The sequence below is a fragment of the Coenobita brevimanus genome, chromosome 45 (assembly GCF_032717465.1).
Source record: "Coenobita brevimanus isolate Jiangsu-jjx chromosome 45, ASM3271746v2, whole genome shotgun sequence".
Taxonomy (NCBI): Eukaryota; Metazoa; Arthropoda; class Malacostraca; order Decapoda; family Coenobitidae; genus Coenobita; species Coenobita brevimanus.
In genome coordinates, this window is record NC_136998.1 from 40,603,573 (window position 1) to 40,672,336 (window position 68,764).

General features: G+C 44.0%; 2 protein-coding genes across 2 annotated transcripts; both read left to right on the forward strand.

Moving 5' to 3' along the window:
- Window positions 1–9,496: 9,496 nt before the first annotated feature.
- On the forward strand, window positions 9,497–17,888 carry LOC145398515 (ionotropic receptor 21a-like). Its single transcript, XM_080271389.1, has 11 exons — window positions 9,497–9,583; window positions 9,829–9,906; window positions 11,743–11,894; window positions 12,132–12,230; window positions 12,563–12,743; window positions 13,367–13,603; window positions 14,069–14,337; window positions 14,691–14,828; window positions 15,364–15,550; window positions 17,088–17,191; window positions 17,699–17,888. Exons 1-11 carry the CDS (start codon window positions 9,497–9,499, stop codon window positions 17,886–17,888), a joined length of 1,722 nt encoding a protein of 573 aa, XP_080127515.1.
- A 22,717-nt stretch (window positions 17,889–40,605) lies between these two features.
- On the forward strand, window positions 40,606–56,207 carry fbl (pantothenate kinase 3 fbl). The gene is made up of 8 exons (XM_080271249.1): window positions 40,606–40,768; window positions 46,473–46,651; window positions 47,181–47,354; window positions 47,880–48,050; window positions 48,469–48,722; window positions 51,503–51,638; window positions 55,629–55,742; window positions 56,092–56,207. The coding sequence occupies exons 1-8, from the start codon at window positions 40,660–40,662 to the stop codon at window positions 56,161–56,163; spliced, it is 1,209 nt and encodes a 402-aa protein (XP_080127375.1). The 5' UTR covers window positions 40,606–40,659; the 3' UTR covers window positions 56,164–56,207.
- The last annotated feature ends 12,557 nt before the right edge of the window (window positions 56,208–68,764 follow it).

Genomic DNA, 68,764 nt, shown 5'->3' on the forward strand with positions numbered 1-68,764 from the left:
AGGAGATGCCTGACAACCCAATCCATCCCGGGGGGATGCCCAACAACCTGATCCTTCCTGGGGGGATGCCCAATAACCCAATCCAACCTGGGGGGACACCCAATGGCCCGATCCATCCTGGGGGGATGCCCAATGACCTGATCCATCTTGGGAGGATGCCCAACGACCCAATTCATCCTGAGGGGACGCCCAATGACCCGATCCATCCTGGGGGGACGCCCAATGACCCGATCCGTCCTAGGGGGATGGCCGACGACCTGATCCATTCTGGGAGAATGCCCGATGACTCAATCCTTCTTGATGAGGACTAGAATCTGGACTTACGGTCAGTTGTGGAGAATCTGGACCTGGAATTGACTGTGGAGAACCCAGGCATATTGTCATTTGTGGAAAATCTGGACATACAGTTGACTGTGGAGGACATGGGTCTAAGGTAGACTGTGGAGAACCTGGGGATAATATAATTGAAGGGCCTAGGTGTGTGGTCAGTGGGGATGAGCCTGGGTGTGTGGTTGATTGTGATGGGCTTGGATGTGTGGTCAACAGTGATGAGCCTGGGTGTGTGTGGTCAGTGGTGATGAGCCTGGGTGTGTGTGCTCAGTGGTGATGAGCCTGGGTGTGTGGTTGATTGTGATGGGCCTGGGTGTGTGGTTGATTGTGATGGGCCTGGGTGTGTGGTTGATTGTGATGGGCCTGGGTGTGTGGTTGATTGTGATGGGCCTGGGTGTGTGGTTGATTGTGATGGGCCTGGGTGTGTGGTTGATTGTGATGGACCTGGGTGTGTGGTTGATTGTGATGGGCCTGGGTGTGTGGTTGATTGTGATGGGCCTGGGTGTGTGGTTGATTGTGATGGACCTGGGTGTGTGGTTGATGGTGATGGGCCGGGGTGCATGGTTGATGTTGGAAGCCCCGGGTGTGCAGTCAGTTGTGGAGAAACTTGGTATGGAATTTCAGATGGAGACATTTGATATGTAAGTATAACACTTTCTGTAGAACCAGGGTATGCAACTCCTTGTTGAGAACCAGGGAGTGGAACTAGAACATTCTGTGAAGAAACGTTGTATGGAACTGGAACAAAACCCTGGTTGAGAACTGCAATTCCTTGCTGAGAAATGCCACTGCCCTCTGGAGGAGAAATGCCACCGCCCCACTGAGCAACTGGGATGGCCTGTGGAACAACAGCAATGACTTGTGAAGCATCATGAACGAGTTGTGGAGTGCCATGAACGAGTTGTGGAGCACCTTGAACGAGTTGTGGAGCACCTTGAACGAGTTGTGGAGCACCTTGAACGAGTTGTGGAGCACCTTGAACGAGTTGTGGAGCACCTTGAACGAGTTGTGGAGCACCTTGAACGAGTTGTGGAGCACCTTGAACGAGTTGTGGAGCACCTTGAACGAGTTGTGGAGCGCCATGAACAACTTGCGGAGTGTCAAGAATGACTTGCAAAGCTCCTTGAGAGGTTTGTTGAGTGCCTTGAATGACTTGCGGAGCTCCTTGAACGACCTCTGGAATGACTTGTGGAGCACCTCGAACGACTTGCTGAGCACCTTGAACAACCTGAGGAGCGCCTTGAACGACCTGAGGAGCGCCTTGAATGACATGAGGAGCGCCTTGAATGACATGAGGAGCGCCTTGAACAACCTGCGGAGTGCCTTGAATGACTTCTGGAGTGCCTTGAACGACTTGTGGAGGGCCTTGAACGACTTGCGGAGCGCCTTGAACGACTTGTGGAGCGCCTTGAACGACTTGTGGAGCGCCTTGAACGAATTGTGGAGCGCCTTGAACGAATTGTGGAGCGCCTTGAACGAATTGTGGAGCGCCTTGAACGAATTGTGGAACGCCTTGAACGAACTGTGGAACGCCTTGAACGAATTGTGGAGCACCTTGAACGAATTGTGGAGCACCTTGAACAACTTGCAAAGTGCCTAGACCGACTTGCGAAGTGCCTTGAAAGAATTGTGGAGCGCCATGAATGAGCGGAGTGCCATGAACGACTTCCGGAGTGCCTTGAGTGACTTGCAGAGTGCCTTGAGTGACTTGCGGAGTGCCTTGAGGAGCAATTGGAAATGCTATGGATTGAGGAGAATCTGGGTTTGTAATGACCTGATAAAGTTGGACCGGGACAGGTTGTGGATAGTGTGAGATTGCCAGGGTTTGAGGAAAATGTGGGAAAGGGGCTGCCTCTGCAAATTCTTGTGGGTAAACTTGGAAAGGGACTTGGTCTGGGTTTGCATACTGAGGCTGAGGAGGAACTTTGTTTGGATCTGTGCACTGTAAATAGGAAGTCTGGTGTGGGTTTGCATACTGAGGGAGAGGAGGAACTATATGGTCTTTGTCTGTGTGTTGAGAGTGAGGAGAGCTGGGATCCTTGCAAGAATCTGTAGCAGATCCCTGTGGAGATATCTGTTTTGGTGGTGGTTGTGGCATTACATTTCCATGGTTGACAGGAGTTACAGGTGGCTGCATAGAGGCTTGATCTTGTCGAGATTGCAGCACAGGGTTTTCATCAGTTCTAAACAGAATTGCAGGGCATCCACCATAACTTGCTGGTGATGGCATAAGTGCTCCACTGAGCTCTGGTCGTTGCATAGGTGATGCGCTGATCTCCGGTCGTGGCATGGATGATGCACCAAGCTCCAGTTGTGGCGTGGGTGATGTGCCAAGCTGTGGTCGTGGTGTGGGTGATGTGCCAAACTCTGGTTGTGGCGTGGATGATGCACCAAGCTCTGGTCGTGGCGTGGGTGATTCGCCGAGCTCCAGTCGTGGCGTGGGTGATCCACTGGCACCCAGTGGCGGTGTAGGTGATCTGTTGGTTCCCACTGGGAGCAGAGGTGATCCACTGGCTCCAAGTGGCAATGGAGGTGATCTGTTGACTCCCGTGGATGATGTGCCAAGCTCCAGTCGTGGCATGGGCGATCCATTGGTTCCCATTGGCAGTGAAGGCAATCTGTTGGCTCCCAGTGAGAACAGAAGTGATCTGTTGACTCTCAGTGGCAGTGGCGGTGATCCGTTGGCCCCCGTGGGTGATGCACCAAGCTCCGGTTGTGGGATAGGTGACCCATTGGTTCCCAGTGGTGTAAGCAATCTGTTGGTTCCCAGTGGTGGCAGAGGTGATTCGTTGGCTTCCAGTGGCGGCAGAGGGGATCCGTTGGTTCCCAGTGGTGGCGGAGGTGATCCGTTTACTACCATTGGTGATGGAGGCGATCCATCGGCTACCAGTGGTGATGGAGGCGACCCATTGGTTAGCAGTGGTGGTGGAAGTGATCTGTTAATATCTGGTGACGGTGAAGGTGGTCTGTTGACATCTGGTGATGGAATGAGGGTTCCATTAGCTTCTGGTGACGGTGAAGGTGTAACGTCAGGACTTAAAGGTGACAGAGGTCTTGCAATGAGATATGGTGGAAAACCAGGTGATCTGATGGGGTTGACAATAAAGCCTGGTGGTGGCGTACGGCTTCCATCAGAGCCCAGTGTTAGTACAATGCTTTTGTCAGAGCCTGGTGTTGTCATAGGGCTTCCATGAGAGCTTGGTATTAACTTAAGGGTTCCACTGGGTCCTAGTGTTAGCATAGGGGTTCCACTAGGTCCTGGTGTTGGCACAGGGGTTCCATAGAGTCCTGGTGTTGGCGCAGGGGTTCCACTGGGTCCTGGTGTTGTCGCAGGGGTTCCACTGGGACCTGGTGTTGTCGCAGGGGTTCCACTGGGTCCTGGTGTTGTCGCAGGGGTTCCACTGGGTCCTGGTGTTGTCGCAGGGGTTCCACTGGGTCCTGGTGTTGTCGCAGGGGTTCCACTGGGTCCTGGTGTTGTCGCAGGGGTTCCACTGGGTCCTGGTGTTGTCGCAGGGGTTCCACTGGGTCCTGGTGTTGTCGCAGGGGTTCCACTGGGTCCTGGTGTTGTCGCAGGGGTTCCACCGGGTCCTGGTGTTGTCGCAGGGGTTCCACCGGGTCCTGGTGTTGTCGCAGGGGTTCCACCGGGTCCTGGTGTTGTCGCAGGGGTTCCACCGGGTCCTGGTGTTGGCGCAGGGGTTCCACCGGGTCCTGGTGTTGGCGCAGGGGTTCCACCGGGTCCTGGTGTTGGCGCAGGGGTTCCACCGGGTCCTGGTGTTGTCACAGGGGTTCCACCGGGTCCTGGTGTTGTCGCAGGGGTTCCACCGGGTCCTGGTGTTGTCGCAGGGGTTCCACCGGGTCCTGGTGTTGTCGCAGGGGTTCCACCGGGTCCTGGTGTTGGCACAAGGGTTCCACCGGGTCCTGGTGTTGGCACAAGGGTTCCACCGGGTCCTGGTGTTGGCACAAGGGTTCCACCGGGTCCTGGTGTTGGCACAAGGGTTCCACCGGGTCCTGGTGTTGGCACAAGGGTTCCACCGGGTCCTGGTGTTGGCACAAGGGTTCCACCGGGTCCTGGTGTTGGCACAAGGGTTCCACCGGGTCCTGGTGTTGGCACAAGGGTTCCACTGGGTCCTGGTGTTGGCACAAGGGTTCCACTGGGTCCTGGTGTTGGCACAAGGGTTCCACTGGGTCCTGGTGTTGGCACAAGGGTTCCACTGGGTCCTGGTGTTGGCACAAGGGTTCCACTGGGTCCTGGTGTTGGCACAAGGGTTCCACTGGGTCCTGGTGTTGGCACAAGGGTTCCACTGGGTCCTGGTGTTGGCACAAGGGTTCCACTGGGTCCTGGTGTTGGCACAAGGGTTCCACTGGGTCCTGGTGTTGGCACAAGGGTTCCACTGGGTCCTGGTGTTGGCACAAGGGTTCCACTGGGTCCTGGTGTTGGCACAAGGGTTCCACTGGGTCCTGGTGTTGGCACACGAGTTCCACTGGGTCCTGGTGTTGGCACACGAGTTCCACTGGGTCCTGGTGTTGCTGCATAGGTTCCACTGGGTCCTAGTGTTGGCACAAGGGTTCCACTGGGTCCTGGTGTTGTTGTAGGGGTTCCACTAGGTCTTGGTGTTGGCACAGGGGTTCCACTGGGTCCTGGTGCTGGCACAGGGGTTCCACTAAGTCTTGGTGTTGGCAGAGGGGTTTCACTGGGTCTTGATGTTGTCACGGGTGTTCCTTTAGGTCCCAGTGTTGGCTCAGGGGTTCCGCTGCATCGTGATGGTTGTGGTATGGGGGAATGATTGATGGCTGGTGTTGAAAGAGCTTGTCCACTGGTTTCAGGATCTACAGAGAGTTGTGTGGTGTTGCTCAAGTGTGCCGAGTGTTGTGTAGTGTGTTGTGTGTTGCTGACAGCGGTGACAGATGACTGGATAAGTTTCGGATGATGGGAAAAGGGCTGTTTGGGGCTGGACTGAAGGGAGGAGGGCTGGCTGGAGATAGGTTGGTGGGGAATGGCCTGGGTAGAGCTGCACTGACGTTGAGAGGGCTGGGTAGAGCTGGGTTGGCGTTGAGAGGGTTGGGTAGAGCTGGATTGGCGTTGAGAGGGCTGGGTTGAGCTGGATTGGCGTTGAGAGGGCTGGGTAGGGCTAGGGTCACGGTCTGGGGGTTGCTTGGGGTATGGAGTAGGATGCATAATGAAAAGGGAAAGACCTGACGGTACTGAGTAATATCCTCAAGACATTTAATGGTGGGAATAATCGGCTTGGACAGGTGTAGGTGGAGAGGTGGCCTGATGGAGTAGCAGGCTCGTGCTTGTGGACTGAGGGAGCGGTACTGGGGTGGAAGGGTGGAGAAATCAGCTCATCCCTGTGTCTATTCTGCCAGCAATGATTTCGAACAAAACACAGCCCATTACCTCACCTCGCTAACTTCCACATTCCTCCTTGTTTGTCGCAAGTAACGAGCGTTGCTGTATGGTCTGAATCAGGGCTTTGAACGTATTCTGGTAAGCCCAGGAAGCTCTTGTACCGCTTCTTTACCACCTTATTTCTGCTTATGACGCGTTGATAATATGCAGCCAAAGCCAGTAAAAACACACAAGAAAATAGTAAGGTGTAGTGTGCCTAATACATCGCTAAGGAAAGAGTTAAAAAAAAAAAAAAGGCCAGCGAGAATACGACTTTCATTATAACTGTCTAGTGATTCACTTTTCCTTGACAAATTGGAGAGAGAAACATCGATGTGAGACTAGCGTGTATTGGCGAAACGTCAGTACACACTAAGTCCCACATCTGTGTTTCTTTTTCCAACTGTCTAGTGGATGGAGCAACTTAGGAACAGGGCACCTCTTGGAAAATAAAAGTGACAAAAACGGTATGGCTTTTACTATTGATTTGCCTTATGAATCGGCATTATTCGGGACTTTGACACTATTTTTAATTGTTTGTGCTAATCGTTACATTTACGCATCATACTATTACCCATAGAGTCACATATCATTACCCAGTTTAGAGCAGGATACTGACTCCTGCGCATCACTTAAGGAAGTAACCATAGTATTTTATCTTGTAATAATTCTTTTAAAAAGTCTTATATTAGGGGGTGTTGGAGTTGTCGCAACATCTTTTTTTAGCGATTCATTCTGCAGTTACACATCATTATCCTCTTGTATGTAACTGCTGCAAAATGTGTCAATATTTGAGCGGCATATAAAGAAATGTAAGAGAATGCTAAATGAAAAATAATTTGCTAAGTTGGAGGTGCTACGAAGCTTTGCTATCTTGTCTTCTGATTCATTCAGATCTGAAGCGATGGACTGCAATACACACACACACACACACACACACGCATGGACCGCCCTGCATATGCCTTTCATTGCCTCCTTCACTACGGAAAGTCTTGTAGTTGCATGCAACTGTGCGCAAGTTGCAAGAAAGAACATTTTTAAAGATTTCCTACCAGTGACGAGGTTAAGGATAGTCGTAGCTACCTAATGTTTCATAAAAGTTTCATTATAACCAATCCCCCTCCTCCTCTCTCCGTCTGTGTGTGTGTGTGTGTGTGTGTGTGTGTGTGTGTGTGTGTGTGTGTGTGTGTGGTGTGTCTGTCTGTCTGTCTGTCTGTCTCTCTCTCTCTCTCTCTCTCTCTCTCTCTCTCCCACTTTCAAACACTGTATCACGCTTCGATTACCTCAACCTTTCTTCTTAACTGTGATTGACGGCTGACGATCTGACAGTAAGAGACTGACGGTGAATGATGGCATGCAGCTTGAAGAAGAAGAAGAAGAGTGATTGATTGGTAATATTTATTGCTAAGAAAGTTAGAAATAATAAGAAGATAAGAGTTCATGGCCATCGACTTCATTAAGATAGGTAATAAATTTTGCTAAGGTCAAATACTGTGTATCAGTGGAGAATATGTGTAAAATACATGCACAACAAAAGGAAAATAAGATCTGAAACGAAGAAGGAAGAGTGTGGTAGGTGTGATGGTGGTGGTGTTGTGGCCATCACTCACCGACCCATTGGGGGCGCAGTGGCTCAGAGGTAGAGCGCCGAGCTCGTTGACGGGGAGGTCGTGAGTTCAAGCCTCGCCCGGGACTGCCGTGCCGGGAGTGGTAGCGCACTCCTGTAACCTAGCTGGGCTATATGGCCATAGTTGCCTAGCTCTGGGATTAAATCAACGACCTGCTGACAAGGCGATGCTGTCATCACCTTCGGCCAGGGCTGGTTCTGGTTTGTTCACTGTATTTCTTTACTACTCTAGTAATACCCTTTACTCCTGTAAGTAATACATCGTACAAATGCCTCTGTATATCGTAACATAGAGTGTAACTTTTTTTTTATCAAAGGGTATATGGCTACACCTCCCCAAAAATATAGGTGTGGCCACACCCACGAATGTATTTGCTGAAGAAGGTGTGTGGCAAGACCCACCACCTTCTTTTGTTGTATTAGCACTCTGTACCTTTTACAACAATAAATTATTCAATTGTCACATCCGGTTGAAAAGCCTTAACCAGCTAGACCACCAGGCGTCCATTTGTTGATTGTAGAATCACCATCCAGCATAATAAACATTTTCTGTCTCATCAGATCATTTGGTTTAGTCTTCAATGTAGTCACCCGATGTTACCTGCATAATGAGTGGATGGTGGGCGCCCCATAAAGACAAGCAGGCTATATACCTTCCTTGTCTCACCCGTCCTTCTTTGTCTAAACTTTGCTGGCGTGATCTAACATCTTATCAGTATTCTTCAGTAAATGTCAGCTCTCTTCAGAATGCTATATGCCACCCCACCCCCTTCTTATAAACTTTTCCTTTAAAATTTTTGACTGACGTTCGTATGACCTTTCTGCCACATCAATAAAGTAACCTGGCTGACCTCTCCGCCATGCAGCCAATGGCAGAGGGGATGGTGAGAGTCAGCAGCGGTCCACCAATCAGCTACCTGGCCGGCCAACATGCACCGCGGGTTATACAAGTCTTGACGGTCTGACAACACCAGCAGTTCGGTCTTCCTTCATCAAACGTAAAGGTAAAGGCTGGGGAAGACGCCTTGAGGCCCTTAGTAGCAATGCTCATTATCATATGTTTAGATACAAGGCTACTGTATTATCGAAGTTACCACACTTAATTCCCTTAGGTACCACCCTAGGTGCTCATTCTACCTACCAACACACAAAGGGTTGATTGATAATTTAGTCGAGTGATACAACCTCCTCGCACTAGAATTAGAGCCTTGGGAGCGGCGGTGCATGGGAGTTTCTTAATCCCATCATCACATGCGGCCCCACAGCCGTCACACCCCCACCCACACCAACACCCCCCGACATCCCCACACACACCAACACCCCCCGACACCCCCACACACACCAACACCCCCCCCCCACACACATATTGTGACACTGGCAGTTCTTACATAGGAACACTAACCACAAGGCTACCGTGGTGAAAAGTGTTTGGTATTTTGCTCATGTTACTGTGTCTTTTAAAGTCAAGTTGTTCATTATGAAAACTTCTATATTTTGTTATTTCAGCTTTGATCCTGGACGCTGTTTCCTCTGCAGAAGTTCTGTACGTTGTTTTGCTTTTATTGTTTGATTCCAGCCGCATGCTTTTCCTCCTAAACATATTTGCATTTTACCTGCCTGTCAGAATGGTGGTAGATGTATGTGTCCTGGGGATCCTGGCGCTTGTCCTGCCCTGCTCTACCCTCACCACAGCCTTAACACCACGTCAGTACCCATCACTTCACATTAATCCTGTTGCCTTGCTTTATATGCCTGGTATACCTAAAGTGTCTGTATATTATTTTTTTTTTGGGGGGGGTATATTTCCCCCTTCTCCTCTCTCTCTCTCTCTCTCTCTCTCTCTCTCTCTCTCTCTCTCTCTCTCTCTCACACACACAGACACACACTTTCTCCGCAGGTGTGGTGAATGGTGACGATGATGGTGATCTAGTGAGGGATATAGTGAAGCCCTCATTCTCATCCCCTCTCTGTACCGTCATCGTCCTGGCAGATCTCTCCACACATCCCTTCCCTCAGGTTTGCGTTTACTCCCTTTCACCTCCCTGCACATCTTTACGTCACATTACTCCTAATAATGATGTAATATGGTGCTGTGTTTGTGTGTTAGTGTGATGTGTGGATGTTATGTAATAAGGTGCTGTATTTGTGTGATGCAGGTGACAGGATGGGAGAGGAATGTGATACTTCTAACAACCACCAACACCACACTGCCTACCATCGTAGCCACAGTTGCCAAGGTGGGTCACACTACATCACGTACATGTGTGTGTGTGTGTGTGTGTGTGTGTGTGTGTGTGTGTGTAAAACTTCCTTTATTTTGTCGTACATCCAAAAAATGCATCCACTTTTACTGAGGAACTGTAATCTCGCCATCATTCTTGGTAATATCGCCAGACAGTAAGGGCAATATACAGAGAGTGGATATACTAACAAAGAGAATTTATACCAGAGTACACCTGTGATGTGGTATGTTGTGATGCAGGTTCGCGCGCTGTGGTGGTGCGTGACTGTGGTGGTGAGTAGCGCTGACTCTGACTTCTTCGCCAAATTCGCAGCACAGGTATTGTATGTTTTCAAACTTACCCATATTGCTTCAGATATCTACTCTATCAGTTTGTGTGTCTGTGTGTTTGTTTATCCATCTGCCTGTCTGTCTGAACCAAGCGCTGGGTTATATGTATGATGGCGGGACATTGTTTTCAAAAGATTAATGTTGCTTGATTTGATTTGAAATATTTATTGTTGTAAAAGGTATACAAAGCACTTATACAACAAAAGAAGGTGGTGGGTCTTGCCACACACCCTCTTCTACGAGGATAGTTATATACATTTAGTGATTATAAAATCGTGGGTGTAGCCACACGCCCTTTAGTAAATGTTAGCTATAGTATCTGTTATAAAAAGTAGAGGAACTTGTAAGGCATATTTTGTATCAGAGTAGTATAGGAATGTGCAGTAGTATAACAGCATGAACCCCAGCCTGAGATGATGACATAACACCGCGCCTTATCAGCGAGTCGAATGGGGTCGGTGAGCGATGTCCCCAAAGTCCAAAGAAATAACAAGGTTCTTTAGACCTTGGTCCACCACACCCTTCAACACCACACCAATCTCTCTCCGTTTTACATCTTCACTACTTTTAGTTGCTCATTTATTTTTTACATGTCCTTTATTGGTGCGCACTTGCGTTTTCCCTTACACTGGCTTGAGTAGTAGCCCACATTTGTTAGCGACTATGGCTAAGGCAAAACACCCCCCCTCTCACACTACGCCGCTCTCTTTCAGTTTCATATCTTTACTACTTTTAGTTGTTCATTTATTTCATAGATGTCCCATTGGTACGCACTAGCGTTTTTCTCTTACGCTGGCTTGAATAGTACATTTGTCAGCGACTATGGCTAGGCAGCGTATGGCTTGATGAATGTTGCTGGTCTGTGTAAGCTACATTTAAGGATGGCAAGTATCAGTATGTGTAATTATACATATCTGAATGTAGTGCTTTCTAGAACTGTGGTATAAAATCAGGATATTCACGGAGAATGGGAAGTAATACAACTTTTCATTATTAACCATGTGATTTTCTCAGTCAGCGTCAGTAGTAGTGGGTTTCTATACTCACAGTACCTAGCATAGTGGACATTCCATTATGTAGTGATGCAGTGTGTGTGCCGCAGGTGCCCCACAAAATGCACATGGTGATGGATCTTCTCTGGCGAATTCCCAATAATATTTATAACCGAGAATCAGTCTTACGACAACAGCTTCATAAAGCCCATCTCATTGGCCATATGTTACCTGAGTATTCTGGGACACATTTTACGTAGTGAAGAGAGCTAGTACTGCCATTTGCTATGCTAGCATGAAGCTGTCTAGCAATATCATGATTGACAAGAAAGCTGATAGTGCTTTTGACAGATGTATTAGGAGAATCCGAAAGCAGAGCTTTATGAGCTAGGTCGTCTGCCTTTTCGTTGAAGGGTATCCCTAAATGGGAAGGAATCCAAATGAAGTGGACTTTATGACCTGTGCTTCCGATACACTGGATGGCTGATAGACAACTGTTGACAATATCACAGTCTGTGGGAGTAGTATAGACGGAAATTCGTACTGAGCTCCGTGACTGCCCACCAAGAAGTAAACATTCTCAGATAAAGACAACACAACCTACTCCCTCTTTTTATCAAATGAATATAGTTCTGCCCTAGTTGAAGAAATACAATCTGGGAGTCTTTTTGAAATTAGTGTCCACGTAGTGTGTGGGAGATTCATACTCACTGATTAATGTTGGCTTCTCTGAGTATCTAAGTTCTAGGACAGACATAGATATTAACTAAAGCTTGAGTTAACAGGAATAAGATATAGTAAAATTTTTGGTGCAGTGAGTGTGTTTTTGCAGGCAGTGAAGGCGCGGGCGGTGGTGAGGGGGATGAAGGTGGTGGTGGTGACGCGTTTGTCGGCAGGGGGAGTCGGGGAGTTACTTACCAAACACTGGACCTTCGCCATGATGAACACTGTTTTGATCAATCGTAGTAGTCAGCATAAGGATAGGTGAGTTTATTGTCACAGATAGATAGATATACAGATAGAGATGGAGATAGCAGATAAAAAGTAAGGCAGATAGGTAGGGAAGTAGGTTTGTAGGTCAAAAAATGATTAGATGGTGGATGGATGGATCTATTTCATCTCTCTCGTCTTCTGTTCTCTCTTCCTCTCTCTCTCTCTCTCTCTCTCTCTCTCTCTCTCTCTCTCTTTCAGGTACGGTTTGTATGCAAACCTACCGTACAGTGGAAGTGGTGGAGGTGTGGTGCAGCTCGGGGTGTGGAAGGCAGGCAGCGGTATAAAGCTACGTACACACTCCACTCTTTTCCCAAACAAGTATTCCAAGTAAGTCATTAAGCATCGTCATCGTCATTATTATTCCTACTACTACCACCACCATCACTACCACCACCACCACCACCATCACCGCTGTAATCATCGTTGTCGTCGTCGTCGTCCCTACCATCATCGTTATCCTCCTACCACTCCTCCTCCTCCTCCTCCTCCTCCTCCTCCTTCTCCTTCTCCTCCTCCTCCTCCTCCTTCTCCTCCTCCTCCTCCTTCTCCTCCTCCTCCTCATCATCATCATCATCACCTACCGTGCAAAATGTCTCTTGTGCGACACTGCAGCATCCTGAATCATACAAGCCAGTCCATGTCCCTGTGTGGTGTTGCAGCTTCCACGGAGCGAGGGTACCAATAACTGCGCTAATCTTGCCGCCATTTTGGAAGGTGGTTGATACTAGTGCACAGGACAGTTGGACCAGGTATTCGGGGCGGGACTGTCTCTTGATGAAGGCTGTGGCAACCGCCCTTAACTTTACCTTCGTCATGCACAAGTCTTCAAACATCGACGAGGTACGCTACGTCATTCACTTATTCCAACACTTTTGTCTTTTTCGCTGTATTCTTGCCATATCGTGACGATTTTCTTCAGCTTAGGATGGAGTCTTCCATGAGGAGGCGTTAGATGTAGGTTTAATAAACTCTTTCTGTACGAGAAACCTTTCCTAAGATAAATAGTCTGGTGGCCGCAAGAAGAAACTAAAATACGAAGTTCCCCGGACTATTTCATGTTATGTCACTGTAATAGTTTGTGTTCACTGCTTTGGAAAGAAGTTTAGGCTACATAGTACTAATACCAACTGTAATTATAAATGCAAAGTTTTTCTCTTTATGGATGATTTATATCGTATTACGTATACCTGTTATCCGTTTCAGGCTGCACTTTGAAATTGTCAGTAGAATATTGTTCCTATAATTATGCAGCTTGTCGTTACAATTGATTACCTTTTTAAAAAACGTGTGTGTGTGTGTGTGTGTGTGTGTGTGTGTGTGTGTGTGTGTGTGTGTGTGTGTGTTCTTGCCTAGTTGTAGTTTTACAGGATTCAGTCAGTCCAGTAGTGTCCCGTTTGCTGATACTATTTTATCAGTTTAATGATACGAGCACAGTAACGTCATTTATGTGTTTCTACATTCAGATCATGAGCAGTCTGGAGCGTCATGTTGTGCTGCTGTCAGGGTTTCGTATAATGCTGATACCACAAATCCTCGCCAGGGTGGATCATACGTACTTCATCGACAGGGCCACCTTTACCTTCAGCATGGCCAAACCCTCTACAAAGCCACAGTGGCAGAGTCTGTACTACCCATTACATTCCAACGTATGGCTGGCACTACTGGGACTCACAGCCATCATGCCAGTGGTTATGCATGTGGTGAGTATGTACTTAACAGTTTATTAAGCTCTGTGAAATTAGAGGTACAATAGGTGTCAAGTCTCTCTACATGTTACAGTGCGCCTCATAAGTGTGACGAAGGGAACGATCTACACCTTCATCACCCACCTCATAATGATCATATTATAAAATTGTGATGATGATACTAATATTTAACAGGGGGGATTGGGGTGGCACTATGGCCACCACACACCCCTGAAATATGCATGTCCACCCCACAGGTCATACTAAATTCCCTGAAAATAGCCCCGGATTCCCATAAAGAGTTCATCTTAGGCCACCTCTTAATTAAATTTGACCAACCCTTGGCCTCCGCATTTTTAAAGTCCTAGCTACGCGCTTGGATGATCATGATGATACTGATGATGGTGGTGACAATACTGTGATGATTGAAATGAATGACATCATGCTGATGATGACAATGATGCTGTTGATGATACACAGTTTGTAAATCACGAGGGTGACCAACGTAGCCAAACCATCCTGAAGAAGAACCGGTTCACCACCTTGGAAACCCTGGGCATACTGGTGGGTCAGGACATTTGGCACACGCTGCCCACAAGTGACGGGCCCAGGTTCCTGGTGGTTCTGTGGCTGGTGTTTGCCTTCGTGATGGGCACAGTCTACCGCGGCACACTCACGGCCTTCCTCTCGGTGCCCAAATACCCAGCCAGACCAGAAAATATGGAGGAATTAGCTCAGGCTGGCGTGAGGTGAGGTTTATGCTATAAACAAAATTTTAAAATCTGGAAAGGTTGTTATTTTATATTACAGAGAAATGAGACAACTTCACACCACTCTACTTCTCACAACACCTGTCTTGTACTTCTCTTCCTCCACTTTTCTGTCCCTCCATTTTCCTCTCTCTCTGCTAATTGTTTGCATTAAGCTACACATGTCCACACTATATGACTTGTGTCATTTCTAACAGATCAGCTTGCTCGTAGAATCCTGAGGGTAAGTATAACCAAATAAAAAAATAATAATATATCTTGATGGTGATATAATATCAAGTAGTAAAATGGATCTTGGTGGTGAAATCTTAATCTGGTGTTTGTGTTGTCAGATCTAAATTCACCCAGAACGCCACTCGCTTCCTGATGTACTTCAAACACTCAAACCTGGCGTCGTACTGTAGTGTGGCCAGCAGGGTGGATATTGTTACCACGGTCGAGGATGGTCTGACTCACATCTCCCAGGAGAAGTAAGTCACCACCGCTTGTTTTAATCTGCGGGAACTGGACCACTCAGAACGTGAATACTAAACAATACTAAACTTCGATGAGCCTTATTTATGAGTTTGAATGAGCCTCCTTGGTTACTAGACAAATCACCCCTTCAATCTGACTACATTTGGTCATCAACCGAGCTGAAATGAGTCGGGATCTTTATCAGGTTAGAGCAAACGCACTTTAGTAGGCTTATGAGAGGAATTAGTGGAAAACAAGCGAGCACCGATTTTGCTGATTATGCGATACTAGCGGAGATAAGCCTGATGAGAGGCAGACAATTAAAGGGAACTGTAATACTTTAATAAGCTGACATTATTGCCGAGAGAGAGGCGATATCATTGTAACAGATGGAGCATTTTGTAATTAACTTAGAATTATGATTTGATGACTTTTTTTCTTTTTTTAGCAAGAGGGAAGGCTTATTATTGTAACCGATTTAGTATTCTGTAGGACAGGTAACTAAATGTTCAGCCGAATTTATCGCAATTATATCCGTGTCCTCCATAGCGTAGCGTTCTTCCACGAGCGATACAACACGGAACTGATGATAGCGGAGCACTTCAGCGGACAGGACGGCGTGTCGGAGCTGTACGTAGCCAAGGAGAACGTCATCCCCAACTATGCCGCCTGGATGATGCCACACGATGCTCCCTATAAGGATGACGTCGACCGATGGCTTCTTACCGTCATTGAGGTGAGTTGAATGTACCGTTAGCGTCATTATTAGTTTTATTTTATGCCACTGCTGGCATCATCATCTGTACCATAAGCATCAGCATCACCTGCATCATCATCCTCGTCACATCATCATCATCATCATCATCACAGCAACAGCATTATCAGCATACTGTACCAATCCATCACAGTACCCATGCCTTCAGGGTCATTAATAATCTGTCTATCAATATCTGTTACTTGTTTATCAGTCTATCTATCTATCTATCTACAGTCAGACACCGTAATCCCGAAAGGGGTTGGCCACAGACAAATCGCCCCCGTCACTCTGTCCTCTTGCATTTGACTGCCCTCCCTCCAACTAAGTTTCTCACTGCTTCAGGCATGGGGCGATTACAGGGGTATTGTAATCGATTACGATTACGAATACTTTGCAAACTTCAGATTACGATTACGATTACGATTATGATTACAGTTAAAGTAAGAGTAATCGATTACGATTACATAAGAAGTAATCATGATTACAATCATGATTTCATGTACTGTTATGCACTATATAATTATGAGCACGTTTCTTTTATACTTGACACTGATTAAGTAAATAGCTGAAGTTAGTTTTTAAAAGCAAAAACATCATCCAATAAGATAAAACTGATATTTTCTAGGGATATATATCTTATATGTAAATAATTTTAATAAGAATTGCCTGCTTAAGGAAGAACATAGGGTTAAGCTCTGCAGAACCTATGGCGACTGTTTCTCTGGATAAAAATATACTGTACACTGCTATGTCCAGTAAGTTGTTCCTTTATTTATTTATTATTTTTTTATTTTATTTTTTTTGCCAAATTGCAATACAGATGTGTTTTAATAATTCAAGCATCGAGACTTTTCTTCACTTTGTCCTTGACCCTTTCATTCTATTAACTTTTCTACCAACTGAGATCCTCTCAGGTGATATTATATTCTAGCTTAGACAGGATATTATATGGAAGCTTCTAAGTGATAACCTACAATTCACTTTTGTTTTCATATTACTTATGGACTTTTATGGTGTATATTTGGCTGTTTGACACTGAACTACTGTGTTTTATTCTTGACGAATATTTGTGGAATAACTTATCTGGGGCCTTGTAATCGTAAATGTAACCATGATTACGATTACAGTATGAGAGTAATCGATTAAGATTGCGATTACTTGAAAAAAATGCCTAAGTAATCGATTACGATTACGATTACACAAAAGTCTGTAATCGATTACAATCGATTACGATTACAGATTACGATTACCCCATGTCTGCACTGCTGATAGACATATTCAACACTATCATACCCGAAGGGGAGAAAAAAAATACGTATCCCACTCTCATTCATTAGTCTAACTCAGGGCATTGCAAGAGACATTTTACGGCATTACGATGGCAGAGAAATAGTAGGGGACAGGGCGACATGGAGACGTTTTTTGTAGCCACCCCTTACGGGATTAAGGCGTCTGGCTATAGATGGATAGGTAGTTGGACGATGACAACACTTCTTGGCCCTTGCGTCACCCACAGAGCGGCCTGAAGAAGAAATTCACAGATGACATGATGCGGGAGGCCTGGCAGGAGATCCGTCTGAGCAAGAAGAACCAGGAGCAGGGAGACGTTCAGGCAGCAAGGTTAGTAAAGCCAAGAGTGACAGTGTTTCTTAAGCTTCTATTCATTTACACAACTGTTAAGCCAACTACAACCAGACTGGAGGCAATATTCAGGACGTAGTAGTAGTAGTGCTAGTAGTAGTAGTAGTAGTAGTAGTAGTAGTAGCAGCAGCAGCAGCAGCAGCAGCAGCAGCAGCAGTAGTAGTAGTAGTAGTAGTAGTAGTAGTAGTAACAGTAGGAGCAGCAGCAGCAGCAGCAATAGTAGTGGTAGTCCATCTAAAAATGAACCCAGTAGACAGTAGGCTGAATTTACTCTGCTTCTGCAGTCCACCATCCCCCATTCAGAGGACTGGTGAAAAATATTATCAGTAATATATTTTCTAATGAGTAAATGCATGTGTGGTCTCTCGCTCCTGTCTTACCTTTCCTCATGATGATGACGATGATGATGATGATGATGGCGACTTCCTATAACATGTCACTGCCACTGCAACCTATGTATCTTAAAAATCTGACTTACTTCCCCAGCGAGGCGACGAAGAAAGCTGGAGGAGGCGAGACGAGAAATTCAAACCAGGGATTGAAGCCACTGAGTCTAAGCCATCTTCAGGGAGCGCTTTTCCTGGGCATCTTTGGGCTGGTGGTGGCCGCTGCTGTGTTCTTGTTTGAGATTATTTCCCTCACTAGATTATGCAGGCGCTCACTTTTTTCTGAGTAGTGGGGATATTGCAATGATGATGGTGGTGGTGGTGATGATGATGATGATGATGATGATGATGATGATGATGATGATCATGGTGGTGGTGGTGGTGGTAGTGATGGTGGTGGTGGTGATGGTGGTGGTGGTGATGGTGGTGGTGTGATGATGATGAGGATGATGGTGATGAGGATGATGAATGGCGAATCCAGAGGGGGCTAAAACACCCCTAAAATATATAAAAATACGTATGCATATCAATAAGTACTCCCAGTTTCAATTTTACACATGCATAATAAAGACGAGTAAAATAAGTTAGTTTAGTTTGGCTTTAATGAGATGCAATAAATAATGATAACTGCAATGAAAAACTATCCCCACCTTCAGAGATTAATAATTCGACCCCCAAAACCGTGCATATAAATTCTTCTAACCTTGAACTTTGTATAATATTGTTCGTAAACACACTCCTCTTCGCTCATACAACTATCATGCAGTTTATTGTCAGATCTGATTGAAGCCAGGCGTCTTTCTCAATGACCTATGGAGTGGAATGGATGATGATGATGATTCTCTCCTCTACCCACCCAGTTAACCTTTTCTATACGTTTCTCCTCTCAACTCCCTCCCTATCCCGCGGGAGGAAGATGGTAGACTGCAGGAGGGTAATTTCAGGCTGCAGTCTACCGGGGTCACACACACACACACACACACACACACACACACACACACACACACACACATACACACACACACACACACACACACACACACACAGAGTCACGGACATTATTAATTCCTGATATGGACCTGCTACATGACCAGAAAATAATAAAAATGGCAGGACCGCCGAACTTCACATAAGAACGTGATTTGAAATGTATATCTCATTCGCTCCCCGAGTCCACGATATGGGACGGAGGTGGGCATTTTCAACACTTAATAAAGAAGGGAACCCCGGGATAGGGACCTATGAGCTTCGCGACTATGAGCCGATAGGCGGAGGGCGGTGCGCCTGGCACCCGTCTAGCAGAGTCCCTCGCACAGGAGCTCTAGGAGCCAATGGGATATACACTGTTAGGGGCATATAATGTCTAAGATCAGTATTTATTTTCCTGTGGGGGACCCCTTTTTGTATGAGGCCCCAGTAACCCAGCAGCCTCATTAGTTCCATTAGCCCCAGTAGTTCCAGCAGCCCTAGTAGTCCTAGTAGCCCCAATGGCCCTAGTAAACCAAATAGTCCTAGTAGCTCTTGTAGCCCCAGTTCTAGTAGTCCCAGTAGTCCTTGTAGTCCCAGTAACCATTGCAACCCCAGTGATCCCCCTTTTAATCCGGCCCTGTGATCTAGAGATACACTTTGTACCCTTTTTACACTAACTTCGCCTCAAACTGCAATCTCTCCGTCTTGAATGCTGAGGTGTGGGAATAGATTAACAGTGAATTGCTGTGCTGGTCATAAAGAAGTGCTATTGCAAGGATGTAGAGCCGTGGTAATATCTTGTTTTCTAGCACTGAGCTACGTGAAATAAGCTGCAAAAGGATGAAAATCTGGGTCAAGCTAAGGTGAATGAATTATTATCAAGAGATTAAACACAAAGCCGTATTGGATTTGTTTTTCTAACTGTTATGTTGTGTGTTTTTAGGTCGACTTCTCGTCCTAAGAACACCAGCTACTGAGCGGGGTCCTCTTTCCGGACCGGAAGTAAAGCACCCACAAAGGTACAGGACATAAAAACCAGGCAGTATACCTTAACACATCTATTGCCTTAAATTCTACACCGTTACAATATAACACAGAGTGGTATTGGATATACAGTAGACAGGGACACAGAGTTAGCCTTTAACACCAAGATTCACAGTTACACTTGAGACAGTATTATACATGTACACTTATGTTATTGGTTATAATATTGCGATACCCTTGTTTCGTCTTTAGGCAGAATATATATTTAATTAGATGCACTGGGAATGAACAAGGCTAAGAGTCCGTGGGGCGAATACTACTATAACTAGACAGGGTGCGGATCGCGACACTTGATGTAGTCACTTAGTCGCGACGGCACTTATGCACAGACTTTTGATTCTCCCGCGCACCCTAGTCTCCGTTCACAGTTACTGTAAGTTCTCTTATTTGGGACTCAGGCTATTTTCTATTCTGCCAGGTATCGGGCTCTTATAGATTAATGGTAACTTTCACTGGTATTACACTGACCCTCACTTTGTCATTGTTCACTGTTATTTTCCCCCTGGGTTGTTCTCGGTACAAGGGGCGTCACTACAGTATTTACTCGTGTGTCCTGGGTATGAATCACTCTGGAGTACGGGCGTGCGGGGAAGGCCCTAGGGGGAGCCTTCCTGTAGAGGGCAATACACTGCCCACAGGGAAGTCACTGTCCGGGTCCTGGTCATCGGTGGCTTACAGGGAGGCCCTCCTGTCTGGGGGCCTCGACCTCAGAGGAGGCCCTCATACTGGAGCCTCGTTGGTGGGGTGCAGGGAGGCCCTCCGGTCTGGGGGCCTCGACCTGAGAGCTGGCCCTCGGGACTGGGGCCAAACAGCTGTAGGAGGCGGGCCTGTCGCCTCTGGCTCCGTGGGGAGAGTGAGCCTGGGTTGCCCTCACCTGGAGGCTGCTGGTCGGCCCTGGGGGTCCTAGGACTGCGGTCGCCTGTAGGGGAAGGCGCCGACAGGGGTGAACTGCGGCACCGTCTCTGTCGGGTGTCCGGCAGGAACAGGGATCTCCCAGGGGTAGGAGGTAGGGCCTGGATCGGGCCTTGCCACCACTCTGGCAACACCTCTGGGGCAACACTCCCGGATGGTGACAAAGGGCGTCCCACGCAGCCGAGAGGGAAGGGGTCGGCCGCGTAAGGGACTTCCTGCGTTGGGAGTGCTCTCAGAGCCACGAATGAAGGGCGTACAGTGCCCGCTCGTTCCCCGTCACGCACAGTGGCCGTGAACGCGGTTCTGTGACTCCTAGGGCACACAGCTGAAGGGCGTACAGTGCCCGCTCCTTCCCACGCACATACAGTGGCCGTGCTGGCGGTGCTGCTCCCACAGGAAGAAAAGGCAGGAGAAAGGTACACGGAGTCTGTGTCGTCTCCGGTACATACTGAGGCCGTAGCTTTAGGTCTGCTTACCCTGGTACGTACTGCGGCCGTAGCCGTAAGCTTACCCACCTTATGAGGAGCAACTGAAGGGCGTACAGTGGCAGCTCCTTCCCCGTCACGTACAGTGGCCGTCGACGCGGTGTTGCTCCCGTAGGAGGGAAAAGCAGGAGAGGGGTGCACAGTAGCCGGTAGTTTATCTACTCTTAGAGAAGCAACTGAAGGGTGTACAGTGGCCATTCCTTCCCCGTCACGTACAGTGGTCGTTGACGCGGTGTTGCTCTCGTAGGAGAGAAAAGCAGGAGAGGGGTGCACAGAGGCCGCGCCCTCTCCAGTACACACTGAGGCCGTAGCCGAGGGTCTGCTTACCCTGGTGTGCACTTCGGCCTAGCCGTGAACATGCCTGCCCTTTGGAAAGCAACTGAAGGGCGTACAGTGGCCGCTCCTTCCCCGTCACGTACAGCGGCCGTCGACGCGGTGTTACCTGGGACTGAAACTTGTTCAGTCCCACCCCGATTCTGGTGACGGCTGTCCCGCTGGCAAGGTCGTTGCCTCTTTCCGCTCACCTGATGTTGGAGTAGTTGCGGGGAAAAAGGACTCAGGACAGTAGTGTCCCGGTGACCCTCTTGTACTGGGTCAGGGGGGCGCGGTAGCACAGTGGTAGCGCGCTGGACTCGTAATCGGAGGATTGCGAGTTCGAGCCTCGCCCGGGCTGCCGTGCTGGGAGTGGTAGCTCGCTCCTGTAACCCTAGAGGGGCTATATAGTCCAATACAGGGCTTAGCTCGGGGGAACTCCAATTCTCCCATTTTTTTGTACTGGGTCAATAGCCCCACCGTTGTGTCCTCCTGGGGTGGTGGTGTGGTAGCGGCTCGGTGTTGGGGTGGGGGGTGGCGAGGTGGCTGGTCCGGCGGCGGGTATTTTACTAACGTTTTTATTATAACATTTTATTACAAGCCTTTTTTCCTCCTCCTCCTTCTTGTCATTTTATATTTTGTTATGCTTAGGTAAGAGACTCGCATCAGCTTGCCAGAGATACTCCTCAAGTTAATGTTTTTTTCTATGAGATTTCTATAATAGGTCGTTATTATGATAAGAGGTTCACATTCTACTATAACTGGGTTTGTGAAATAACAAAATATGACGTATAGCAATGATCTGTGTTCGAGGAGAGGTACTGTCAAGGGTACAGAGAGAAATGCAGATTTGAGACGATATTTTGGTTTAAACTTTGAAGACCATTATTTTTTCGTGAAATTATAAACTGCAATGAAACGCAAGGAACAGGGTAAGATGTGGTAAACCCTCTCAGATAGGAGATGAAATCGAAGAGGCTTCAGGTCCATCCAGAACCATCACGTAACCGTCTCAACCAATCACAAGTGAGAGTTCACCTAAACAAACAATGACGTCATAAATCAGGATTCCCGTGCAAATTTTTCGGACTGTGCCATGATCTCGAATTTTGCCACCCAAGTGTTTTATTTGAAAGAAAGTTTTGCTTGGAAATACTTGTATGCTACAAAAATGACGAAGGAAGTAGAAAACACTAGTGATGGTGTAGTCAGGGTTGCCAAGTTAGCGTTTCATGTGTAAGTTTTGCTATCTCCTAAGGTTGAGATCGAGGTAGATCAGCTGGGTTCAAGCCAGCAGGTGGTCGACATTTAACAGGGTGCAATTGTATATCCTCTGACTTGATTTCACATATTCATATCCAATCGAGGAACCCCAAGATGGGATATAGACTTTCATAACTCTTATGCTAGGTGTTTTTAGGTCAACTTCTCGTCCTAAGAACACTAGCTACTGAGCGGGGTTCTTTTTCGAGACCGGAACTAGAATACTGTAATGCTAGGTGTAAATAGGCTCGACTTCTCGTTCCTAAAACACCTAACGTGGAGCGGGGTCCTCTTTCGAGACCGGAGCTTAGTGCAATAAAGAGAGGCAGGACACAAAAACTCCAGGCAATAACCTTTACACGTATATTACCACAATCCGACACAGGACAAATCAGCAGATATTACAACATAATATATAGCAAAATAAAACCTTATCTAGGACATATGTATCTCGCAGGATACTTGCTTATCTGATATTAATGCCAACACAATCAATCCTAGTGTATTGAGGGTACAGTGAATATAGGCGCGCATGGGAGGCGCGGGGAATGAGTCTCACAAGGAGGGGAGAAAGGGGGGGGTGCGGGGAGTGACTTGTGACGGCTAGGATGGAGTTATGGTAATACTAGAGAGAGGCAAGTATTAACAATAAGGATTACACGTTTTCCACTAGCAAAGGGACTTTGGTAATTGATTTTATTCTTGATTTACACTTACACTAGATACTGGGGTGAGAGAGTGTCGTACAAGATTTACGGGCAGCGTGAGTGGGGGAATATCACTAATACTTTCTCGTATTACTTCTTTAGAGCTCACAGCAGTAGGGGTGTGTCACTACGGAGGAATTTCCAGGCGGCACAGTCTTACTAATTGTATATAAGGGACGTCACTCATAAATATAGTTCATCAGATCTTGGAGGGTGGAAGAGGGAGGGGGAGACCGAGGATGAGATGGAGGGATGGGGTGGAGAGGTATATGAGAGAGGGGGGTGTGAGTTGGGAGAAGGGCAGTGAAATGGCGGGGGACAGGGCGACTTGGAGGCGATTTGTTTGTGGCCACCCCAAACGGGATTGAGGCGTCTGGCAATAGATAGATAGATAGATCTTGGTTCACACACTCGTCCTTTATTCTCTCACTGTGGTCTCATTTGCCCCGATATTCACTACATTCAGTCACTGCACGATACTATACTAGGCGAAGTCACACTTAACCTAAATCACTTGCACTGTTTCTGGGTAGCATCACGCGTATTCATCGGGGGGATAGGCGGGAACAAGCCATCGGCAATCCTGCCGGGCTAGGGGCACCGTCAAGGGGAGGCGTACCAAGAGGGCACGGGACAACTCGCAAGGGCGTCCTCTCGCGTCCTGGGCTTCCCGTGGCTTCCGGACTGGGCTCAGGAGTATGGCCCTCGGGACTGGGGCCGAATAGCTCCAGGAACCTCTGGTGTAAAGGCCCTCTCCCACTTCGGCGTAAATAGGCACGATGAAGCCACGATGAAAATCGTGGCCGAAGTCGGTGATGTGTCGACGACGCTGACCAAGAATCGTGGTGTCGGCGTAATACCGGCGACACCAGTACGACAAAACGCTTACACCTCGGCGGAGTATACGATATAACCGGCGACTAGTAGCCGACATATCGCCAATATGTCGGCGTAATGCGCAAGCATTATTCTAAATTCAAATATTAACGTTTTTTTTTTTACGGCGATTCAACGGCGATAAAGGTACAACGGCGGCGTGCTGTCGATGATGTATCGTCGATGTGTCGGCGAATGCATCGGCGCAAGAGGCACGACGTTATTCCTCTGAGTTCACCTACATGTCGGGGATATATCACCGACATTCATAAGATGAAATATTACTGTCGCACAACCCGGTACGTATCGTACGGTTTACGTAGGCTATGTCATATTAACCTCACCGATGCATCGCCGATACATTGCCGACGCTTCGCCGTATGACCGTACGACATCTCAACAGTATTTTTCACCGCCGACGCCTCGCCGATGTCGGCGATCATACGCGGTTTATATGCCGGGTAATCGCCGACGTCGCCAAGGCGTCGCCTTGTTGTCAACGACTAATCTGCGAAATTTTACAAAATCATGGAGGGCCACGACGTTTTCATGCAGCATGAAAATGTCGTGGCCCCCCACGACAAATTTCCACCTCGTGCGACGTATCGGCAACATGCCACGAATGGACAAGATTTTGATCACGAATACCCACGATTAGGGATTTTTGACACATCGTGACTTTATCTTCCCCACTTTCGCCGAAGTGGGAGAGGGCCTTAAGTCTCGGCCGGAGGTGGGAGCCTTACATCGTCGTAGGGGCGTATGGAGTCACGCCCGGGTGTCCTGGGGAGAATCAGGAGAGACTGCGGACTGTGGTCTCTAGCGTCTAGGGGCGCCGACAGGGGAGGGCTGCGGCATCGACTTGGGCCCGTCAGGTGCTTCTGCTCTAGAGCCAGACGTAGGGAGCGGAGGCCAGGGGAGGCTGTGAGGCCTGTCTGGGCCACTCTGGTATGGGAGGCCTGGGCTCTTGTCTCCTGCCGGGGTGATGTCTCGCTCCTTGTCTCCTTCTGTGCACCTTTGGAGTGACAGTGGGCCGTCTCACGAGGGCAGGAGCGACAATAGGCCGTCTCTATCAGGGCACCTTCGGAGCAATAATAGGCTGTCTCACGAGGGGGGGAGCGACAATAGGCCGTCTCTACCAGGACACTTTCGGAGCGACAATAGGCCGTCTCACGAGGAGGGGAGCGACAATAGGCCGTCTCTACCGGAACACTTTCGGAGCGACAATAGGCTGTCTCACGAGGAGGGGAGCGACAATAGGCCGTCTCACGAGAGCGGGAACGACAATAGGTCGTCTCTACCGGGACACTTTCGGAGCGACAATAGGCCGTCTCACAAGGAGGGGAGCGACAACAGGCCGTCTCTACCGGAACACTTTCAGAGCGACAATAGGCCGTCTCTACCGGAACACTTTCAGAACGACAATAGGCCATCTCTACCGGAACACTTTCAGAGCGACAATAGGCCGTCTCACGAGGGCGGGAGCGACAATAGGCTGTCTCTACCGGAACACTTTCGGAGCGACAATAGGCCGTCTCACGAGGAGGGGCGCCGTCTGGAGTGTCTAGAACAACTCCACCCCTACCTGGTTCAACAATCCCACTCCGTGAAGGTAGTGTCCTTCTCCTACGACGGCGACAGCGTGGTGGCTGCATGACATAGGGTCGCACGGCCCGGGCTGACATATGTCGTTGTTGCCGGGGGTTGTTCCGACTGGTGGCGGCTACCCCGTGGGGTCCGTGTGGGGGTGTCGGCATGTTCTCGGGCATACTGGGCTGTATCTTGCTTGCTCCGTTGTCGGGGGCACTATGGTATATTTCGGGGGCACTGTTCTGTAAGTCACGCATTTTAAATACACTACAAGAGGAACGGGGCATAATAACTCGGTAGACCAACCTTACACATATATTGCCTTAATTACAATCCTTTATGTTATGCTGGATGTTTTTAGGCTGACATCTCGCCCTAAAGACATCAGCGACTGAGCGGGGTCCTCTTTCAAGATCGGAACTAGAACTAATGCACCTGGAAGATGCACTTCCCGTGGGTCTGGCTGGATGGGAGAGGGACATAAGGTAGCTGGGGACATGGGCCGGTGTGGCTCGGGGCCCCTGTAAGCCTCCCCATGACCTCCTCTTCGGATGGTGTCGCCTCCCCGAGTCCTCCTCTTGGGGGTTGGTGTGCCGGGTTCGCTCCGTCTGGTGGGTATTTCACTGTCCTTTTCTGCTCTTCAGTCCCATCTCTCTTCTTGATATTTCTTCTGTTTTTCCCTCTGCTCTTGCAGTCCCGTAGAGCCATAATATAGCTTGGTGCTAATTCTTCATTATTCCTTCCTTCCCTAGTGAGACTACCTACCTGACCACCAAAGGATGTACTGTATATAGGTAATAGGAATATAGGAGAGGAGGGGAATTTAATGTGATAAGAGGATTAAGGTTAGCGGCATATTGGCTGGCGTTTGCTACGTCGAGTGTGGGAAGGGTTGGCAGTCATGGCGGTGTACGAGGAGCTGGCTGGGATCAGCTGCCTGGCTGGCACTCGGTATTACCTCGGCACGGGGGTTGTATGTCGCACCTCCATTGCATCCCCTCTACTCCCAGTATCTCAGCTATTCCTATATATTGCGTGAGTATGTAATCTGAGACCTTGTATTATTAAAGTGTTGTCCATGGAGATATGGGGGCTGCACTGAGGATACTTCTAATCTCCAAAAAATACACTATTCATTGAAAATGGTAGCAGATCGTGGGTCAGGCGCAACTTACCTTCACGCTTTGCAAATGATTAATATTATATGCAAGTGTAATTTTACCGCATAGCTGTTGCGCTGGTAAAAATGTGCATATTCTTTACCGAGAATACTTTTACCCCATTAAAATGATCAACGTTCTGTAATGTTCACTGTTCATTACATTTCGACGTTAAAAAAAATATATAGATATAGGTTGGCTGTTTCTTGCGTCATATTTTGTCGTAATATGACAAATAAACTAGTGCATGCCCAGTGTATCGAAGCTGAGTATTACAGGCTTAAGAATTTTATTAATTTGGTTTTGGTAATCTGACTTGGTATCTTTATTTGAAAACTAGATTTATTGTTAATATGAGTACTGGTAATGGGTTACTTATACAGTACAATTTACTGCAGTAGACCAAGCAGGGTTGTGAAGACAGATGCACATGAATGGTTTAAGAACCAATTTACATTAATGTTTAAAAATGTGTGCAGAATAAATTACAAAATTATTCATAAGTATACCCCAGAGATTGAGAATACAGCGTACTCTTCTTACTCTAACTTGGACTAAAATTGCCATCACTGTATCATGAATGCTGAGCTGTTACAGTAGATTAACACTAGAATTTGGTGCTATCCAAGAACATGTGCTATGAAAAGGATGTAGAGCAGTTATATTGTTACTTTCTGCCACTGAGCTAATGGGATATGCAACAAAAGGACAAAAATCTGGGCCAAGTTAGAGTAAAATAAGAATAGATGTTTGTGTGCAGTTCAGTTGACCTCTTTAGTATGATTTTTTTTTTTTTCCCCCCCTGACCTTCACATAGTTTTATAAGACCTCTTGTAGTGAAGGAGTCAGTTCCTCTAGTTCAAGAGTGCTATCTGAAGTTGAATAACTTGTTAGTAGATTGCAGGAGGAAGGTAGAATCCAGGATTGGAAGGCAGGTATAATTATTCCCCTATACAAAGAAAAAGGGAAGAAAGAAGTGTGTGGTAATCATAGGGACATTTGCCATCTAATTGTACAAGGAAAAGTAAATAGTAGGATACTTACTGACTGAGTTAGGGAAATAACATAGGAATTACTTGGAGAAGAAAGGGAGGCTTCTAGGAAGGGAAAAGGCTGTAGCACCAACCGATCAGAGTGGTAGCCTGCTCCCAAGGGGAATGGGAATGCTGGTGATAGGGAGAGCTGGAGCTCCTGTTTCACAATCTGCCTAACCATCCCCCTTTGCCCTTTGCTGACCTTTTCAGTGTGACACTAACATCAAGAGTAAATCAGCATATTCTCCCAAACACTTCCTCTATCTCATACACATAGGAGGGAGTAGACCGTAGCACCAGCCGAGCAGGGCAGTAGCTGCTCCCAAGGTGGATGGAAAGATGATGACAAGGAGTGCTGGAGCTCCCGTTTCATCAGCCTTTGAGACTAGTTCCTGACCATCTCCCTTTGCTGAACTTTTTCAGTGTTTCAGTAACACAGAGAGTAGGCCAGCATGCTCTCCAATACATGTTTTTCTGTCAACACCAAACTGCATGCACATTACACACTACACTTCCTTTTCAAAAAAAAAAAAAAAAAAAAAAAAAAAAAAGGCATTTAATAACCAAGCCTCTGAGTCCCTGGGGGGCGACCATAAATGCCCCCACCATCTGCCCCTCTCCCAGTGACGACTCAGCAAGTTGCCTTGAACCAGTGTCAGGCTCACTTCCTCATTTCTGCAACATTCGTGGCCTCTCCTCTAACTTTCTCTCTGTTGAGCACCACCTCTCCTCCTCTAAACCTCACCTTTTCCTAACTGAGACTCAGCTGTCTGAGGCAACTGACAGCAAACCCTTTTCTGTATCCTCCCATTTTCTCTATACTCATTTCAAAGCCAAAGGTGGCTGTTGTGTATATGTACATAACAACTTATCTTGCGCTCGTGTTCCTGAGCTTGATTCTTCTGAATTCTCTACACGAGAATTTCATTAACTTTCTCAGCAGTACACAGTGGAAGCTAATCATTCATGAATGCTGAATTGTTGATACTGTTGGCCTCTGAGAATGTGTCCTTACCCCTGTCAATCGATAATTAAAACTTATAAAGAGAGTCTTGCTGGTGCGAATGCCTGGCTGGTGCAAATAGATTTATGAATATACAGTACCGGTATATGAAAAAATTGGCTTGACTACCAGTCGTGATTAATATAAGAAGCTTGTGCAGACTGAGAGTAGGAAACAAAAGTAAGCACATTATGGAGAAATGAATCATGATTCTTACATTTAATCAATCCAAAGAAAACTGTAAATTTGTTAATTACCAACAATATGAATTCTTACATTACAAGATAACTTAAACTAGTAATCAGTCACACATCAGACAACTAGCTAGTACTCCTAAACCAAGAAAACACAGAAAGAAAATACTGGTCATTGGAGAAAATGGAATTATGGCTGTGAAGAGACTGTGTGGCTCTGCTACTCTGGCCAAGCTGCGATGCGCACTGCTGACGTCTACTGTTGCCGATCACCAATTCAGTGGAGAGATGTGGGGGTTGTAGAACTGCTAGAAACTGAGTGATATGCTGCAAGACTGGGTCTTCACTCGGCTCAGCATTGTTCTTGAGATCGTCCTCCTGTGGCAGCAGTACACCAGCTGACCAATGTTATCATGCCAGCCACAAAGCAATACATGATCACTGGAAGTAGGCGTGGCCAAGCTTAATGGCTAGAGAAGCAAGGCAGAGGAACGATAATTACACAAAAAATATCGCTTAGTGAAACTTTAATGTCTATACATAAAGACAGTCACTTATGATACAGTGGCGAATGTTTTGAAAAAACTGTTTCAAATCTGAACGCAAATGCAAGCGGTTAACTGACTGAGCAAAGTTCTGTGGGGTTTCTCTACTGTTCATGAGTTCATATAATAATAACATAGTGTCATGAATTGCCTTAATAACACTATCTTGCGAATTCCTGACAACTTAAGACATGTAGTACGGTATGTGGTACGGGGGATGACGAGTTTGTAAATGGTCATGTAGGTGAAGCAGCTCAAGGATATGAAGGAGTACATGGGGGATGTGCATATGGTACAAGAAATGAGGAAGGGTAAAGGATACATGAGTTTGAGGAGGCAATGAACATGATTGTGTGCAACACACATTTCAGGAAAAGAGAGAGTATAGTATGTTGATTACATATGAGTCTGTGGGAAATAGCAGCCAGACAGACTATTTTCTGGACCAGAGGGCTGATAGGAAGTTAGTGAGGGATGTTAAAGTTATAGGGAGCGAAGAGTGTGTGCAGCAACACAAGTTATTGATATGTGATGTGGTGCTTAAGGAGCAGGTGATGAAAAAGAGGACCTGTGCACTTACGAGGAAAATATGAAAGTGCTCTTGTGTGTCTGCCCTTTCCTTTCCTCCATCCTTCTTTCCTTTCATCCTCTGCTGTCTTTCTTTCCTTGATTCTTTCCTTGTCCTTCTGCCTACAGGTGACATTACACTCCCTCTTCTCTATCCTTCATTCTTTCCTCTTTCTTCTGCCTGTGGGTGACTCTACACTGAGTGACAAGCCAAATGGTGTCCTGTACACCAGGAAACCATTTACTATGCTGGGTGGTAACCATATAACCAAATTTTGGTGCCTGGTGGTTTAGTGGGTAATTACGACGCTCCAGTGAGATTGAACCGGTGAAAGTTTAAATCCAAGGAGTGGTTAGGGTTTATTGCTCACGTAATGGCACTCAGGGATGAGTGAGGCTGGTCACTCTCATCTTCATTACCAACTTGTCTAGCCCCGAGCTCATATGCACCTCATGGGGCAACATAGGATTGGATGATGAATGAAGAAAGTGAATGAAAAACCATTCAGTAAGGGATGCCATCTCTAGTGAGATGAGGAGAGTGGTGGCTGAACAGGGAGACATGGATGGAAGTGTTAATGAATAGTACAGCGCCCTCAAGACCAACCTCTTGAGAGTTACTGATTCAGTATGTGGATGGACAAGAGGCCCACCAAGACATAAAGTGACTTGATGATGGGATGAGGTTATAGAAGCTGCAGTTGAGGAGAAAAGAAGGCTTTTCCCAGAATGGAAGAAGGGTAGTAACAAAGAGGAATACTTGGCTGCCAAGGATAGGGTTACAAAAGAGGTTTGAGGGCAGATCCAGAGTCAGAGACTTTTACTTGGTAGCTTAAATCATGTGGAAGGGAAGAATATGATATTTAAGGTGGCAAATTAGATGAAGAGGGAGAATAGGATATCATACGGTAGGTGAGCAGCATGTGAAGAATGATGAAGGAAGGGTTGTGGTGAACAGTGGGGATATTAAAGATGCCTGGAGACAGCACTACAGCCGGTTGTCGAGTGATGAGTTTGACTGGGACAGGGAAGGTTTGGAGCCAGCAGATCCAGTATTTGGCCCTAGGCCTTTGATTGACGCTACAGCTGTAAGTGGGGCAATAGGTAGGATGCAGATGGGGAAGACAACAGCTGTGTCTGGGTTGACTGCTGAAATATCAAAGTCTCAGGAGATATAGGAGTGAGGCTAGTCACTGACCTGGTAAATACGATTAAATGTGAGCATGTTGTCCCTGATGATTAGTTGAAGAGTGTAATTGTAAATGTGTACAGAGGGAAGGGTGATGCCAGGGAAAGAGGAAATTATAGAGGCAGAATGCTTTTACTCCAGATAAGGAAGGTAATGGAGAGAGTTCTAAAAGGTATGATTAGAGAAAGAGTGCATATTGATGAGGTGCAGTTTGGGCTTATGCCAGGCAAAGGGACCACTGATGCCATATTCATTGTTCGACAGCTTCAGGAAAAATATGTAAGAAAGAAAAAGGAACTGTACTTTGTTTCTGTTGATTTGGAGAAGTCCTTTGACAGAGTCCGTAGAGAGATGGTGAAGTGGGCAATGAGAAAGCTTGGGACTGAGGAGTGGCTGGTTAGGGTTGTTATGGCCATGTATGTTGATGCTCACACCCAGGTAAGAGTGAATGGAGATTTGAGTGATGAATTTTCCGTGAATGTTGGTGTGTGTCAGGGGTCAGTCTTGAGCCCCTTGTTGTTTATTTATATGGTACTTGGAGCCCTCTCACATGACTTCAGAAATGGATTCCCAATGGTGTTGTATGCTGATGATTTGGTGTTGGTTGCAGAGAATGAAAGGGAGATGGAGGAAAGATTTAGGAAGTGGATAGATGCTGTGGGGCACAAGAGCTGAAGAGTAAATGCAGATAAAACAAAAGTGATGGTATCTAGGGCTGGGGGCAGTACTGTCAAAGAAGAGGGAGAGTGGCCATGTGCAATTTGTCATAAGGGCATGAGAAGAACTTCATCTTGTGCAGTGTCTGTGATAAGTGGGTGCATAAGAGATATGGTAGTATTAGAGATAGACTGCGAGATAATGCTGATTTCGTGTGCGTGGTGTGTCGTGAAGTGCTTGTGGATATTGCCAGTCGTGAAAGGATTGAATTTTGCTGGTGAGTCTCTTGAGTGTGTGGTAGAGTTTTGTTATTTGGAAGACATGTTATGTGCTGGAGGTGTGGCAGGAGCTAGCTCGATGGCTAGAGTGAGGAGTGGTTGGAAGAATTTCAGGGAGCTGTTGTCTTTCCTGACATTGAGAGGGCTCTCCCTCTGTGCTAAGGAATCTTTGTATGTGGCATGTGTTAGGAATGTGATGCTGTATGGTAGCAAAACCTGGGCAGTAAAGGAAGAGGAAATTTGCAGGCTCAAACTTACAGAAATGGCATTGATTAGGTGGATGTGCTGTGCATCCTTGTATATGACGCCTGGAAGGGCTAGGTTTATGATGGAAGAATTGAGAGGTAGGATGGGACTGGAGTGTATTGGTGTTGTGATGAAGAGAGGTAGATTGAGATGGTTTGGGCATGTGGAGAGGATGGGGGATGATAACTGGGTGCAGAAAGTGAGAAGTGTTAGTGTTGGGGATAGGGTAGTGGGAAGTAGACCAAAAAAGACCTTGGAAGAGGTCATTGAGTGTGACCTTAAGGTTAGGGGACTAAATAGAGAAGCTGCCAGAGATTGAACAGCATGGAGAGTCGTCATTAGGTGACCAAGGCTGACGCATGCAATCATGTTGGAGCCTTCAAAAATGAAAACAAACACAAGAGGGTGTGTAGATCGGACATTTATTCTTAAGTCTTTAGTGGAAAAGTTTCTAGAGAAGGGCAAGAAGTAATATCTGGCCTTCATGGATTTGGAGAAAGCATGTGACAGTGTGGATAGACAAGGAATGTGGAAAGTATTAAGAATATATGATGTAAATGCATCACAGGAAAATAGAAATAGACAAAAATGAGTAGAAATGCAATGAGGAAGCAGCATCAGGAGGACACCACAAAAAACTGTACGAAAAGAAAGGTGATAAAGATGTAAGGAAATTCAGTTTCCCAAATACAGGAATTGATTTGTGGAATTCACTACCAAATGAAAAAGCTTGTGCCAAAACTATATATAAATTTAAAGACACGTATGATAAGAATGGTTCAAAACATGGGACAGTACACGTTTGATTCATTCCCATAAAGATACAAATAGGTTAGAACAATTAGGTGAACACACACACACACACACACACAAGAAAAAAAAAAATTGTTCTTTGGCATACGTTGACTTTGAATTGTTGTATGCTAAGATGGTAATTAGTGCAGCTTCCTTTGTTCCTCCTCCAGCAACACCATTGTCAACAAACAATAGCAACAGTCCCAGTGGCAGTGGTGTGAATTGCAGATGGTGTGATAGCCATTGTTTCATCTCTTAGTTAGCATTTTATTTTGTGTATTTCCCCTTTCTTTATTCATGATATTTATATTACTTTGAGATTTGTATAGTTTGTATCAGCAGCACACAAGATATTTAGGTGTAATGTGCAGAATAAATATCCAAGGGAGAGGTGTTACCAACTCACCAAAGCCACATAGAATATAACTGTGCTTCATAGTTGTTTTGCCTCCCCTTTTTTTTTTATCATTCTGTCATCTCCCAGAAGGCTGACAGTACATATTTTTTGTGTGTACATGTGTGTAGATCTGCCCTATATATGTATTTAGGCCATGAACTGATTGATAATTGGTTTTGGCACAACTGACTTGAAGTCAAGCCCTGCATCTGTGCCTCCCTTGTTCAGTGTTATGCTGTTCATTGGGAGAGAGAACCACGTCTGGTCCCTGTTCTGGTCTCTCCATTCCGTAGTATCTGGTGGATTGGCAGCCAGGGGCAGGAATCATGTCCATGCAATAAGTTCCCTGTTATGAGTGTGATTTTTTTTTTTTTGCAAGAATGAGTATTAGAGGGCATTGAGTTCCTGTTCTTGTCTTGTTCTTCCTATCCCTGTCCATCTATCCCCTCCTCCTCCCCCTTCCCCATCCTATCCCCTCCCCTCCTCCTTCCCCATCCTCTCTCCTCCCCTCCTCTCCCCACCCCATCTCTTCTTCCCCCCTTCCCACTCTCCATTTCCTGTCCTTTCACCACTCCTTCCTTTTTATCCATCCCTCTCCTCCTCACTCTCCTTCCTTCCCCTGGACTTGTCCTTTCTCATTCCCTCCTCTCCCCTCTCCTCTTCCCCTTTCTCATTTTTCTGTCCTTCTCCCACTCCTCTTGCCTTCCTATCATTCCCCCCTCCATTACTCTCCCTTACCTCCCCCTCTATCCCTCCCCCCTTCCTTCCACTTTCCCCAACCCTTCCTCTACATTGTGATGAAAGTGTCAAGGTTCTCTAGAGTCATGCTGTGGACTGTAGTGCAAGGGGCTATTTATATCATGGCATGAATACCTGCTGTGTAACCTTCCTTATTTGTGTCTTAGCATAAATACCTGCTATGTATGTCTGCAGCTCTTATTTACATGAATGTATAAATACTTGCTATCAGAGTACACCAGTCTTATTTATGTAATAGCATAAATACCTGTTGTCTGTATTTATGTTGTAGTGGTGGCGACCATCATCCACTCACTTGATGTAGTGCTGCCTACTTCTTCCTTAGCCTTTATTATTCTTTTTCTGTGCCTGCCCTCCTCTCTTCCCATTTCTCACATCTTTCCTGTCACTACTTATTGCTTTTCTTTCCGTTACAGGTGGCTTTACATTGAGTGACAAGCCAAATGGTTTCCTGTAAGCCAAGAAACCATTTACAACACTGGGTGGTAACCATATAACCAAACTATACGTGCTCCCTACATGTCAAGTGGGTTGGTGGAGGGTTAATGCCCCTTCCTGTAAAACAAATAACTCAGAGTCAAATGGCCACCCCGTACGGGATTATGGCGTCTGGCAATAGATAGATAGATAGATAAATACCTGCTATATGTGAATGCCATTCACATATGGTGACATAATACTGGTTGTTTATGTACTGCACATGGCATAAATACCTGCTATATATCCTTGTCAATTAGTATTATTTTGGTCATGTCATATAAACCTTCTGTGTACACTCAATAAAAAGCTACCTTTTCCTGGGTGGTTCAGTGATTTCACATTAAGTGCTGTTGCTTTTCATGTTTTTTCTTTAGGTGAGCATTTCTGTGAACTGCATATGGTACTCTACATCTTGCATAAAGTTCTTTCTCCTTGTCATACTAATAAAATTACTCCTCTTATACAACTATTAGTAGTTATTGAGGAATATTTTCGTACATTTCATCCACTATTTCAAAATATAAAAATGAAGGTTGTAAAGATGGTTTTTTGTTCAAGTATACTTAATTATTATTTATGTCATGGCACAAATACCAGCTGTCATTGTGCACTGTTCTTAGTTACATCATGGAAGAAGTAGGACAGTACCTGCTTTCTGTGTACAGTATGCCATTCATATGGAGAATGAGAGACTGACCAGAAGAGTATATGTGAGTGAGGTGGAGGGGGAGACCAAGGATGTGATGAAGAGATGGAGTGGAGAGAGACATGAGAGGGGATATGAGTTAGAGGGAGAGCAGCCAAATGACAGAGGACAGGGTGACATGGAGGCAGCTTTTCTGTGGCCGGCCTTACAGGATTGAGGTGTCTGTTAATAGATAAATAGAAAGAGAGAGCTTGTCATTGTATCAGAGAGTATTTACCTACCTTATTTCTCTTTTCACTGTTCTTATTAAACTGCCTGCTCTTTTCTTTCTTAGGTAACTCAAGATCTTCCTTCCACTGCTGTTCACTGGTTGACTCTCACTCTTCCCCTCTACCCTCTTCCATGTCAACTGTTTTCTGTGGACAGTTTGCTCCTCCTCTCCTTTACCTTCTTAGCAGGTAAATTCAGCCTTTGTTACAAGAAGGTCAAATTCAACCTTTGTTACAAGCAGGTACTGTACGTCATAAATAGTTGTCTGGGTACCATATTTTAAGTGGCATTGGAGGCTTCATAGCACATCTTTTCTAGCGACCTATTTTGCAGATTGCATCTTAGCATTCTCAGGAGTTATTTACATTGCCATAATATCAGCATTTTGTATTGGTAACACACGGATATTGAGTTGTAGAATAAAATGCTTCATAACACCTCTTACATAGTAGTTTATTTGCAGATTACACCATAACATTGTCTTGTTTTATTTATAGCATCTTGTATTGACATAGTTAACGTCAGTAACATACAAAAGGATATTAAGGTGTAATGTGCAGAATAAGTTGCTGTGGAAAAAGTGTCTTGAAATATCTAAAACCACATAGAATGCACAAATGTAGAACTTTATTTAGGTGGTATAGATTTACGTTGCATATTACACCTTAGCATCTCATATACTGTATATGTTATTTGTGTTTGTATTATTTTTGTATTGTATTTAATTGAATTTTCATATTTTGCATCAGTAACCTACTGCAGGATATTGAGATATACAGAATGAGTTGCTTAGGAAGAGATGTTAAGAGATTTTCCAACCCATGTAGATTAGGACCCTTTTAAGGCTGTTTTGTTGTTTCCATTTTACGATAAATTACCTCTTATTTTTATTTAAAGTTATAACCCACTGAGAGATAAGGCAAAGGTATGTTTCTTATACATTTATCTATATCTATGCTCTCCTTCCTGCAGTGTCTTGTAATTTCTTATATTTCTCCATTTTCTTGCTTACCAGTATATGTCCTTTCACCTTTCACCTCTCTTCATCGTCTCCCTGAAATCCAAGACATCAATCAACATTCTCTCTCTCTCTCTCTCCTGAATCTGTGAATCTGTTTCCAGCAACTCTACTTTTTTTTTTTTTTTTTTTTTTTTTTTTTTTAGGAGAAACTTTGAATCATTCTAAATATAAGTACCATAGCCTTCATCAGTCTTTGTATTGATATGGATCTTTTTGAAGTTATATAATCCTCTGTTGGTAGTAGGAAGTACAGTAACTTTAAATAGGCATCATCAGAGTGAATTTTTATCAAGTCTGTCTGTATTGCCAGATGCCTTAAGCCTGGAAGGGCTAGCCACAAGTAAATCCATGAGAGGTTTTCCCCACCTAATAAAATAGTGAGGTAGTTATTGGAATAAAATAAAAATGTACACATCATCATCATCATGACATTTTAGTTCAGGATGAAAGTGTTTGGAGTGGATGATTAGATAATTATGGTGTCATGTGGTGAGATGACTGGGTAACAAAGTGGTGGTTGAGGTCATGCAGTGATAACCTCCCTTCCTCAGCTCTAGATCATCATTCCTGTTTTATTCTTGCTGCTACCAGGCAAGTTTATTTTTTTAGGATAGGCTTTTTGAACAAGGATTTGACACAGCATTGTCCTTTCACCATTAGGAAACTCTGCCAAAGTGAATAAACTTATCCAGTAACAGAGTTGAGCTTGAGGCCTAGGAGATCACATCTCTTCAGTCTGAGATGCAGTTTTTTGTTTTTGCTGCAGCTGGACAAATTTCTTTTGGCCTAGGAGAGACTTTTCAAACCATGATGTTAAAATCCTTCATTAACCCTACAATACTAGGGGGCTTTCCTAAGGTAAATAATATAATCTTATACCAGCAGGAACGAAGTATAAATACATGTTGAGTCATAGCATTACTGGGTACTGTGAAAACTGTGTTAGGTGGAGGTGTGTTAAGCAAGGAATCTGGGGAACCCTGACCTATCCCAGCTCATTCCAACTTATTAAGGTGACAGAAATGCATATACCCTCTTTACCTTAATTTGGCCCATGTTTTGTCCTTTTTTCAGCTTATTTCATCTAGTCTGTGGCAGAGTAAGACAACACTAATGCTCTGCATCCTTTTCCTAGCACTCCTTCATGATTTGTCCAGGTTATGCTCTTGTTATAACTCAGCATGGAAGATGGAGAGATGGCAATTTAAGGCCTGGTAAGAGTAAAAGAAGTACAGTACATCCCCACAGTACGCGAATTCCGAGTACGCGATCCCCCTTGTAGGCGAGGATCTATTTTTTTTATAATTTTAGTGTATTTTTTATTAGTATGAGAATTGAACTCCTTGTAAGCAAGACAGGCAGCGAAGAGTGGCCCAAATCCAGGGTTACCCCGAGTACACGACATTGTCCCCCCAAGAAGGAATAACGGTTGCCTACGCTTCGCTCACCCTGTGCAGCGAGCGGACGAGGCCGATGCAGAGCAGGAGATAGCAGCAGAAAGGGCAGCAACACCAGTGATGGAGAGTGAAGATTTGACCATGATGGAGATCAGTAGGATACTGTGTGTCCTTGATAGATTCAAGGAAGAATTCAAGGACATCGAATACTCTCAGTTGCGAGTGGAGGAGGTGATGTCTTCACTGGACAGAACCTTCTGCTGCTACACCGGCAAGCACAACCAGGAAGTAAACAGATGGAAGCTAACACTCATCATCCGTTTCCTTCGGTCTGAACAAAGTGAGGAATCACTCCCTTCAGCATCAGAAGAGCTATATCCTGAGGAGGATCAAGAGACTGATTCGATGTCTGAAGTGTCAGAAATAGACTTGAAGGGTTTTTGAACGAAGTGAGTGCATTAGGTAGCGAAAGTGTCGAAAGTGCTGGTAACGAAAGTGGTGAGGAAGGTGGTGTGGTGGATGATGCAGGAGATGCGCGCTAGTTGCCTCATCCTGCCTCGGATCCTCTTCTTACCTCCATCATGCCTGTTGTCCCCTTGGGTAAAGGTGAGCAGCCATATTCTTGTTGGACTAGTTAAGCCATATCCTTGTTGATTTACCTAGGAAAGCCATAATCTTGTTGGTTTACTTTATCTTAGGTAATATGTCCTAGATAGTTTCCCTGTATAGTACAATACTTAGCTCTGAAAGGCGTCTCAAGGGTTGCCCCTGAAGGGGGTTGCCGGCCATTTGTAATTTTTCCCATAAGTTCATGTATTCACAGTACGCGGCGTCCTCTGCTGCCCATATTGGCGCGTACTAGGGGGATGTACTGTATAGTAATAACAGTACATTGATGTACCAGCTGGGCATAGTTGGTAACACATCAGGTTATTTGTCTGACTAGCACCTGACTGCATGGCAATTGTGTTTTAACATTTAGCTGTGTAGGATTGATGGATCCTCTGCCATGCACCATTTCCTCAACACAGTCACATATCCTTTCCACCACTATACAAGTAAATTATGCCATTATCTTAACTAGTATCAGGATCCTACCTCACCCCAGTCTTTATGTGAGAATGAGGGTGATGGTGATGAGTATAGTTCCAGACAGCGACCTCTTTAGTGGTTTAAATATCAGGCAGTCCTTATTGTAAGTACGGTAAGTATTCTAAAATTTCACAAATTTTTCTGTACAGTTGGTGCTGTGAATTGGGAAAAATGGTAGATTAACTTTACATGTAGCAGTGGGTCTTCAATAAGTAATCTTCATCATCATCCAGTTCTACGTTGCTCCATGAAGAGCGTAGGAGGCCGGGGCTAGGCAAGTTGACCCTGACATTTAAGATGAGAGTGACCAGCCTCACTCATCCCTGAGTGGCATTACGTGAGCAGTAACTCCAACAATCCCTTGGATATAAACCTCCACCAGCTCAATCCGATTGGAGCACTGCAATTACCCACCAAACCACCAGGCACCATAATTTGGTTATATGGTTACCACCCAGTGTAGTAAATGGTTTCCTGGTGTACAGGAAACCATTTGTCTTGTCACTCAGTGTAGAGTCATCCACAGGGAGAAGGAACAGGAAAGAATGAAGGAGAGACAGACAAAAGAGAGAGTGTAAAGGCACCCATACATTGGACTTATAGCAGAAAAGAACATTAAAGGTGATATATATTCAGGACTTCCTGTATACACAATATTAGCTATTTCCTCATGTGTATGCAATTCAGTAAGCATTAAGTAATACTGGCTGTCTCACCCCATGTGTTATCTCAGACGTCACCAGCTGATAGGGTAACCTTGGCTTAGTTTCACCTCCACATGACCATGTACTTGACATCATCATCAGTTCACCATTTATTACCTGATAGTCAGGAACAAGGTTCACTTGGTATTTCACCTTCTCTTCATGTTACTTTTCTTTGCTGCCTGATTTCCTGAGCTGAGAGACACTTGCTATTGGTACATTTCTGTGCTCCACTATTTCACTTTATCACCTATAATTTACTCATCACTTTCCCCCTCATAAGCTGGAAGGGTTCATTATTAGTGATGCAGTGGAAGCAAGATAGAAAAGACATACACAGTAGTTGTATAGATGAATTTTACTTTTTTCCCCTCCTCAGAAAATGCCAGGAGAAAGTAAATTAAGGAGGGAGAGCTGTAGGGCATCAACCAGCAGTGCAAGTGAAGACAAGAGTGATGCTAATGGAGAGATGGCGACAACCAATGGCCATTCTGGGCTGCCAGTCAGGCCACACAAGGCCACTGGGGAGATGAATGGAGCTACTTCACACCACCACACCACACAGGATACCACCCCACGTAAGTATGGAAATAAAATTATGGTGGGTTCCATGTTGGAATTAAATGGTGCCATCTCTTTTAAGAATGAAATTAAGCATAGAATCCTGTTGTTTCCTTGTGGAGAATACAGGATGCCACCCCTGGTAATTATGAAAATAAACTTACATTAATTTCTTCCTTTGTTTTCATTCTCGTCATTTTCGTTTTGTAAAGACTCCAACATGCTTGCATGCGTTGGCCTTGGTCACCTAATGGCAACTCTTCATGCTGCTCGATCTGTGGCAGCTTTCCTATTCAGTCCTTTATCCCTGAGGTAACACTCAGTGACCTCGTCCCAGGTCTTTTTCAATATGCTTCTGGCAACCCTACCCCTAACATTAACATTTCTCACTTTCTACTCCCAGTTATCATCCCCCCCATCCTCTCCACATGCCCAAAACATCTCAGTCTACCTCTCCTCATCACAACACCAATACACTCCAGTCCCATCCGACCTCTCTGCTCTTCTGTCGTAAAACTAACCTTTCCCAGGCCTTGCACACGGGCACACTGCACATCCACCTAAACATTGTCATTTCTGTACGTTTGAGCCTTCGAATGTCCTCTTCCATTACTACCCAGGTCTCACAGCCATACAGCATTACACTTCTAACACATGCTGCATGCAAAGATCCCTTAGCATGGAGGGAGAGCCCTTTCAGTTTCAGGAGAGGCATCATCTCCCTGAACTTCTTCCAACCACTCCTCACTGTAGCCACAGAGCTATCTCCAGCCCCACCTCCGCCATATAACGTCTCCCAAATTCTCACACGCACCCTAGATGTTGATAGGTAGGTAGGTATCAAGGTAGGTAGGTGCCACCAGTGCCAATAGTGTAGAGATTCATTGCCACACTGTCAGGTATCGTTGAGTATCGTAAATTACTGCTGCAGCCAGTCATAGGTAATAGCTGTAGCCTAAGAGTTGAGATTGTATTAGATCTACACAACCTCTTCCCTTCCTAAAGCCTCCCTGTTCTACTCCAACTAATTTCTCTGTTCTTTCTCTAACTCTGTCAATAAGTATCCTACCATACATTTTTCCTATTATACTAAGAAGACAAATGCCCCTATGATTACCACACACTTTATTTTCCCCTTTTCCTTTGTACAAAGGAATAATTATACCTGACCTAATCCTCCGGGACTCTACCTTCCTCCCAGGCCAATCTGCACATCTTCCACATCCATTCTACTACTATCTCTCCCCCATGCTTCAGCATTTCACCACACACTCCATCAATTCCTGGGGCTTTCCCTGATTTAACTTTCTTCATTGCTTCCACAACTTCTATCCTACTGATTTCTTCCTGTCTTCTCACCTCCCTCCTTCTCCCAGCCATTCCCCAGCCACTTATACTCGCATTACTTCCATCCTCTATGTTCAACAGTTCCTTAAAGTGTTCTCTCCATCTGCTCACTTTTTCTCGCTTCTCTGCTAGTGATCTACCATTTTTGTCTTTCACTCCCCTGCTAACTTCACTTCCACCCTGTCTTACTCTTTTCACCTCTTTCCTGAACATTTTCTTACAGTCCCTCCACTTTACACTCAAATTCCTTCCAAATTCCTCATCCACTCTCTTCTTACTGTCTCTTACTAATCTTTTCACCTCTTTCTTTCTACATATAACTCTCTCTTCCGCCTCTCAACTTCTTCCACGCCCCTATTTCTCATCCATTCATTGTATGCTTTCTTCTTTTGTGCCACAGCCTGTCTCACCTCTTCAGTCCACCATGCTGTTCCTTGCACCCCCCTCCGTCTTCTCTTCCTTCCACACACCACATCACATGCTGCACATATTTCTTCTGTAAATATCCTACACACACCTTCCACGTCTCCTATCTGCTCCAATTCATATTTGCCCAATCGTTCCTCCACTTCTCTCTTATACTCTGCCCTTTTCTCATCCTCTTGTAACCTTTCCACTCTCCTTGCAACTACTCCTTCCTCTCGTCTTTCCCTTCTTCTGTTCCTCCATCTTACTTGAATCCTAATTCTGGCCACCACCAAGGTAGTGGTCAGAAAGTCCACTCCCCCAACCTCTGTAAGCTGAATAGTCTGAAATCACAATTAATCTGGCGAAAACAAAACACAAGTACTGTTAGATTGATTTATTCACAATGAAAGACACAACTATCTTCCCAGTTCAGTCTGAAGAAAATTTACACCAGGCAAAATACAATGAAAACCCTGTTTCTACTAGTGCATGTTTCAAATGGTTCAATTTTTTCACGCTGTATTCGTCAGACTTTGGGAAGATACTTGTGTCTTTCATTGTACACTTGAAGCAGCAGAAAGACCCTACCAATTCAATTCATTATCCTCCAGCTTGTTTCTGTAATTTTCTGACAACTTTCAGTTTGGCAAATTACTTTTTCTTGTTGAAAAATTTCCTCCCAGTTATTGTTGTCACTTTCCCCTACGATCATTTCCAGCGCACTGGAAGAAACTCAGTGTGCTCAAAGGTGGATTTCGTTTCCCAGTTTCCCAACTGGAGGTTAGGTTAGGTTAAAATTATTAGGTACAGGTAAGCTTGGTTAGACCAGGTTTAGTTAAACACTTAGGGAAGAACAGTCCTTTCCGCCATTATGTTAACGAAAAAACCAAGAGTTGTCACACCAGAACAGCTTAAAATGACGGGAAAACTGATTTAATGAGAAACATTTACTGTATTTACCAACCCAGAAGTAATCTGAAAAATATAACAGACTATCATGATGAACTGATTTGGTAAGGTGCTTTTAGTGCTTAAAGTAAAATGTATGTTTATCCCCCTCATTGGCTGTGGGTTCAGATATTTGCATGCTCCCGTGGTCGGCCTTGGGGCTATTTTTTTTTTAAAGTTCTAAAATCAATTTCATTTTCATACATATGTGAAAAGACTCGTCTGGCACACCTGGCTTTTTTTTTTCCCCTAAACCCATCCTGTGATTTGCTGTGATTCATGTAAGAATTAATAAAATTGGGATGCGTGTTACATCAGCATGTATACATCGGCCGAAAACATCTAGGACGAAGTGAACTGTGAACACCAGACTGCTTGAGGTGGTACAGTATGGTCGTGTAAACACACCAGTGACCCTCATTTCCTTCCCATAATTGCTCGCAGTTTTTTATAGCTCACCCTAACTCAACATCACTGACGCCAATACAGTAAGGCATTGTTCAGGGCCAGCAGCTATGAAAGCGATAATGGAATACATTATTATTTGTATCAGTCCTCTCTCTCTCACGCATACACATAAGAACAAACAAAAGAATGAGCAGTAAATGTACACTAACTCTAAGGAGCAGAAATAACTGTGCTCAGTCGGTCTGAAATATATTGGGAAGAGTGATACCGAATGAAGAATGGGAAACTGAATGCTAACCTACGAGAACATGTGGGACAAAAGAGTAATTTTTTTCTGATTATCCAACATTTTTGTTCCATATCATCTCTTAAAATTGTAAAACCCATAATCTTTCGTGTAAGCATACAGCCTAAAGACCTTACCAATTCAGTTCATATTCCTCTAGTTTGTCTTCTATACTTTTCTGACTATTTTGAGGGTGGTAAATTATGTTCTCTTGCTGAAAGAAACTTACCCAATATTAGGGTGCATGTAACATAAGCATGTTAAACATCGGCGAATACATCTGGAGTGAAGAGAACGCCTGTCAGATGGGATGGTAGAGTAGAGTCATGTACACACACCAGTGACCTTCGTTCCCATCCCGTAATTGTTCGCAGTTTTTTATAATGCCCTAACTCATCATCATTGACACCGAAACAGTGAAGTGTTGTTCAGGGCCGGCAGCTATGAAGGGGTTAATGGAATACTGTATGAAAAATTAAAAATGGGCGCAGTGCATAGTGCTGCACTTGCTTGCCGAGAGAAAATGAACTAACCCCTCTCTGGTAAACAAATTTCCGCGCGCTTCTCAGTTGAGTCCATGTCCCTCCTCTCCTCACAGCCTCGCTGTATGTGAGGATATTTTTGCAGCCCTTCACCTTTTCATATTGTTTCGCCATGCCTCCCAAGCGCCCTGCATGATCTCCAGCTTGGGAGAGCCTGCTGCAAAGAAGCAGCAGCACAGTACTCTAATTCTGGAAAGGAAATTGGAAATTATAAGACCCCATGAGGAGGGGCATGGAGTCTTGGAGATTGGGTGTGCTTTAGGCCTTGCAGTTTCCACCATTGGGACTGTGATGAAGAAAAAGGAGATGTACAAGAATATGGCCACCTCCTTTTCTACAATTGTATACAGGTATTGCTTACTTCTTAACCCTCTCGCGCACAGAAAGTTTCAGTAAGTTTTCCGGCGCACGACTTTATCTGCGAAGCCGCCAGGCCCAGCTGCCCGCGCGCGGCAAATAACATGTATTCTCTCCTTATTTTCACCACCCAAACATCAATATACTGCCATGAAACCTATGTCTCCTTATTCATCGATGTTTGTTCTAGCTGATAAGCACCACAAAAAAACAGGAAAACACGAATAAAACAACACTAGGCGGCCGTGAATAAACATTTTTCTACATCACATTCGCTTCCCAACATCACCATTCGAACGTTTTCCATCATATAGGAAAATGTTATTAGAAGTTTTGATAGAGAATTTAATCAGCTTTCTTAAGAGACAAATCCGGTGTTGATACGATTTGTAGTTTTCGAGAAAATAGCCAAAAACTGAAAGCCATTTTTGAAAAAAATCAAGGAGCTCAAAAACTGATTTTTTCTCGCACGTTATGTTTTTATTGCATAATATTATGCAGAATTTCACCAGCTTTCTAATGACCTAATACTGGTTTTGATATGCCTCATAGTTCTCGAGTAAATTGCCAAAAACGACTGGGAACTCACGTCCGTACGTCACTTTCGTGATGTGCGCGCAATATTCCTGCCTACGTAACAACGAATTCTTATCATAGATATTACATTGTTATGTCTTGTACATACATAGAATTTACTGCTCTTTATCATGGTTCTTATAGGAAATCGATACATCCAATAGTTTTCGAGCAATTGGCCGACAAAGTGAGATTACTCCTCCGAGCACTTCATAGCCTACACACCGACGCCACCATATCCATCTGTCCTACCCTGCCAAATTGCGATTAAATTGTGGCACCCTTTGTAAATATGAAAAAAAACTTACAGACAATTTTTTAATGGGAGAGATTGAGCACCTGGTATCCCTACCCACATGTGGAAGTTATGTAAATGTCCAGCTGTGGTGCACTTTGATATAGTAACCGATATTCCCCATATGTCAGGGATGTTTTCCAGCATACAGTAATCACAACTTCTCCCAGACAGCTGATACTGTAAATAAGGGGAACTACCAAATCACCTTTATAGATAATGTTAGAATCTTATTAAACAATACATCTTTGGTGTACTGCAGAGACGACAGCAAAAAATTGTATAAAGAAAAAGAAAAGGTAACTGATAATGAGCACCTGCTGTCATCATCATCCTGACCCCTTTTTGCCATCAGAGGATGGGGTGAGGTACAGTCCAGCAAACCTGGAAGGAGAAGTCATGATAGAAGGAGAATTGTCAGCAGCAAGTCCCATGAAATTGACTACACATTCGCTCACTATTAAATTTTCAGAATCCTGGCTGTATCTCACATGCCAAACTGTGTACATTCATTTGCTTTTTTTCATGTGCTTTAATTCCCTTTCCCCTCGCAGCTATGCCATGGTTTGGGATGGACATCGGTGGAACACTGACGAAGCTTGTTTATTTTGAGCCGACGGACCTAAGTGAGGCAGAGGAGGAGAGTGAGGTGGAGACCATAAAGAATATCAGACGGTACCTCAAGAGTAACTCAGCCTACGGGGAGACTGGACACAGGGATGCACATTTACAAGTAGGGGATGGTTGGAGAGTATTTATTTTGCTGTTTATGAAAGAGTTAGTTGGATGAATTGTGTTGGGAGAAACACATGAGAAGCATTTGGCACCCACCCACCCTTGTTTTTTTTTTTTTTTTAACTTGACAGTATGCAGATTGACTCTTCAGATAAGTAATGTGAACTGCATCAACAAAGCAAGCTACCCCCAAAATGTTGTAGGTGGTCACTGATTAGTCCTTTGAGGTGGAATCAGGATTCTAGTGGCTTCAGTGGTGTGTGAATGAATGTGTGGCCCATTGCACTGGGTATACTGTTGATAGTTCTTCCTCTGTCATGTCTTTTTCACTTTTGTTACTTTCTGGACCCTAACGCACCCTGTCCTTAAATGGGAAAAAGAGGTTGGGGATGATGATGATGATGATGATGAAGGTGGTGATTATGATGGTAATGTTGGTGATGATGATGATGATGAAGGTGGTGATTATGATGGTAATGTTGGTGATGATGATGATGATATACAGCACTGTTTGATCCCTGCTTCAGATGGATAACGTAAGTGTTGGGCACAGGACGGGGACGCTACACTTCATCCGGTTCCCAACCTCAGAGATGCCGCAGTTTCTGGAACTGTGTAAGAGTAAGGGTATGGCCAGCCTAGCGTCCACCATCTGTGCAACAGGAGGTGGTGCTTATAAATTTGAGGAGGAATTTCAGCGTGTGAGTATCGTTGTTGTGGCCTCAGGCTCATCTGAAACGTGAATCTGGTGGACTGTAGGCTTATGTTGCCCTTCTTCAGTCCACCAACCTTCTTTTGGGGGATAAGGAAGTAGTTAAGGGATGTTGGTATAATCAGAAGATGGAAAGACTGATTACATTGGTGCCTTCACATGAAGGTGTCTCCATCATCATGAGTATCTATACTGTGTTAGGTGCTGGAGAGTGATGCCTTAATGTGTTGGCACCACCATACCTGAGCAGTGGTTATACAAACATCCCCCAGCATCCACCTAGTCACACGAAAAGAGTACGATGGACTGTAGAGCGTCTTCAGCCTGCAGTTCACCAGATTCATAGCCAGGTAAAGCTAGGATAACAGTAGCAACAGCAACCAAAATTTTGTACCAGTATCTTGTGAAAGACTGAAGTCAGTCAGAAGGATATAATAACTCTGTTTAGGTTCATTCCAATAACACTGTTTACATCCTGACCATAACAATTTGTGAAAGTTTCATGTCCCAACAGGAGATGAACCTAACCCTGCACAAATTTGATGAGCTGGACTCTCTGATCCGCGGCATTGAATACATAGAGGACAACAACATGGACCGAGAGTGCTACTATTTCCTCAACCCTCGCAACCCGACCCTCTGCACCAAGGTTACATATGACTTCAGCAACCCATATCCCTTTCTTGTGAGTCCCAGTGTTTTGTACTTATTTATTGTTGTTAATTTTGTTAGCCAAGTTTTGTGTAAAGATTATGACATTTTGTCCTCTTCTGGATGTACACATGATAAAAAAAAGAAGAGTACTGTATGTTATATTGCCATAACATACTTAAACATTGGGTGAATATGAAAATGTTCTCCGGTCACATCACATTTATGTTAATGCCTTTCATTAGTGTCAACACCTCATATAGCATGAAATTCTTATAGAATGTGAATTAAACACTCACTTAGAAGTATTGTCCTTTGGAAGAAAACACTAAGAACATCAGTGCTCATTGTGAAACCATCTATCACCTGTGTTAAGATAATTTTTTGAGTGTACATTGTAAATGAGGACTGCAAGTATTGTGATTTCTGTTGAAAAGGTGCTTATTATTTAGGTTGTAAATGTTGGGTCTGGAGTAAGCATCCTGGCCGTTGATGGTCCAGACAACTATCGACGTGTCTCTGGGACAAGCCTAGGAGGCGGCACATTCCTGGGTCTCTCCTGCCTTCTCACCGGCTGCAAGACCTTCGAGGAGGCCATTGAACTGGCGGCGCGTGGCAACAATGAAAAAGTAGATAAGCTAGTGAGGGACATCTATGGAGGAGATTATGAGAGGTTTGGGCTTGGTGGAGACATTGTGGCCAGCAGGTGAGGTGAATACATGGGCTTGGGAGTCTTGCAATGTTTTTGAGGGATGATTTAACCCATGTTGTGTGAGCCACAATTCAGGCTGTACTGTGATACCTACACTTCAATTCCCTTGCCACAACTGAGAAAAATAGGCATAGTCATCTTGGGGAGGCGGTGGCTCAGTCGGTAGAGAGGTGGCCTGCAGTCTTACCAGACCCAGGTTCAAATCCCTGCTGGGGCAGGGAACAGTTTAAGGATTTGAATTTCATAAAGTCAGACTTCACTGATCTACCAGAAGACCTGCCGACATGTTGTAAAAATACCCCTGCTAATACCAGTACACCAGTCCAGCATGAGACGGCCCTAACATGTATTCAATATGGACGGTGGGTGTTAGCGCCAAAGTGGTGACATGTAGAGGTGTTTGGTATGCAGGAGGATTACTGGACCTTCAGAGCAGGCTGTGAAGCCTATGCCCAGAGTTGGACTCACACACACACACACACACACACACACACACACACACACACACACACACACACACACACACACACACACACACACACACACACACACACACACACACACACACACACACACACACACACACACACACACACACACACACACACACACACACACACACACACACACACACACACACACACACACACACACACACACACACACACACACACACACACACACACACACACACACACACACACACACACACACACACACACACACACACACACACACACACACACACACACACACACACACACACACACACACACACACACACACACACACACACACACACACACACACACACACACACACACACACACACACACACACACACACACACACACACACACACACACACACACACACACACACACACACACACACACACACACACACACACACACACACACACACACACACACACACACACACACACACACACACACACACACACACACACACACACACACACACACACACACACACACACACACACACACACACACACACACACACAAATCCCTATCGTCATCTAATTCACCAACTAGCCATCTGCCTGTTTTACTCTTGACACCACAAATATTAGTGATAATGTCATCAGTGTCTGATGACATCACATGTACTCACTCATGCAGCCTTGCTGACACTTTTGTGCCTAAGCAGTGTACTGTAATATAATGTTTTTCCTTCACTGTCATTGGTCTTTCATGTACATCTATCACTACAGCGGTAACAAACTTTGATACAGAAAAGCTCTCTTTTTTTGGGGGGGTGGAACTAGTGGGTTAAAAGTTAGGTGCTATATAGTGCAAAACTTTACACAAATCACTGGATGCTGCTGAACAGTATACTGGATGTTAGGAAGGCTGTTTTATTTAGTTGCAAGTTTTATGAAAGTGCAAGTATGTATGAAATGTGGGAGAATTGGTCTGTGATGTCATGTCAGACTATGGTTGTCTGGGTGTATGATGTGTTTAATTTGTAATGGGTGTTCAGGAGAGTAGAGTTGTTTTGGGATTTGGTCTTCAGTGATGGGCAGTGCAGAACATATGCTGTGATAGACTAGAGTTTAACTAGTGTGATAATAGTCCTGTAATGAGCTATTGGCACTGGCCCAAGACAATAGTGCTATTTGCTGTCATGTATATATACTGTATTTTGTATATGTGCAAGCTTGAATTTGTGTTTGTACACTCATTGAAAAGTGTCATTACCTTTTCTGTCTTTACATGTTGAGATAGAGGACAAAATATTTGAAAATATTTGCTAATGTCTTAGGTATGTGTATTCCTGCTGTTTTTATGATGCAGCCTAAAGGAGGAACTCTTTATAACATATGAAATAAAATAAACATGAATACTGTACTGTATCAGCCATAAGGAACTACTTGAAAAGTAGTAACTCATAGTGCTTAACCATTGATAACATAGTGCCAAATAGTTTTTTTGACAGTGAAATTTAACTTTTTGTAGTGTAAAACTGTGCTCCAGTTTTAATCCTGTACCACTGTGATATAATTTTTTCTGTAGTGTAATATTCACATTTTTATTGTGTATCCTTGTGATAAATTTTTTTCTATCACCATGCACTCTACAGCAGGCAACAAAAGTCATATTCCCCCTCCAGCTTATCTTAGCCTCATGACTCCACAACAGTTGACACTAATGACTGTATTTTTCAACAGGGACATTAGTTGTGGATTCACCAAACTTATTCTTAATTCCTTCAGTATGGTAATGCTTTTGAGCTTGTCAGTATCAGTATCATCATTCTTCATCATCCAGACCTGCTTTCCCACCCCAAGATGGGGTGAGAGAGGGTCCAGAGAGCCAGAAAAAAAACTGATAGAATAGGATACTGACCAGACCATTCCCAGTTGAATGCATGACACTCTCCCATTCACTCACCATTCAAGCCCCTTGAATCATGGCATCACCTGATAGGTCAAAAAATGGTTTGCACTTAGCTTCACACTTGAACAGAAAAGCAACACAGTAATGAATGGGTTCATAAGGGTTGAGTTCGCTTCTGTGTATTTTTTTTTTTTTTTTTTCTTTTTTTTTTTAAATGCTTGCAGTGAGGAAAGTTGTCTGGAGTTAGCTTGAAAAGAGTGAAAAATGATGTACCAGTAACCCTACTGAAAGGGTGAAGTCCTGGAGAAAGATGCAAGAAAGGCAACAGAATGTTGTTATCAAGAGTACATAATTAATTGTTCCTTTACTTTGTTAATGTTCTGCCATTGGTTGTGTTCTTTTTCATTTCAGCTTCGGTCACATGAACAGTGCTGAGAAAAGAGCAAATGTATCACGGGAAGACCTTGCTTGTGCCACATTAATTACCATAACAAACAACATTGGCAGCATAGCAAGAATGGTTGCAGCTAATGAAAAAATTGAGAAGGTATTTTTCCTCTTGCCTTCATACTGCCTGTTTTGTCATTGTTTACATGTATTTAAATAGTGTGATATAGATGTTTGCTGTAAAGTTTTTTTTATATAGCTTAACCCATCGCGTCTAGCATGTATTCCTGCCAACCCTTCCCACAGCCGGGCATTCCTGAGAAAATTATTTATTTTAAACCTTCATATCTCAGCTAATACTTAACCAAAAATAAAAAACAAAGTGTCATAATACTCACCAGTCCTTCAACTTCAAGTTGATTGCATCAGATGGTCCATGAAGTGCATGTAGGGAGAGTAAGTGAGTGGGGATAGGGGGCAGTTTTTGTTGTTTTTTTTGCTAGTGTCCGTATGCGTGGCAGAGGTGCGGTGACACAACTAAGGCATAGACTTCCCCTCCACAATGATAACACTTCCAGAAGACCGCAGTCCACCACAAACACTGTTTACGTGAAAATTTTCCATAATGTGGCATACTTGCTGCTGGGAGCCCGGTAACCATAGCAACGACCTTGAGGCAGGCTGCCTGCTCCCTCCCCAACACCATCACTGACACACACACACACACACACACACACACACACACACACACACACACACACACACACACACACACACAATAATTAAGAAAAGCAATAATATAATTTTGGTGGGTGACTTTAATTGTAAAGAGGTGAACTGGGAGGAATGGTACTCGGGAGGCGGCGAGGATTCGTGGGGCACTATGTTATTAAATATAATAATGAATAATGTGATGACGCAGTGGGTCAAAGAAGAGACACGGGCCAAAACCGCAAATTTTTTTTTTTAAATCTGACTTTTTCCCGCTTGTAATTTGAAGTTGGCGCGCACGGCGCGGGCCAGCTGTGTTCTGGTGCATTGCTCCGCCGACGTCTGCTAGAGCGCCCCTGCATCCTCCCCACTTACCACCCGTCTCTTGTTGTGTGTGCACGCTCGTCGTCATGGCCGCCCTCGTGCTCGCTTTTGTGGTGGTGCTTTACCTGCTGCAGGCACTCCTGCTGCGCTTGTGCCTCTCCTTTGTGTGTGTGATGATGGCCCCACCGCCTGAGAAGAGGAAGAGAGTGGTGTTGACTATGGAGAAGAAGAGGGAGATATTGGATGCGGGATGGTCTACCTCACGCATCCTCTGTGAATTCAACCTGGCCTGATCTACTTTGTTTGATATCAAGAGATCCTGGGATAAACTCATGCAGTATACAGCTGACTTCTTGTCGAAAAGCAAACGCAACATGGAGAGGAAGGTGATGTATACTCCCAAGTATCCAGAAGTTGACCGCTCCACGTTGATTTGGTATCGACAGCAATGTGCTGCTGGTGTGATGGTGCGTGGTATGGAGCTGAAGGCTGCTGCTGAGAAGTTCGCAAGGCTTCACGACGCCCTAGACTTCAAGGCATCCGAAGGTTGGCTCCGTGTTCAAGTTACGACATGGCCTTACCAACCGTCCAGTCTCATGGCGAACCTTTGGACGCCAATGAGGATGGAGTAGAGGAGTTTCAGCACAAGGTGAAGGGCTTGATTGACAGGGAGGGCCTCACTCTTGGTCAAGTCTACAACGCTGATGAAACTGGTTAATTCTATCGCTCTTTGCCAACGAACACTCTAGCGGAGGAGACAGAGAAGCGTGTACCTGGCCGCAAGCTCTGCAAGCAGCTGATATCTGCTTTGTGTTGTGCCAATGCTAATGGCATGCACCGGCTTAAGCCCGTTATTGTTGGCCGTGCAAAGCAGCCTCGGTGTCTTCGTGGGGTGATGGATGTCCTTCCTCTCGTTTGGTACCATTCTTTGAAGGCATGGTTCACTGCCCAGATCTTCAAAGACTGGTTCTACCGCCATATCGTCAAGGAGGTCATCCATTACCAGACGAAGACACTGGGAATCCCACGCGACCAGGTAAAAGCCCTCCTTCTCCTTGACAATGCACCTGCCCACCCGTGCGACAAGGAGTTGGTGGCTGAGAATGGGCGCATTAGGTGCATGTTTCTGTCACCTAATACTACTGTTCTCATCCAACCAATGGACCAAGGAGTGATCGTGGCAACGAAGAGGCTGTACCGACGGAAGTTCCTGGACGAGGTGATGGTTGTTCTCGAGGACGAGGACGAGCGCAGGGAGGGACGGGACACGCAAAACCAGCAGACTTTGGAAAACCTTCACCGCTACAACATCAAGTCTGCAATCTACAACTGGGTTAGTGCATGGAAGGAAATCCCTGTCAAGACTAGAAAATGGTTGGTCTCGTCTGCTTCTCGGAACGAATGTGGAGTACGATTTCCTAGGTTTTGACATGGATGACTACCATGCACATCTACGTGAGCATGGGGATGATGTTGATGTGGACGAAGTGGGTGAGTGGTTGGATGACGACGAGGGCGATCCTGGGTATCAGACATTGTCTGATATCGAGATCACATCTTCATTTGTAGGTGTCAGTACCTAGCTTGAAGGTTCCAACGAGGACGGTGACGATGATGCGGACTCCTCTCAGCATGACACTACTCCAGCCATCCCCAAGCTGAGTGCACTCCGGGAACACCTAGAGTTCATTCTGGACTACCTGGAACACCCGGACTGCGACAGGGAGATGGGGCCCTTGGGACTTGTGGAGGAAGTGTGCGCTTTCAGGCAGCGCATCATTAATCGTCAAAATTGTCGCTCCTTGTGTCAATCAAACATTGACAGCTTTTTCAGGCCCATGACCCCCGCTGTGCCCAGCTCTGGCTCCACTCCATTGCCTCCCCAAGACAGGCCCTCATGCTCCGAGCCACAGCCCAGCACATCAGGCACGGTGGAGTCATCACCTGACGTGAGGTTGTGCCTCTCTTCAGAGTCGTCTGCAGTGGGTACACCATCACCACAACCCAGCGACGCACCCCTAGGTCACCTGCATGTGCTACTTTCAGACTCTGACAGTGATTAGACGCCAAGAACTTCTCCACTAGACCACACGGGAATTTAGTGTTGTGCAGTGAAAAAAAAACAGTGCATAGCGTTAAGGAATTTGAGTTCTGAGTGAAAAGACAAAGATTTAATTGACTGTCAATGTAATGTAAATTAAGTAGAGTGTGTTCTGTTTAGAAAATGGTTTTATGAGTGGAAAGACTAAGTGCAGAGTGCAACACTTGTTTCATTAAGGTACAATGGAGCCCAAGTAAGACAAGAGTGCGCAGTGTTAAGAGAATGGAATTCTGAGTGCAAATGACTAAGTTCAGTGCAAGACTTCATGAACAGTGTACTGCAAGTGCTTCAGGAACTCCCTCTTACTGTCAGAGTCTGAGAGGAGGCGGGTTATTCATCGAGATGGCCAGGGACTTGCTGTAAGTACCCAGAATGTTTCATATTGTACTGTATTTTCCATACTTACCTCTAACACCTCATTTCACTCTTTTATGTCCCTTATTGGTGTGAATATGTTGTGTCTTAGGTGTTATGCATGTGCAGTAGGGAGGTGTTTTTCTGAGTTAGGCTAGGTTAGGGTCCATAACTACCAGTCCAGGAGCCAGGGACTTGTTGTAAGTACCCAGAATGTTTAATATTGTAGAAACTCACCTCTAAAACCTCATTTTATGGTTCTTTTGCATTTATTTCAGTCTTTTATGTCCCTTATTGGTGTGATTTGGGTCTTAAATAGGTGCAATGCATGTTCAGAGGGAGTTGTATAGGTGTTTTTCTGAGTTAAGGTCCATAAGTACAAGTCCAGGAGGCTGGGGCCCAATATCCGGACAGGACCACTATCCGGACATGCCTTTGGCTCTATTACATCGGATATTGGAGGGATTACTGTACTGTGGCTTTGCATTTTATCCATAGCACATCTTCCTGACTAGCACTAATCGGTTATTACAGCTTAGCATTGTAGATGGATAGATGGAAATTTTAGGCAAAGTTAGAGTAAAAGTAGTACAGGATATTTACTGTACTGACTACTGTGAACCAGAATATTCATTAACAAAATTTTCAACTTACCTGCAGGTTCTGTTTGTGGGTAACTTTCTACGTGTGAACCCAATCTCGATGAAGCTGCTAGCACACGCTATGGATTTCTGGTCGGGGGGACAGCTCAAGGCGATATTCCTAGAGCATGAGGTTAGCAGAGTTGACATCCATTGGTTTTTTGTTAACTGTACCTTTAACTGAATAAAGTTTAGATAAGATGCCAGTAAATGGAGAAAAGTAGGAAAATTCACATCTGTTGGTCGATGATGATGATGAATAAATGTGATAATTTGAAGAAGCACAGAGATGATTTTCCACACAACATATTTTTCCATTTTTGTATGTCAGTGTTATATTGTCACTGTTGTTTGCCTTTTGGAACTAATATGGAGAGAGATATTAGGATGTTTATGATGATAATTATAATTAGTGGCAATTTGAAGAGAAATGGATGATGATGATGATTTTCCACCTATGTTAATTTTCATGTTTTTGTCAGGGTTACTTTGGCACTGTGGGTTGCTTGCTGGAGCTGATGCGAACCGGAGATGTGCCCACAACATCCGGCTGATGACTCCAGCAACCCTCTTAGTATTTGCTACTTTTTGGTCCAAGTATAGTAGTATTCTTTAGTGAAACAGACTGTTCTGTAAATTCAAGTACTGTGCTGCTTGTTTATATATGCACCCCTAGAGTATGATAGACGTCCCTTGTGTTTTACTCTTGCTGCTGTCAAGGAAGTTTATTCAGCTCAGAGACTTTCTAAATTAGAGGGGTTATATAGAGCTAAATATAAGAGGGGCTATATACAGCCCCTAAATTAGAGGGGTTATATCCAGTGTAGCCAAAAAGTTGGATTATATATGCAGTATATATATGGTATGCATATATATACAGTGCCCTTGCACAGTGAACGTATTCAGAGTAAACGATTCGCCTAGTGAACAAGCAGGGGGTAATCAGGTCTACAAAACCATAGTGAACGAGTTGAACCCCGGGTGAACGAAATTGGGGAAAAGAGTAGGCCATAACTGCCATCTACCATGTTGAACATCCCCCCTCCCTTAGTAGACGCTGCACAAGAGGCCAGGTCTGAGCAACCTGTTGAGCAGAATCCAGTTGAGGAACAAGATTTGCCTGTTTTGGAGATCTGTAAAATTCTAGCAGCAGAGGATGTTGAGAGAAGAGGTCAAGACAAATGAAACCAGCTGCCTTAGGACACAGAAAGTGCTCAATGGAGTAGAAACCACTTTTCGTTATTACACTGAAAGGCACAATATGGAAGTCAACATAAGAAGAACACATATCACATATTACTACCGAACTCAAGAACAACAGGAGCCAGTTGCCTCCACATCGTCTGCTACACTTCCTGGTGAATACAGTGATATGATGTCATTGGTGTCATCTTTGGACTTTGAAGGTTTTATGGGAAAAGTGAATGAGGTAGCGGCATGTGGGGAAGTGGTTCAGTCAAATGACGAGCACGGGACTGGTGACGGGAACGAGGGAGTGGAAGGTGATGCGGTGGGGTTACCCTAAGTGTATCTCCCTGCTTCGGAGCCACCTGTATTCAGTCCAATCAGGACTGCCGTATGCCCCACTAAAGGTAAATAACCATGTGTTTTATGTTTCATATATTTGTACTGTATGTGTTTGAAATGTGCCCTTTAGTACATCTCTGTGGCTCAAAAAGTGGACTTTGGGGAAGCGGTGCTGCCCATATGCTATTTTTCCCACTGTGCAAGGGCACTATATATATACTTTATATATATATATATATATATATATATATATACAGTATATATAAAATAAAAACTAGAGGGGATATATATAGCCTAATAACTAGAATGATTATATTTAGCCTTTATTAAGCCCTCCAGTATGAGTCTTTTCCCAAGCTGAATAGAATTTTTGAAGGTTAGCAAGAATAAAATTGTTAAATAATTTCAAGGGTTTAGCCTGTTCACCTCTAGGATATCTTTTCTTTTATTCTTGCTCTACTAGACAATTTTATTCAGCGTTGGAGAGTTTATTATGCTCTTTTCACTTTAACTTTGCCTAAAACTGATATTTCTTTGTCTTGAATGCTTGACTGTAACCTAACAGGAGATTAATGCATGAACATTGTGCTAGTCATCAACAAGTACAATGAAAAGGATGTAGGTCTAGAAAAGGATGTAGGTCTAGAAAAGGATGTAGGTCTAGAAAAGGATGTAGGTCTAGAAAAGGATGTAGGTCTAGAAAAGGATGTAGGTCTAGAAAAGGATGTAGGTCTAGAAAAGGATGTAGGTCTAGTATTGTCCTGTCTTGTTATTGAGCTGCAGAAAGACAAAGATATCTGTGCCGAGTTAAGGTAAAGAAGAAACAGCAAAAGCAGGATATCTCTTATCCTTTAGTTCAAAAACTCATCTGTGAGCTAAATAAAACTATTTGATGGTTGCAAGAATGAAAATGATGTCAGCATACAGTAGGGGTGGCTCTGAAATAGAGAGTGGTGAATGTTGTTTATATGTGATATTAGATGTTTACAAGTTGTGACAGGCACAAATGACAGACAATTGTACAATATTTTACTACTGTATTTTTTAAGTAGCGTATTTTTGTATCGATTTCATACAGTATGTTTTGTAAGCTTTTCAGGATTTCAGACATACAGGAAGTGCTCATAATGTGTTGGTGATGTAGAAAGTGGTCCATACATAACACTCCTCTTCCACTTCGCCTGACTATTTCTCATGTGTTCTGGCGATGGCTTAGTCAACGTTATCAGTGACCTGTATTCTCGCCAGTTAAGGAAGCTCCCTAATGCCTATTCCTAAGCATGTTATTTTCCAAACTACCCATCAGTATCTTATTTTCTGCCTCCTATATTGTTTTAATGTCAGCATAGATTATATAAATAAGACACAAGAATATAGTAATGGAGCAGAATCAGAAATAAACCGGTAAGGAAGAGGTGTTACTAAGCTTACCAGCTGTATGAGAATTGCTGCCAGTGTCTAACCTCCATCATTTATTTTATTCATTTCCTCTTCCCACTGCCACATCCACGCCCACACTTAACATCTGAGCCTTCCCAGCAACCCACAAGACGTAGCCAACTGAGTTTGTGTTGGAGTGTTGTTTATGGCCCTCCTGTATTCCAAAATATTACAACTTTTTTGCACACAATTAGGACAGTAAATTTTGGGGAAGACAGGCAGATTTGTTTTATAGTTAGCAGTGGAACTTTTAACATGGTCAGCACTTGTGAATCACTTGTTGCTGATAGAGGTAAGTGGTGATGACCATCACCCACTCACTTGATGTAATGCTGCCCACTTCATCTGTCAGATTTATCATTCTTTTTCTGTATCTCCCCTCCCCTCTTCCCATGTCTCCCATCCTCCCGGTCACTCTGAATCATTCCTATCATCACAAGGTTCATACACTACAGTCACTTCCACTGTCACCTTTCTGAGCTAGAACTTGATAAACCATACATACATCCCAAGCTGACGCATTTGTAATCTTTCATTCCCCTCAGCAACTCCACAGTTATCGTCAGTGCAGTTGGGTGATACACACGGCTTGCTTGGTGAGGATGAATGGTGTCAGTCTGGGGTAGTAGCCATATCACTGGGGGATGCCATCTTGCCGTCTAACACATGTGGTCTTGGTCATGAAGGAACCCAGTAAAGTTGAAATTCCGTACATTTCAGGCTCAGTTGCATGTACAGTATAACTGTACAAGGCTCAGGAAGCAGGAGCAGATCCTGAACTGCTCCCATGTGTTGTGACTCTGTCAGTGTATTTTGTGTTGCTGATTAATTTTTAAGTGACAAGTTGTGACAGAATACCCAGAATGGTTTAAAATGTTTTGAATAATTTTATTTAAAAGAATTTTGATGATAACCATTGACTTTTTCCCTCTGATTATAATAAGTAAAGAATTATTATTTCAGTTACACCAGTTTTGATTAGTTGCCATAAAATACTAGAGTTGTCCTCACCATGAGGCAGTTACCTTTGCATTGGCAGCCATAAAATTGATTTGCCAATTTACCTTGTTATACAGTACTAGTGTGGAAAAAGATGTGATAATTTGGAATACATCACTGATGCATCACAAGTACTGACTGAATATTGTGTAAGCCAGTGGTGTCAAACTTAGTCCTTCCCAAGGGCCACACTTCAGTTTTGTTGATTGTTTGAAGACTAAATCTACCTAACCTTATCGAAAGCAGTGTAGGTAAATAAAAGGAGTACATAGTGAAGTGAGATAAATATTATTTAAAAACAAATGTGGTTTACACCTGAAGGTTTAATTATAGGATAATACTGGTTAAGCAAGCATCAACCTACCCAAAATTGTGGTACGTTTGTCCCTGGGAGCCCAGACCAGAATATTTACGTTTTGTACTTCGTTCAAATTTATCAAAATAGGATATACTGTTTCCAGATTTCCATCAGATTAGTGAACAGTATTTGCTCAGTGTACTATACATTATTTCCTTAACCCCTCTGCGGCAGGCTGTTTATACTGCCATCACCCTCTCAATACGGGCAATTTTCCCAAAGTTGCTTGTTTTCAAACCTTAATATCTCGGAAAGTATAGCAGTTAGCGGAAACAAATAAAAAGCCACATTACTCACCAACTCTTCTTCTTGCAAATAAAACCATCCCTAGGTCTGTAGGTGATCGCGTTAATGAGTGAGGACTTGAAGAATATACATAATTTTTGGTTGCGAGGCAGGCTGTATTCATGCATATGCATATGGCATCGACTTTCAGTTTGCTCTCAATGGGATACCTTCTCTATTACTAGATAAACTATACACAATTGCCCTCCCGGTACCAAGCCCATTTCGGTCGTGGGGGGGGCTCTGGGGTCTGGGGCTGGAGCAGGATGGTGGGGGTGGCGTCACTCTGTGCTGTTTCCCCCGCCCTTGGATCCCAGTCCTTGACCTTACTAGTTTTGCTTGGTCCTTTTTCTTCTCTTGTTTCTTTTATCTTCATTTCTTCTCACCTTCCTAAGGTGAGAGAGCTGTGTTGATGGGAAGCAAGGCTGTCTCTTTTGTGTCAGTTGTGAATGGGCTCAGGGCTTTGAAGGGGTGGCAGGACCGCAACTGAACCAAAACAATGCACTGCACGCCGGGGCCGCCATCTTGCCCGAGACAAGTGACGGTCACCGTGTGTGTGCCTGGCGCTTTCCAATGGCAAAATCGTTATAGCGGGAAATTTATCGTAAATCGGATTTTGGGATGAAACTTTTCTATTATCGTTGTAACAAATTATCGTAAACGAAATCATCGTAAAACGAGTAATGACTGTATGTGAAATGTTTCTGCAAAGCTTGTTTATAACTGTAGTACATTTTTATACCTTATTGGGAAGGGCATGAGTTAGAAGCAAAAGTTGGCCTACTATTCCATGGTGTCAGTCTGCACATCACATATAGGACATTTCCATCACTCTCCTCTGTGATGCATCATATCAGAGAGAATTCTTTATGGAATGAGAAACCAACCCAACCTCTCTTAGCGTAGGAAGTATAGCCAGCAGGGGAAAGTGACTGGTAGAAGAGGTGAAATATTAAGCGATCTTTTGTCTCTGTATAGTAGTGATATGGAGGTGCATAAAGAGTATAGATTACTTACTGTTATAGGAAGAATGTATCCATTGCTTAGCTTGTAGAATATGGTAAGTGGGTATGGTTGGCAGCTCAAGTTTAAGTTTTTTATTATCTTAAGTGCATGGTATATCTGTTGAAGAGTTGTTTTGGCAGTTATTTCAGTCTCCCAGCTCTGTCTCAGAATACTGCTAATGTTGAAGACCCATGTTCTTCTGACATGTAAGCTTGGTGGACTTCGGACCTAAGTTGACCTGTGTATGTACAGTCAACCAAAAAAGTGTCACACCTCTTGGATTTGACAGCTGTGAAAATGAGCAAGCACTGCAGACTCAGTTAACCTGGTGCCTCAAAAATTATAACAACTAATATGTGATGCTGTATGCAATTTTGAGTCTAGCTATAACCAGAACCAGTATTTTCACCAATAGTTACAGTGTGCCCCATATATCACAATGCTTCACCCATGTTTTAGAATGATTGTGATAAGAGAGCTGATACTTTTTAGGTTGACTGTATAGTAGTCCACCATCCTCCTTTTGGGGGAGAGGGAAATAAATGAAAGATATCTGTTTAACAAGGCATTTGAGCTGCTTGGATGTATCGATGTCACCATGTGATGTACCTCCCCAGAGCTTAGGTATACAGTATTGTAAAGACTTGTTGCATAAATCCACATTATCCAGTTAGTTTAATTTATAACTATAATAAATCATTTATTTTTGTGTTTATAATACCAGGTGTGGTTTATCTTGTGAATATGGATATGGGGTAAAGGTATGTGGCTATAGATAGATGGAGAGATAGCAACAGCAGTTGTAGCTCGAGTTTGATCTGAAACATGGACATGGAAAGCTGCAGGGTGAAGTTGCCCTTCTCGCACAGTCCACCATCCTCCATTTGAGGGGTAGAGAGGGAGTTGAGGGATGTTTGTATAATCAAGCAGAGGAGTTACTTGGTGATATCATTGCCATTATGTGAAGGCATCTCTCTCCAGCACCAGATAGATTGACAGATAAACTAATCTCGGTAGCATCACGTGGATATATCAGCATAGTTTACTGTAAGGAAAGTGTTGTATATACAGAACTCAGGCTGTTAGATGGGTTTTATAAATCCAAGGTATTTAATGCTATAAAGATGGGTTTGTGGCATAATGTAAATATATATATGTGTACAGTACAGTTTATAGACGCCTGGTGGTAAAGCTGTCAGATTGAAACATGCTATGGCTTATATGCTTTGGTTCGAGTTCTGAAGGTGACTGAAGATTTCTGTCATGTAAAACACTACCAGGGGCGTAGGTTGGTCTCCTACCCTTAAATGCTCTTGACCACAGTAGCCTATCCATGGTCCCCTAAGCTTTGAAGGGGGCAAATGGGATTGACAGATACCATTTATACTGTATATATATAGATGGCAGTTGTTGAAATTATCACATAGTATCACAAAGCTATTTCTCTGAACTTCATGGATGCAGTAAGTTCTTGTTGTAAGTCATCTTTTTATGTTACTTTTAATAAGTTGGTCTTTTTGTTGTTATTTTTTGTATTAAAAGTCCAGTAAATTGTATTGAAAAATTGCCCGTACTGTTTCACTATTCTGTAAGACAGTTTACCAGTATTCCTTTCAGTTTATAGCACTAGTAGTGGGAAAGTTGTTATTTTGGACCATCCGTAACTTATAACGAGGACTAAATGCGTCGAATGTGGTGCTGGTCAGATAAAGGCTTGTCTGTCTCATCTGGAGTCTTCTACCACCTCTTCCTTAGTGATGTATTTTTTATTTCACCTCATATTGTTCTTTTTAATGCAGTTTATACCTTTTTACTATTGACATACTGTACTGCAGTACTCCTTAGTACTGTATTCTTCTATACTGTCTATATCTTTTTAATGACAGTGAGTTAGTCCATAGTTTTGTCATTGTATGCTGTTTATTTCTTGTTAGCTTAGCATTTTCTCTATACATTAGATATCTTTTTGATGTTGCATTACGCCTGATTATTGCATTATTCCTTAGTATTCTGTTTTATTCTATTTATTTATAGTATTCTGTTTTATTCTATTTATATATATTTACTATTGGCATAGTACATTACTCATTAGCATTCTGTTTAATGCTGTTTGTAGCCTATTATAATATTGACAGACAGTGCACAGGTGATGTACAAAAATATATTAATGTGCCCAATAAAGAATTGTACCAGTAAGGATGAGGTGGTAGGGGGTCACCTAAGCTGATGAGAATACAGTGCTAAGGGTCATATATAACACCAAAGCTTTAAATTATGAAGTGGATTGCAAGCTTTTCAGACAAAAGGGGTTAGATGCATTGTTCATTAAATAGAAAGAGATGACTATACTTAATATCATTTGTAACTAGCAGGAATGAAATAAGAGACTTCTTTGAATTGATGGGATAAATCTAGGTAGTGTGCAGGCAAAATACCACTTTAAATAGGACAGTTTTGAGACAAACATGATTCTAGTTCTTGATTTAGTGTTAAAGAAAGCAGTTTATACAAAATAAGAGCAAAACATTGACTTTTAGCTGTAATGGGCAAATTTGTTAGCTTAACAATGAAACTTAAGTCATTGTTGTGTTACTTTTTTTCTTTAACATTAGTTTTGCTATGAAGTCCCCAGTAATTTAAAGAAAAAATCCCTCTTGTCCCTGTCAGTCTGATGATATTCTGTTTTATACTTGCTGTCTGTGGATTACAAGTATACTACTTAACTTAGGAAGGATCTGCAGTGGTAAAAGAGTTGATTTAGGCTATATCTAACCCTTCACAATCAAATTTATGTTTAATAAAAATCACCCTCAAGATTGCAGGAATAAACTAAAAAATACATTACCAGACAGGTGTTAAAATTTCATTACTACTTAGAGAATGAAGTTGATTTGTGAGTTTTCCATAATTACAAGACCAGTTGTTGGAAAAATTTATATTTTGGAACAACTCTGACTTATAATGAGAACTGCATGTATAATGGAATCAGTGCACAGTCAAAAGCAAAAGTTCTGTTGCCTCTTCTGCTTCCCTTTCCATGCTTTTTGAGTAACGAGTGAAGCAAGTCCACAGCAACCAACATTACATTTATCACTAGATCAGGCTGTTAGTGTAGGTTGCTGCTGTTTTGTAAGCCTGATTTTCAAAGCCCATGGAGAGAAAACTAAGACATGACAGGGCTTTTGGTGTTGACAGTTCTGTACACTATAATATCGTAATATATTTGATGAAGGTCTGTGATATATTGGTCTTCTTCATGACCTTCATCATTGTATTTATAATGACTAGAATATTTTATTGACAGAGATGGCACATCATTTCTCATACCTTGATGTGAACAGGTGCATTAGACTAATGCTCTGTTCTGCCAAGGTTTATGTAGTCAGTTTGTTTTCTCCAGATGGAAATTCACTGAGTGTAAGTTATGACATAGTTCTTAGTCTCCTTGATTATTGTCAGGTCAGCCCTCCAGCTTGGATGTACTTGCCCATTAACTGAGCTGAGGGAGGCTAGGTTTCTTCATCAAGTTAGAACAAATGAGCTATGCCTGCTGTCGTGTGATAGACAATGAAACTATTATTTTGTGTTTCCATTCTAATCCCCTTCACTACAGTTACCTATATTTTGTCATGAGCCACCACTAGACTATTTAGGGAAAACTTGTAACTGTGATAGAATTAATGATGAGTTTATCTAACCCCATCAGCTCAGTGTTTCCCCTTAACTTTATCAGTCCAGTCATGTATTTATTGTTTTTGTCCTCTCCTGACAGTTTTATTCAGTCAAGGTGAAACTGCTTGAGTAGTAGGGGTTCGGTATAGCATTAGTCAACTCCCTTCAGCACTAGAGGCCTTTCCCGAGATGAGTAAAATTGTCTGGTAACAGCAAGAATAAATTGTAGAGGACATCATCCAGGTGTAAGGGGTTAATTAAATCATCTCAAGAGTGTACAGTTAAAATATAAAATGTGTCTGTGTAGTGAAAGGGGGATTATCAGGATTTGTATTTTTTTTTTCTCAAATGTTTACAGTTTGCACAAATAATGAGTTGCATGAACAGTTATATTTTATTTTTATGGAGTTTTTGTATTGAGATATATAAAGTCATATGCTTAAACCTTTAATTACAAAGTGAAGGTAGGTCCACAGTATATTTAATTCTGAAGAATGTGACAAAGATAGAATATGTCTGGCCTCCATCATTTCTGAGCATACTCTGTAATGTAGTATGCAAGTTAACCATAAATAATAGTTGCTCCACACGCACCCATCAGAAGCTGTGGACTTGCCTTTCTCTCTGTGATCTTAGTTTTAAGAATATGGCAGATTGTGTTTTGAAAGCTATCTGCAAGAAAAGGGACCACTAAGGCATAGCACTGCCAGTAGACAGTGGGTTGTATTTATAAAAGATCCTGACCCAAGTTTAATGAACAATTCTTGACAGCAGTTTGTTAGTTTCAGAAATAGTTTTGTGTGGATATATTATTCATGCTATATCCATTAAAGTTCCACCATGAGATACTTGGTAGCTGTCTAAGTGAAGGCAAACGTACACTGTACGCAAGCAGTCTTATACATGATCTTGGCTTATGAGATTTCATAAATATGGCCCCAGAAATGTTTATACAATTTCCTACTTGGCCTCCAGTTTTTAAGACCCTGACACTTGTGTACATAGTTAATCGTCAGATTGACAAGTGACTTGTGTGACTGGTATGTACTGTACAAACTATATAACTCAAAAACCAATTTCCAAAAATGTACACATTAAAAATTATTTTTTTCATGAAATACGGGGTGTTGAGACACCTGTCCCCACATAAACAGTGTATGTTCAAAGAAAAAGTAATTTGTGGTTGTTATCAATACAAGTTACTGTATTTGACTGAATGTAATGTTAATGATACTGTAGCCTAGTTATTGCACAATTTCTCATAATTATTACTGTGTTGTGGTTGTTCATTCCAAAATTTTCCATAACCCATAAAGCCTTAGACTCAAGCCTTTAGGGAATCAGAGCTTGTGGGTACTGTGCTATCACATTCAGAAGCTCACCAATATTTCCTTGCCAGCTGTGAAAAAAAGGTGTTCCATTTTTTTATAGCAATATGAAACACAGTGAAAGAGTAGAAGGAAGGATAGTCTCTAATGGCTGAGAAGTGAGAAATATGTAAAGCAGGACAAGCAGAGGATTGTTAGTGAAGTTTTGCTTGTGATAGTACAACCTCCCAAATTGTATCAATCTATCTATCTATCTATTGCCAGATGCCTTAATCCCATAAGAGGTGGTCAAACAAATTGCCTCCATGTCGCCCTGTCCTCCACCATTTCACTGCCCTGCTCCCAGCTCACACCCCCCTCTCTCATATACCTCTCCACCCCATCTTTCCATCTCATCCTTGGCCTCCCCCCTCTCTCTCCCCCCCTCCACCTCACTCACATACACTCTCCTCATGACACATCCACTCTCCATCCTCTTCACATGGCCAAACCACCTCATTGTGTTTTTCCAAAAGCTTCCCATCACATCCACATCCACACCGCAATGTTCCTTCACATCCTCATTTGTCAGTTTCTCTCCATGTGACTCCACATGGTCCTTTCAAATAACTCATTTCCACTGCTCTCACTCTTGACTTCTGCCCCTCCAACAAGGTCCAAGCTTCACTTCTATGCACTAGCGTTGGTATCACAGTACTGACATGTAGTAACTTTTTCACTTCCATGCTCACTTCCCTGTTTCTTATCACTGCTTTCAAAGAACCAGCAACCTTTCTTCCCTGCTGTACCCTTTCAAGCACTTCACCCTCCAAACCTCCATCCTTACTCATCACACTACCCAAGTACTTAAACACACTCACATTTTCCATTTCTTCCTCATCCAACCTTACTTTACATTCACTGTCTTCACTTCTCTCGAAGACCACAACTTTACTCTTCCCTACATTCACTTTTAGATTCTGTTACTTACACACATTCCCAAACTCATCCACCAAGCCTTGCAGCTCCACTTTGTCTTCACTTGACAACACAGCATCATCTGCAAACAACAGTACAGGGAGTTTCCAAACACTGCCCTCTCTTATTAGGGCTGCTTCAGCATCCACTGCCCTACCTTGCGTATCTTTTATAATCCCATCCATATACAGATTGAACAACCATGGACACATGACATATCCTTGTTTTAGTCCAACCTTCAGATAGAAAAATTTACTCAGTTCACTATCCACACTTACTGCAGCCTTAGCACTGTCATACATACTCTTCACGGCATTCAACAACTTCCCATCTACTTCATAAATTCCTTAATACTTTCCACAATTCTTGTCTATCCACCCTGTCATATGCTTTCTCCAAATCCATGAAGGCTGGATACAACTTCTTTCCCTTCTCTACAAACTTTTCCACTAAAGATCTAAGAATCAATATCTGATTTACACAACCTCTTCCCTTCCTAAAACCTCGCTGCTCTTCTCCAACAGATTCCTCTGTTACTTCCCTAACTTTGTCAGTATCTTACCATATACTTTTCCTATTACACTAAGAAGACAAATGCTTCATTGATTACCACACACTTCTTTTTCCCCTTTTCCTTTGTCATCATCATCATCATCCAGACCTCCTTTCCCACCCAAGGGCAGGGGAATAATTATGTCTGACTTCCAATCCTTCGGGACTCTACCTTCCTCCCAGGCCAATCTGCACATCTTCCACATCCATTCTATTACCATCTCTCCCCCATGCTTCAGTATTTCACCACACACTCCATGAATTCCAGGGGCTTTCTCCATTTTGACTTTCTTCATTGCTTCCACAACTTCCATGCTACTGATTTCCTCCTCTCTTCTCACATCCATCCATCTCCCAGCCATTCCCCAGCCACTTATACTCACATTACTTTCATTCTCTGTGTTCAGCAGTTCCTTAAAGTGTTCTCTCCATCTGCTCACTTTTTCTGCCTTATCCACTAGTAATCTATCATTTTTATCTTTCACTCCCAGACTAACTTCTTTGACACCCAGTCTAACTCTCTTTACCTCTTTCCAGAACATTTTCTAACAGTCCCTCCATGTTACACCCAAATCCCTTCCAAATTCCTCATCCACTCTCTCTTACTAATCTTTTCACCTCTCTTCCTTGCTACATATACAGATGCTCTCTCTTCCATCTCAGCTTTTTCCACACCCCTGTTTCTCATCCACTCACTATAATTTATGCTTTCTTCTTTTGTGCCACAGCCTGTCTCACCTCTTCATTCCACCATGCTGTTCCCTGCACCCCCTTTCATCTTCTCTTTATCCCACACACCACCTCACATGCTGCACAGATTTCTTCTGTGAATATCTTGCACACGCCTTCCAGATCCCCCATCTACTCCAATCTATATTTACCCAGTCGCTCGTCCACGTCTCTCTTATATTCTGCCTTTTTTCCATCCTCCTGTAACCATTCTACCCTCCTTGTATGAACTACTTCCTCCTGTCCTCCCCTTCTATTTCTCCATTTCATTTGGACCATGATTCTCACCATCACCAAGTGGTG

What these genes read in the sequence shown, in the direction of transcription:
- LOC145398515 (XM_080271389.1), top strand. Translation starts at nt 9,497, where the DNA reads ATGCAGGTGACAGGATGGGAGAGGAATGTGATACTTCTAACAACCACC. An exon ending in TCGCCAAATTCGCAGCACAG is followed by an intron (nt 9,907 to 11,742) that starts GTATTGTATGTT and finishes GTGTTTTTGCAG; the next exon opens with GCAGTGAAGGCGCGGGCGGT. An exon ending in TTAGCTCAGGCTGGCGTGAG is followed by an intron (nt 14,338 to 14,690) that starts GTGAGGTTTATG and finishes TTGTGTTGTCAG; the next exon opens with ATCTAAATTCACCCAGAACG.
- fbl (XM_080271249.1), top strand. Translation starts at nt 40,660, where the DNA reads ATGGCGACAACCAATGGCCATTCTGGGCTGCCAGTCAGGCCACACAAG. An exon ending in ACAGGGATGCACATTTACAA is followed by an intron (nt 46,652 to 47,180) that starts GTAGGGGATGGT and finishes TCCCTGCTTCAG; the next exon opens with ATGGATAACGTAAGTGTTGG. An exon ending in GCAACCCATATCCCTTTCTT is followed by an intron (nt 48,051 to 48,468) that starts GTGAGTCCCAGT and finishes CTTATTATTTAG; the next exon opens with GTTGTAAATGTTGGGTCTGG.